At 47.2% G+C, this 71,041-nt stretch overlaps 2 protein-coding genes across 6 annotated transcripts; both read right to left on the bottom strand.

The window, feature by feature from the left end:
- Positions 1–15,993: 15,993 nt before the first annotated feature.
- On the bottom strand, positions 15,994–36,076 carry LOC119958221 (25-hydroxyvitamin D-1 alpha hydroxylase, mitochondrial). 2 transcript variants are annotated; one of them, XM_038786618.1, is made up of 10 exons: positions 35,228–36,076; positions 34,990–35,140; positions 30,613–30,803; positions 25,756–25,952; positions 23,329–23,529; positions 20,423–20,586; positions 19,884–20,050; positions 19,250–19,331; positions 17,629–17,826; positions 15,994–16,937 (listed from the first exon to the last, which is right to left on the bottom strand). In XM_038786618.1, the coding sequence occupies exons 2-10, from the start codon at positions 35,125–35,127 to the stop codon at positions 16,824–16,826; spliced, it is 1,452 nt and encodes a 483-aa protein (XP_038642546.1). In that variant the 5' UTR covers positions 35,128–35,140; positions 35,228–36,076; the 3' UTR covers positions 15,994–16,823. The 2 variants fall into 2 exon arrangements, with proteins under 2 accessions (XP_038642546.1, XP_038642545.1); XM_038786617.1 differs by lacking the exon at positions 35,228–36,076 and having other exon boundaries at positions 34,990–35,214.
- A 4,224-nt stretch (positions 36,077–40,300) lies between these two features.
- On the bottom strand, positions 40,301–54,614 carry mettl1 (methyltransferase like 1). Of its 4 annotated transcripts, XR_005458975.1 has the most exons (7): positions 54,432–54,614; positions 49,966–50,129; positions 44,765–44,949; positions 44,251–44,364; positions 43,722–43,823; positions 42,397–42,766; positions 40,301–42,166 (listed from the first exon to the last, which is right to left on the bottom strand). XR_005458975.1 is itself a non-coding variant. In XM_038786575.1 (6 exons), the coding sequence occupies exons 1-6, from the start codon at positions 54,509–54,511 to the stop codon at positions 42,620–42,622; spliced, it is 792 nt and encodes a 263-aa protein (XP_038642503.1). In that variant the 5' UTR covers positions 54,512–54,614; the 3' UTR covers positions 40,302–42,619. The 4 variants fall into 4 exon arrangements, 2 of the variants coding, with proteins under 2 accessions (XP_038642503.1, XP_038642504.1); XR_005458976.1 differs by having other exon boundaries at positions 40,302–42,766; positions 43,585–43,823; XM_038786575.1 differs by having other exon boundaries at positions 40,302–42,766.
- Between the last annotated feature and the right edge of the window lie 16,427 nt (positions 54,615–71,041).

A 71,041-nucleotide genomic window follows, 5' to 3' on the forward strand; every position in this document is an offset into this window, starting at 1 on the left:
TGGAACAGAGGAGCAGGAGTAGGCCATGAAGTGAATCGAGACTTATTTTCTTTCTCACAGATAGTGTCTGTAGAAAGGGCCACTGCCAGAAATGAAACATTTGATTTTCAAATTCTCATCCTTGTTTTCAAATCTTTGCACGGCTTCATCTCTCCTGATCTGTCTAACCCCACAACTCTGTCCAATTCTGGCCTCTTGCGCACCCCTCGATTTCTATCGCTCCATTGTTGGCAGCTGTGCCTTCGGCTATCTGGGCCCGAAGCTCTGGAATTTCTTCCCTAAACCTCTCCATCTCGCCTTCCTTTCAGATGCTCCTTAAAACCTACCCTTTTGTCCAAGTTTTTGGTTCTGATATCTCCTTATGAGGCTCAATGTTAAATTGTGTTTTACAATGGGGGCCTCACGGTAGCAAGGGGCCTCACGGTAGCATGGTGGTTAGCATCAATGCTTCACAGCTCCAGGGTCCCAGGTTCGATTCCCGGCTGGGTCACTGTCTGTGTGGAGTCTGCACGTCCTCCCCGTGTGTGCGTGGGTTTCCTCCGGGTGCTCCGGTTTCCTCCCACAGTCCAAAGATGTGCGGGTTAGGTGGATTGGCCATGCTAAATTGCCCGTAGTGTAAGGTTAAGGGGGGTTTGTTGGGTTACGGGTATACGGGTTACGTGGGTTTAAGTAGGGTGATCATTGTTCGGCACAACATCGAGGGCCGAAGGGCCTGTTCTGTGCTGTACTGTTCTATGTTCTATGTTCTAATGCTCCTGTGAAGTGCCTTGGGACATTTTACTATGTTAAAGGTGCTATATAAATGCAAGTTGTTGATAATATAAAAGGTAAGTATCTTTATAGATAACACTTGATCAGTTTCAATCACATGAAGGGATCTGAGAGGGACTTCCTAGATTAGTTATTGGCCTTTGTCTCTTGTTTTATTGCATATCCCAGGAGATGACCTGCCTGCTGAGGTTTTGAGGATGGGAGGGGAGTGGGGCGTTGTGATGGATGCGCTGCTCTTTGCCTGATTTTCAATTTTGCATGATTCCAGCTGTGGATGAGTGTTGGTTGCGGGGGAGTCAATTGGCTTGGAAAGCATTTGTGGATTGAAGAGAATTTCAGGGCAATTCAAACCCTTGGGCTGAGTTGATCCTGCTAGCACAATGCATTAATGGAGTTATTAAATTGTTAACCAGTGCACAACCCAAAGGAATGAAACCCTCTGCTGAGTTCATCATTATAAATATGCATTGCTTTCATTTTTTGCAAATTCTGTATCCATTAAGGTGAGGGGGAATCATTGCTGGAATGCTGTCTCTGCAGTACGTGCTTCCAGGCTTGGTTCAGTATGGGCCAAATGCAGGTTAAAGCTCCCTTTACTGAGCCTCAACCATTTATCTTAAGTGCAATCTCAATAAAGCCTTGGTGTGCTATTTGTGCTCTCGATCCTGACCTCCCTAATTACCCTCCCACCCCTAGTTACCATTGAGGAGGTGGTGGTGAGCTGCTTCTGGAACCGCTGCAGTCCCTGTGGTGTAGGTACACCCACTGTGCTGTTAGGGAGGGTGTTCCACCATTTTGATCTAGCGACATGAAGGAATAGCCGATGTATTTCCAAGTCAGGATAGTGAGTGACTTGGAGGGGAACCTCCAGGTGGTGGGGTTCCCAGGTATCTGCTGCCCGTGTCCTTCTAGATGGTCGTGGGTTTGGAAGGTGCTGTCTAAGGAACCTTGGTGAGTTGCTGCAGCGCATCTTGTAGATGGTACACACGGCTGCCACTGTTCAGCGGTGGTAGAGGGATTGAATGTTTGTGGATGGGGTGCCAATCAAGCAGACTGCTTTGACCTGGATGGTGTTGAGCTTCTGGAGTGTTGTTGGAGCTGCACTCATCCAGGCAAGTGGAGAGTCTTCCATCACACTCCTGACTTGTGCCTTGTAGATGGTGGACAGGCTTTGAGGGGGGGGCAGGAGGTGAGTTACTCTCCGCAGGATTCCTAGCCTTTGACCTCCCCTGGTAGCCACAGTATTAATATGGCTATTCCAATTCAGTTTCTGGTGAATGGTAACATGAGAGTGAGGGAAAGAAGAGATTTGTTTGATTGAGAGGAAACCTTTGATGCAGGTACATATCAGTGCAGGGGGAGAGTGGCACAATGGTAATGTTACTGAACCTAGTAACCCAGACTTCTGTGGCAGCCGGGGGAAATTTAAATTCAATTACTTAATAAATCTGGAACTAAAAAGCTACGAAACTGGGAAGCATGGTGGCACAGTGGTTAGCATTGCTGCCTCACGGCACCGAGGTCCCAGGTTCGATCCCGGCTCTGGGTCACTGTCCGTGTGGAGTTTACACATTCACCCCGTGTTTGCGTGGGTTTAACCCCCACAACCCAAAGATGTGCAGGGTAGGTGGATTGGCCACGCTAAATTGCCCCTTAATTGGAAAAAATGAATTGGGTACTCTAAATTTAAAAAAAAACGTCAGAAACTATATCGCCGTTCCTTCACTGTCGCTGGGTCAAAATCCTGGAACTCCCTCCCTAACAGCACTGTGGGTGTACCTACACCACATGGACTGCAGCGGCTCAAGAAGGCAGCTCACCACCACCTTCTGAAGGTGCAATTAGGGATGGGTAATGAATGATACTCAAGTCAGCGATGTTCACATCCCAAGGTTGAATGAAGGAAAAGCTAGCTGACACACACTGGCCTCACCCTGGATCCAGGCTCTGTGGCTTAGCTGCTTTTGTTCACCCCTGGACAAAAATGGGAAAAATGGGGAAAACAAACTCCGTCAGGGCAGGTGGCTTGGCCATGCGAAATTGCCCCTTAATTGGAAAAAATGAATTGAGTACTCTAAATTTTAAAAAGAACTGTGTCAGGAAAGCCACGCAACGATTGGTTGCTCTGCCACTGGCAATGGCATACCCATTAGTCAGCACTGATTACTGCTCAAATTCTATTTCTTTCTTTTCACTCCTCCTCCATCCACTAATCTACTTCCTTTCTGCACTGAAGACAGTGATCACTTGCTCTGGCTCAGCTGATAGTTCATTCACCCCAACCTACATCACACTGAGTCAGAAGGTTGCAGATTTATGCCCACTTCAGAGACCTGAGCACGTAATCCAAGCTGACACTCCAGTGCAATAGCGAAGGAGTGCATACTATCGGAAGATCAGTAGTAAAGGAGCACTTGACTGGATGGAGGTTCAGGAGGTAAAGAGCACTGCTGTGTCAGGAGGGTCAGTGCCGAGGAGGTGCTGGACTGTTGGAGGGCACGACTGAGGGAGTGCCCTCAGCACTGTCAAGGTTGGAGGGTGGAGGACAGTGCTGAGGGAGAGCTGTGCTATGGGAAGGACTAAGGGAGTGCTGCACTGTCAGAGTCAGTACGAAAGGAGCATTGTGCTGTCTGAGGGCCAGTACTGACGGAATTCTGTACTGTTAGACGGTCAGTACTGAGGGAGTGCCGCACTGTCAGAGGGTCAGTACTGAGGGAGTGCCGCACTGTCAGAGGGTCAGTACTGAGGGAGTGCTGCACTGTCAGAGGGTCAGTACTGAGGGAGTGCTGCACTGTCAGAGGGTCAGTACTGAGGGAGTGCTGCACTGTCAGTGGGTCAGTACTGAGGGAGTGCTGCACTGTCAGATGGTCAGTACTGAGGGAGCCCCGCACTGTCAGAGGGTCAGTACTGAGGGAGTGCCGCACTGTCAGAGGGTCAGTACTGAGGGAGCACCGCACTGTCAGAGGGTCAGTACTGAGGGAGTGCCGCACTGTTAGAGGGTCAGTACTGAGGGAGTGCTGCACTGTCAGAGGGTCAGTACTGAGGGAGTGCTCCACTGTCAGAGGGTCAGTGCTGAGGGAGTGCCGCACTGTCAGAGGGTAGGTACTGAGGGAGTGCTGCACTGTCAGAGGGTCAGTACTGAGGGAGTGCTGCACTGTCAGGGGGTCAGTACTGAGGGAGTGCTGCACTGTCAGAGGGTCAGTACTGAGGGAGTGCTGCACTGTCAGAGGGTCAGTGCTGAGGGAGTGCCGCACTGTCAGAGGGTAGGTACTGAGGGAGTGCTGCACTGTCAGAGGGTCAGTACTGAGGGAGTGCTGCACTGTCAGGGGGTCAGTACTGAGGGAGTGCCGCACTGTCAGAGGGTCAGTACTGAGGGAGTGCCGCACTGTCAGAGGGTCAGTACTGAGGGAGTGCTGCACTGTCAGAGGGTCAGTACTGAGGGAGTGCTGCACTGTCAGAGGGTCAGTACTGAGGGAGTGCTGCACTGTCAGAGGGTCAGTACTGAGGGAGTGCCGCACTGTCAGAGGGTCAGTACTGAGGGAGTCCCGCACTGTCAGAAGGTCAGTACTGAGAGAGTGCCGCACTGTCAGAGGGTCAGTACTGAGTGCTGCACTGTCAGAGGGTCAGTACTGAGTGAGTGCTGCACTGTCGGAGGGTCAGTACTGAGGGAGTGCCGCACTGTCAGAGGGTCAGTACTGAGGGAGTGCTGCACTGTCAGAGGGTCAGTACTGAGGGAGTGCTGCTCTGTCAGAGTGTCAGTACTGAGAGAGCGCTGCACTGTCAGAGGGTCAGTACTGAGGGAGTGCTGCACTGTCAGAGGGTCAGTACTGAGGGAGTGCTGCACTGTCAGAGGGTCAGTACTGAGGGAGTGCCGCACTGTCAGAGGGTCAGTACTGAGGGAGCGCTGCACTGTCAGAGGGTCAGTACTGAGGGAGTGCCGCACTGTCAGAGGGTCAGTACTGAGGGAGTGCTGCACTGTCAGAGGGTCAGTACTGAGGGAGTGCTGCACTGTCAGAGGGTCAGTACTGAGGGAGCGCTGCACTGTCAGAGGGTCAGTACTGAGGGAGTGCCGCACTGTCAGAGGGTCAGTACTGAGGGAGTGCTGCACTGTCAGAGGGTCAGTACTGAGGGAGTGCCGCACTGTCAGAGGGTCAGTACTGAGGGAGTGCTGCACTGTCAGAGGGTCAGTACTGAGGGAGTGCCGCACTGTCAGAGGGTCAGTACTGAGGGAGTGCTGCACTGTCAGAGGGTCAGTACTGAGGGAGCGCTGCACTGTCAGAGGGTCAGTACTGAGGGAGCGCCACACTGTGTAGGGGCATTTCTGAGGGAGTGCCGCACTGTCAGAGGGTCAGTACTGAGGGAGTGCTGCACTGTCAGAGGGTCAGTACTGAGGGAGTGCCGCACTGTCAGAGGGTCAGTACTGAGGGAGTGCTGCACTGTCAGAGGGTCAGTACTGAGGGAGTGCTGCACTGTCAGAGGGTCAGTACTGAGGGAGCGTCGCACTGTCAGAGGGTCAGTACTGAGGGAGTGCCGCACTGTCAAAGGGTCAGTACTGAGGGAGTGCTGCACTGTCAGAGGGTCAGTACTGAGGGAGTGCCGCACTGTCAGAGGGTCAGTACTGAGGGAGCGCTGCACTGTCAGAGGGTCAGTACTGAGGGAGTGCCGCACTGTCAGAGGGTCAGTACTGAGGGAGTGCTGCACTGTCAGAGGGTCAGTACTGAGGGAGTGCTGCACTGTCAGAGGGTCAGTACTGAGGGAGCGCTGCACTGTCAGAGGGTCAGTACTGAGGGAGTGCCGCACTGTCAGAGGGTCAGTACTGAGGGAGTGCTGCACTGTCAGAGGGTCAGTACTGAGGGAGTGCCGCACTGTCATAGGGTCAGTACTGAGGGAGTGCTGCACTGTCAGAGGGTCAGTACTGAGGGAGTGCCGCACTGTCAGAGGGTCAGTACTGAGGGAGTGCTGCACTGTCAGAGGGTCAGTACTGAGGGAGCGCTGCACTGTCAGAGGGTCAGTACTGAGGGAGCGCCACACTGTGTAGGGGCATTTCTGAGGGAGTGCCGCACTGTCAGAGGGTCAGTACTGAGGGAGTGCTGCACTGTCAGAGGGTCAGTACTGAGGGAGTGCCGCACTGTCAGAGGGTCAGTACTGAGGGAGTGCTGCACTGTCAGAGGGTCAGTACTGAAGGAGTGCTGCACTGTCAGAGGGTCAGTACTGAGGGAGCGTCGCACTGTCAGAGGGTCAGTACTGAGGGAGTGCCGCACTGTCAAAGGGTCAGTACTGAGGGAGTGCCGCACTGTCAGAGGGTCAGTACTGAGGGAGTGCCGCACTGTCAGATGGTCAGTACTGAGGGAGTGCCGCACTGTCAGAGGGTCAGTACTGAGGGAGTGCTGCACTGTCAGAGGGTCAGTACTGAGGGAGTGCTGCACTGTCAGAGGGTCAGTACTGAGGGAGTGCTGCACTGTCAGAGGGTCAGTACTGAGGGAGTGCTGCACTGTCAGAGGGTCAGTACTGAGGGAGTGCTGCACTGTCAGAGGGTCAGTACTGAGGGAGTGCCGCACTGTCAGAGGGTCAATACTGAGGGAGTGCTGCACTGTCAGAGGGTCAGTACTGAGGGAGTGCCGCACTGTCAGAGGGTCAGTACTGAGGGAGTGCTGCACTGTCAGAGGGTCAGTACTGAGGGAGCGCTGCACTGTCAGAGGGTCAGTACTGAGGGAGCGCCACACTGTGTAGGGGCATTTCTGAGGGAGTGCCACACTGTTATAGGTGCATTTTTTAGATGAAATATTAAACCCATCTCCCCTCTCAGTGGACGCAAAAGATCAAACGGCCAGTATGTTAAAGAAGAGCAGGGATGTTCTCATCATTGTCATGTTGAATATTTATCCCTCAACCATCATAACTAAAAAAACAGGCTACCCGGTCCTCACCTTATTGCTGTTTGTGGGCTCTTTGTGTGGAATATAAATTGGCTGCTGTGTCTTCCACATTATCACGTTGCCTGAACTTCAAAAAAGTAAGCGCATTGGCTGTGAAGCATTTTGGGACATCCGGAGGTGAAAGGCGCTATATAAATGTTATTCGTTTTATTTGACAGGCACAGGTTGCTCTGTGTACTATGTCAAAGTGACTGTTGGCAGGCATTCATCACGAGAGAGCAGGGTAGATCCTCTCCTCACCTCACCTCACCCCCACACCCCACACCCCACACAATATCCAGCAGGCACAGCTGAATGTGATCAGGAGCAGGTATATTGAAGCTGATTGAATCCCTTACCATCACCTCAGCAAAGATCAGCCAATACAGGCCAGGCATGGACAGACATTTGCGACACAGACAGCGTAAATTTGCCTGGCGTGTGTAATAAACACATAGAAGGTTTCATGTATTCAGTATAGAAAAAAAATCTAAACATATCAAGTTTTGTGAAGCTTGCCCTGCACAGCCGACCTCAGGAAGACGGCCATTATTAATATTTAACAGCTCACCTCAGTATTTCTGCCTGTCACTTCTGAAGATGAGCCGTGATTTTTACTGTTTTCTATCTCGTTGCAATGTCTTTTATTTTAAAAATTTTTTAAAATTTAGAGTGCCCAATTATTTTTTCCAATTAAGGGGCAATTTAGCGTGGCCAATCCACCTACCCTGCACATCTTTGGGTTGTGGGGGTGAAACCCACACAGACACGGGGAGAATGTGCAAACTCCTCACAGACAGTGATCCAGGGCCGGGATTCGAACCTGGGACCTCAGCGCCGTAGGCAGCATTGCTAACCACTGTGCCACCGTGCTGCCCAATGTCTTTTATTTTGAAGGGATTAGTCTTCTGTTAAAACATAGGGACCGCAGCATTGTGGCTCTGTTCCTGGACTAGCAAATCCAGAGGCCTGGATGACAAAGGGTTCAAATCCCACCATTTAAAATTTAAATTCAATTACACAAACTGGAATAAAAAGCTAGTCTCAGTAGCAAATTACCAGATTGTTAGAAAACCATCTGGAGGTCTGTCATCCTTACTTGGAACACAGGTGGCCAAGACCCACAGCAACATGGCAGACTCTTACCTTCTCTTTGAAATGGCCGAGCAAGCCACTTAGTTCAAGGGCAATTAGGGATGGACAATAAATGCTGGCCCAGCCAACGACACCCACATCCCACCAACAAACTATTAAGAAAAATCAAACGGAGCAAAGTGTCACATGAAAGCATTAAGGAACGTGGCTATTTCCCCGATTTTAACCTCAGTTATTCATTTTTATTAAAGTTATTGGGCAAGGGAGGTCAATATTTGCACGATTTGCCACTTTGCACAATGCGAGAATCCTGAACACCAAGTGGAACAAGATGCCCAATTTATTCGATTTGAGGAAGAGGCATCTCCCTGGGCTGGACACTCAGCTCAACCACACATTAACATAACAGTCACAAAATCCATTAATGAGTAGATTCATTCCAGAAGCATTAAGCTAATAGAACAGAATCTAAATGACAATAGCACCTTGCATTTAAAGTAGTAAAACATGCCAAGGTGCTTCACAGGAGCATTTTAAAACATAACATTAACACAGTACCGAGCCCCCATGAGATGACAACCAAAAACCTGGTCAAAGAGGTAGGTTTTAACAACTGCAGTTTATTCCCGGGGGAGTGTGTCAGTATTTACAGGGGGTCCCCGGGGAGTGTGTCAGTATTTACAGAGGGTCCCGGGGAGTGTGTCAGTATTTACAGGGGGGCCCGGGGAGTGTGTCAGTATTTACAATGGGTCCCGGGGAGTGTGTCAGTATTTACAGGGTGTCCCCAGGGAGTGTGTCAGTATTTACAGGGGGGCCCGGGGAGTGTGTCAGTATTTACAGGGGGTCCCCGGGGAGTGTGTCAGTATTTACAGAGGGTCCCCAGGGAATGTGTCAGTATTTACAGGGGGTCCCCGGGGAGTGTGTCAGTATTTACAGGGGGACCCCGGGGAGTGTGTCAGTATTTACAATGGGTCCCGGGGAGTGTGTCAGTATTTACAGGAGGGTCCCCGGGGGGAGTGTGTCAGTATTTACAGGGGGACCCCGGGGAGTGTGTCAGTATTTACAATGGGTCCCGGGGAGTGTGTCAGTATTTACAGGGGGTCCCCGTGGAGTGTGTCAGTATTTACAGGGTGTCCCCAGGGAGTGTGTCAGTATTTACAGGGGGTCCCCGGGGAGTGTGTCAGTATTTACAGAGGGTCCCCGGAGGGAGTGTGTCAGTATTTACAATGGGTCCCGGGGAGTGTGTCAGTATTTACAGGGGGTCCCCGGGGAGTGTGTCAGTATTTACAGGGGGTCCCTGGGGAGTGTGTCAGTATTTCCAGGGGGTCCCCGGGGAGTGTGTCAGTATTTACAGGGGGTCCCCGGGAAGTGTGTCAGTATTTACAGGGGGTCCCCGGGGAGTGTGTCAGTATTTACAGGGGGTCCCTGGGGAGTGTGTCAGTATTTACAGGGGGTCCCCGGGGAGTGTGTCAGTATTTACAGGGGGTCCCTGGGGAGTGTGTCAGTATTTCCAGGGGGTCCCCGGGGAGTGTATCAGTATTTACAGAGGGTCCCCAGGGAATGTGTCAGTATTTACAGGGGGTCCCCGGGGAGTGTGTCAGGATTTACAGGAAATCCCCGGGGAGTGTGTCAGTATTTACAGGGGGGGTCCCCGGGAGGGAGTGTGTCAGTATTTACAGGGTGTCCCCGGGGAGTGTGTCAGTATTTACAGGGGGTCCCCGGGGAGTGTGTCAGTGTTTACATCGGTCTCCGGGGACTGTGCCAGTATTTACAGGAGGGACCCCGGGGAGTGTGTCAGTATTTACAGGGGGTTCCCCTGGGGAGTGTGTCACTATTTACAGAGGGTCCCCGGAGGGAGTGTGTCACTATTTACAGAGGGTCCCCGGGGAGTGTGTCAGTATTTACAGGGGGTCCCCGGGGAGTGTGTCAGTATTTACAGGGGGTCCCCGGGGAGTGTGTCAGTATTTACAGGGGGTTCCCCTGGGGGAGTGTGTCAGTATTTGCAGGGGGTTTCCTGGGGGAGTGTATCAGTATTTACAGGGGACCCCGGGGATGTCACTATTTACAGAGGGTCCCCGGAGGGAGTGCGTCACAATTTACAGGGGGGTCCCCAGGGAGTGTGTCAGTATTTACAGGGGGTCTCCGGGGACTGTGCCAGTATTTACAGAGGGTCCCCGGGGAGTGTGTCAGTATTTACAGGGGGTCCCCGGGGAGTGTGTCAGTATTTACAGGGGGTCCCCGGGGAGTGTGTCAGTATTTACAGAGGGTCCCCGGAGGGAGTGCGTCACTATTTACAGGGGGTTCCCCTGGGGGAGTGTGTCAGTATTTACAGGGGGTTCCCGGAGGGAGTGTGTCAGTATTTACAGGGGGACCCCGGGGAGTGTGTCAGTATTTACAGGGGGTCCCCGGGGAGTGTGTCAGTATTTACAGAGGGTCCCCGGGGAGTGTGTCAGTATTTACAGGGGGTCCCCGGGGAGTGTGTCAGTATTTGCAGGGGGTCCCCGGGGAGTGTGTCAGTATTTGCAGGGGGTCCCCGGGGAGTGTGTCAGTATTTACAGGGGGTCCCGGGGAGTGTATCAGTATTTACAGGGGGTTCCCGGGGAGTGTGTCAGTATTTACAGGGGGTCCCCGGGGAGTGTGTCAGTATTTACAGGGGGTCCCCGGGGAGTGTGTCAGTATTTACAGAGGATCCCCAGGGAATGTGTCAGTATTTACAGGGGGTCCCCGGGGAGTGTGTCAGTATTTACAGGGGGTCCCCGGGGAGTGTGTCAGTATTTACAGGGGGTCCCGGGGAGTGTATCAGTATTTACAGGGGGTCCCCGGGGAGTGTGTCAGTATTTACAGGAAATCCCCGGGGAGTGTGTCAGCATTTACAGGGGGGTCCCCGGGGATGTCACTATTTACAGAGGATCCCCGGAGGGAGTGCGTCACTATTTACAGGGGGTTCCCCTGGGGGAGTGTGTCAGTATTTACAGGGGGTTCCCTGGGGGAGTGTGTCGGTATTTACAGGGGGTCCCCGGGGAGTGTGTCAGTATTTACAGGGGGTCCCCGGAGGGAGTGTGTCAGTATTTACAGGGGGACCCCGGGGAGTGTGTCAGTATTTACAGGGGGTCCCCGGGGAGTGTGTCAGTATTTACAGAGGGTCCCCGGGAAGTGTGTCAGTATTTACAGGGGGTCCCCGGGGAGTGTGTCAGTATTTACAGAGGGTCCCCGGGGAGTGTGTCAGTATTTACAGGGGGTCCCCGGGGAGTGTGTCAGTATTTGCAGGGGGTCCCCGGGGAGTGTGTCAGTATTTGCAGGGGGTCCCCGGGGAGTGTGTCAGTATTTACAGGGGGTCCCGGGGAGTGTATCAGTATTTACAGGGGGTTCCCGGGGAGTGTGTCAGTATTTACAGGGGGTCCCCGGGGAGTGTGTCAGTATTTACAGGGGGTCCCCGGGGAGTGTGTCAGTATTTACAGAGGGTCCCCAGGGAATGTGTCAGTATTTACAGGGGGTCTCCGGGGAGTGTGTCAGTATTTACAGGGGGTCCCCGGGGAGTGTGTCAGTATTTACAGGGGGTCCCGGGGAGTGTATCAGTATTTACAGGGGGTCCCCGGGGAGTGTGTCAGTATTTACAGGAAATCCCCGGGGAGTGTGTCAGCATTTACAGGGGTCCCCGGGGACTGTGCCAGTATTTACAGAGGGTCCCCGGGGAGTGTGTCAGTATTTACAGAGGGTCCCCGGAGGGAGTGTGTCAGTATTTACAGGGGGTCTCCGGGGAGTGTGTCAGTATTTACAGGAGAGTCCCCGGAGGGAGTGCGTCACTATTTACAGAGGGTCCCCGGAGGGAGTGTGTCACTATTTACAGGAGGGTCCCCGGAGGGAGTGTGTCAGTATTTACAGGGGGTCCCCGGGGAGTGTGTCAGTATTTACAGTCGAGTCCCCGGAGGTAGTGCGTCACTATTTACAGAGGGTCCCCGGAGGGAGTGTGTCACTATTTACAGGAGGGTCCCCGGAGGGAGTGTGTCACTATTTACAGGGGGTTCCCCTGGGGGAGTGTGTCAGTATTTGCAGGGGGTTCCCTGGGGGAGTGTATCAGTATTTACAGGGGACCCCGGGGGTGTCAGTATTTACAGGAGGGTCCCCGGAGGGAGTGTGTCAGTGTTTACAGGGGGTTCCCTGGGGGGAGTGTGTCGGTATTTACAGGGGGTTCCCTGGGGGAGTGTGTCGGTATTTACAGGAGGTTCCCGGGAGAGTGTGTCAGTATTTACAGGGGGTTCCCTGGCGGAGTGTGTCAGTATTTGCAGGGGGTTCCCTGGGGGAGTGTGTCAGTATTTACAGGGTGTCCCCAAGGAGTGTGTCAGTATTTACAGGGTGTCCCCCGGGGAGTGTGTCAGTATTTACAGGGTGTTCCCAGGGAGTGTGTCAGTATTTACAGGGGGGCCCGGAGAGTGTGTCAGTATTTACAATGGGTCCCGGGGAGTGGGTCAGTATTTACAGTGGGTCCCCGGTGAGTGTGACAGTATTTACAGGGGGTCCCCGGGGAGTGTGTCAGTATTTACAGGGGGTCCCCGGTGAGTGTGTCAGTATTTACAGGGGGTCCCCGGTGAGTGTGTCAGTATTTACAGGGGGTCCCCGGGGAGTGTGTCAGTATTTACAGGGGGTCCCCGGGGAGTGTGTCAGTATTTACAGGGGTCCCCGGGGAGTGTGTCAGTATTTACAGGGGGGCTGGGGAGTGTGTCAGTATTTACAATGGGTCCCGGGGAGTGTGTCAGTATTTACAGGGGGTCCCCGGGGAGTGTGTCAGTATTTACAGGGGGTCCCTGGGGAGTGTGTCAGTATTTACAGGGGGTCCCCGGGGAGTGTGTCAGTATTTACAGGGGGTCCCCGGGGAGTGTGCCAGTATTTACAGGGGGTCCCCGTGGAGTGTGTCAGTATTTACAGGAGAGTCCCCGGAGGGAGTGTGTCACTATTTACAGAGGGTCCCCGGAGGGAGTGTGTCAGTATTTACAGGCGGGTCCCCAGAGGGAGTGTGTCAGTATTTACAGGAGGGTCCCCGGGGAGTGTGTCACTATTTACAGGAGGGTCCCCGGAGGGAGTGTGTCACTATTTACAAGGGGTTCCCCTCGGGGAGTGTGTCAGTATTTGCAGGGGGTTCCCTGGGGGAGTGTATCAGTATTTACAGGGGACCCCAGGGATGTCAGTATTTACAGGAGGGTCCCCGGAGGGAGTGTGTCAGTATTTACAGGGGGTTCCCTGGGGGAGTGTGTCGGTATTTACAGGAGGTTCCCGGGAGAGTGTGTCAGTATTTAAAAGGGGGTTCCCGGGGGGGGGGGGGGGGGGGGGGGGAAGTGTGTCGGTATTTACAGGGGGTTCCCTGGGGGAGTGTGTCAGTATTTACAGGAGGTTCCCGGGAGAGTGTGTCAGTATTTACAGGGGGTTCCCTGGCGGAGTGAGTCAGTATTTACAGGGGGTTCCCCTGGGGGAGTGTGTCAGTATTTACAGGGTGTTCCCAGGGAGTGTGTCAGTATTTACAGGGTGTCCCCAGGGAGTGTGTCAGTTTTTACAGGGTGTCCCCAGGGAGTGTGTCAGTATTTACAGGGTGTCCCCAAGGAGTGTGTCAGTATTTACAGGGTGTCCCCAGGGAGTGTGTCAGTATTTACAGGGGATTCCCTGGGAGAATGTGTCAGTATTTTCAGGCGGTCCCAGGGGGAGTGTGTCAGTATTTACAGGGGTTCCCCTGGGGGAGTGTGTCAGTATTTACATGGGGTCCCCGGGGAGTGTGTCAGTATTTACATGGGGTCCCCGGGGAGTGTGTCAGTATTTACAGGGGGTCCCCGGGGAGTGTGTCAGTATTTACAGGGTGTCCCCGGGGAGTGTGTCAGTATTTACAGGGTGTCCCCAGGGAGTGTGTCAGTATTTACAGGGTGTCCCCAGGGAGTGTGTCAGTATTTACAGGGGGTCCCTGGGGAGTGTGTCAGTATTTACAGGGAGTCCCTGGTGATGCTTCAGTATTTACAGGGGATCCCCGGGGAGTGTGTCAGTATTTACAGTGTGTCCTCAAGGAGTGTGTCAGTATTTACAGGGGATCATCGGGGAGTGTGTCAGTATTTACAGGGTGTCCCCAGGGAGTGTGTCAGTATTTACAGGGTGTCCCCGGGGAGTGTGTCAGTATTTACAGGGGATCCCCGGGGAGTGTGTCAGTATTTACAGGGTGTCCCCAGGGAGTGTGTCAGTATTTACAGGGTGTCCACTGGAGTGTGTCAGTATTTACAGGGGGTCCCCAGGGAGTGTGTCAGTATTTACAGGGGGTCCCTGGTGATGCTTCAGTATTTACAGGGTGTCCCCGGGGAGTGTGTCAGTATTTACAGGGTGTCCCCGGGGAGTGTGTCAGTATTTACAGGGTGTCCCCGGGGAGTGTGTCAGTATTTACAGGGTGTCCCTGGTGATGCTTCAGTATTTACAGAGAGTTGCCAGGAACGTGTCAGTGTTTACAGAGGGCCTCCCACACGGAGAAATTTTGAAAAAGGTGCAGTGGAGCAGAATGTAGCATCTGGGCCCCTGGAAAAAAGTAGTGAGGATGTTTATGAATTTATATATTCTTGGCAGGGGGTGACATTGTAGAGATTGCTGTTAACCTGTTTCCCAATCAGGGTTGCAACAGGTAACGGAAGTGAATACATATTGGTTTGTAACTGGATAATCTCACTGCAAACAGACAAAAATTCAAAAATTATAATGCTAAAGCATTTTTATTCATATTGATAATTAAATTATGCAGGTACCAAAAAAGCATCATTTCAAAATAATGTACACCGTTACACACAGTCAACCAAACATACAACACACACCGATGTAAGTGTCTTAGCAACAAAGTGAGGAGAATTCCCCAAAATTTTCTTCAAAAAATAAATTAAACTTTTAAATTAAAAAAAGATGGGCAGCACGGTGGCACAGTGGTTAGCACTGCTGCCTCTCGGCGCTGAGGACGCGGGTTCGAATCCCGGCCCTGGGTCACTGTCCGTGTGGAGTCTGTCCGTGCCTGCGTGGATCTCACCCCCACAACCCAAAGATGTGCAGGATAGGTGGATTGGCCATGCTAAATTGCCCCTTCATTGGAAAAAAATAATTGGGTGCTTTAAATTTATTTTTAAAAAATTTTAAACTAAAAGAAAACAATCCTCAAACTGGGCAGTGATGAGGACACTAAAACTAACATTAAATGGACACTGATGACAATTTTGGTCAGGGAGATGGGATGTCTGTTGGGATACGTTTCAGCCATTGGTTGAAGTTCTGTAGCAAATCACTCTGGAACTTAAATAAAAACTATTTGTACCCAACCGATCCAGACGTGCTATTCACCTTCCTGTTTTCAAATAGGCTTCTGGCAAAGGCATTGCCCTCTCAAGGTCACCACTTCAGCCACAGATTGCTAAATCCCTGGATTGAAGCTCTTCTATTTACTAGGGTAATTTGGGCTGGAGGGAGGTTTGGAGGCAATGGGGATTTTTAAAAAATCATTAATTATCTCAATTAACTAATCATCAAATTTATAATATAGAACCACTCTGAAGGGGAGGACCATACCACTGAGTCAGAGACTTATTAAAAACTCTTGTCTTTGCCAATGCATTTATGCCCTCAGCACTGAAACCCAATAATAAAATTAGACTCAAGGGGCTGCAAAGCTCTCTCTCCCAGTGGGCATCTTTGTGGCAAAGGGGCATGTAAAATAGGGTGGCTGCCCACCCCACCACATTGCCACCTATTAATACACGGCATGTCAAAACCAGCAGCCCTCATACCATATTCAAATGGGTATTCAAGGGTCAATTCGGCTCGTAATCAAAGCCAATTGCCATGATGATACCCTGCCCACATCATAAAATATCTGGCGTGGGCAGCCGGGAGGCCAGTCCGACATGGAGCCTTTTCAGTGTGGGATGGAAAGGGTTTCAATCTTCTGCAGGTGTCCCTTTGTGCATTGGGGGCCTGGGGTGATCAGCTCGCTTAAGATCAAACCCCTACCCCAGCCTTAAATCCAACCAATCAACTTCCTAAGATCCCAGGCTTTCCAGCTTTGGGGAGCCATGGGCCTTTTTTTTTTAATTTAGAGTATCCAATTCAGTTTTTCCAATTAATGGGACAATTTAGTGTGTCCAATCCACCGACCCTGCACATCTTTGGGTTGTGGGGGCGAAACCCACGCAAACACGGGGAGAATGTGCAAACTCCACATGGACAGTGACCCAGAGCTGGGATCGAACCTGGGACCTCGGCGCCGTGAGGCAGCAGGGCTAACCCACTGCGCCACCGTGCTGCCCCCATGGGCCTTTTCTGTCACCTTCTTGCAGATCCAGCAGTAGCTACTTGGCACCAGACGGATGGAACTGCCAGAAGCTCCAGAGAGTGGGGCCTCTTCCCCAGTGAGGGATGGAAGTCCTACATGGCCATTTTAAGCCCACCCGCAGCGTGTTATGGCTACAGGGTGGGCTGATGTCAACTCCATGCCGACTTTTTCGGGGAGGTGTAGCCCAGGGTAAATTACAATTTTTGCCCACCTGCCTGCAGTTCATATTCCAGGTAATAAATACTATTCCTGTAACTTTATTGTTTGTGGGATCTTTCACGAAGCAGAATAACTTCTGGGTTTCCAGACAAAATGGTCACTGTAATTCGAGGTAGTTGATTGTGAAACGTTGAGATTTTTCTCAGACATGGTATGGTGCTTATGTAAATACCACACTCGTTCTTTTCTCCAATTACCATCGGACCTGCGGTCCTCAAAAAAGGCCTAGCTGTTGGGCTGCAAAAGTCATATTCATGGGTTCAACATTGAGGCAAGTAGCAATGTCGTCAGCAGTACTTCAAGGACACTGGTCTGTTGGAGGTCCACTCAAGATTGTCCATCAAAAGTTCTGGATAAAAGAGATAGCCTGATTTGACAAGTTTATTTTCTGAATTTTAACTACTAAAGAGCCCCGTGAGACTTCAGAGGTTTGAAATCAAAGGCCTTGTACCCTTTTAGCATAATGTGAAAAATGTTCACAGCGGACACATTCATCTGTCAATAAACTGGAGATTGATCTCCTGCTGCGGCACCAGCAGAGTTCTTGTCATTGGTTTTACAATGCTGCCCTTGAACTCTGGTCTCACCTCAAAGTGGATCAGAATCTGAAAAAAAAAAGACAAGTAAAATACGCCACCAGTTTCTTCACTGGAAAGATTTCACATTGAACGTATACAGACTCTCCACCAGAGGACATTACACTCATCAGAATTATATCAAGACTTACGAGAGTTAAATTGTGAGGATCGGGTGTTTTCCTTGAGCTTTTGGGTGATCTGCTCAAGCATGTCAAATATTAAAGGTCGATAGAGTAGATAGGAAGAAATAATTTCTCTGGTGGGCGGAGTCCAAAGCAAGGTGGCATAATCTTAAAATTCGAGCCAGGCTGGAGAGCTGAAATCGGGAAGCACTTCTTCACAAAAAGGGTCACGAAAATCAGAAATTCTCTCCCACAAGAAAATGTGCGTGTCGGCAGATAATTGGTGTTGTCAAGCTTAGATTGGGCGATTTGTTGTTTGCTGAGGTTATCAAAGGATATGGAGCAAAAGGTGGGAAAATCATGTTGAGTAGGGCCAAATCAGCCATGATGTAACAGAATGGTGCAGCAGGGTTGAATGGCCTCATCCCATTCCTAATTATTGGTAAAACCACCATTTAACCCAAATGGTAAAATAGCAACAAATACAGATCTTGCACGTCAGCTACAACTATTCCATTCCCATCTATTAAGTAGAGCCATGAAACAATAAACCCATTTTCTATTCTGCCCAGCAAATCCTAAATTCCCCAACTTACTCTAGCCAGTGCCAGGTATATCTCCAACTCTGCAATTCTTCTTCCAATGCAGCTTCGCTTCCCAAATCCAAATGGGATGGATGCGTAGGGATGAAACCTCTGATCCTTATGAAGCCATCGCTTGGGCTGAAAGCAGTCAGGATTGGGAAAGATTTCCTGATCTCGTGATGTTGCGTAGTGACACAGAGTAATCAGGGTCTGGATAGAAGAGTGAAGGTCATTCAGAATCATCAGAGCACCATCAGAACAATGATAAGCTATCAGAGCACATGGCCACCAGGAGGGTGCAGGAGTATTCCCGTGCACTCTAACTCAAGTAGAAGTCATAGAACCCCTACAGAGCTGGAGGCCTTTTGGCCCATCTGGTCTGCACCGACCTCTGAAAGAGCACTCTACCTAGGCCACTCCCCACCCTATCCCCATAGCCCCACCTAACCTCCACATCCCTGGACGATGAGTGGAAACCGGAGCACCCGGAGGAAACCCACACAGACACGGGAAGAACGTGCAAACTCCACACAGACAGTGACCCAAGGATGGAACTGAATCCGGGCCTCTGGTGCAGTGATGCAGCAGTGCTAACCACTGTGCTACCGTGCTGTCCTTCCACAAAGTACACATAGGTCACAACTTCCAAGATTAGTGAAGAACAAATCTCTATTTGCCGGATTCTTCTGGAAGTTTTTATTTTAGTGACCTGCTGTGTCAAGGTGCTGGTTATGACTGATTTAAAAAAAAAATTTAGAGTACCCAATTCATTTTTTCCAATTAAGGGGCAATTTAGCATGGCCAATCCACCTACCCTGCACATCTTTGGGTCGTGGGGGCAAAACCCGCGCAGACACGGGGAGAATGTGCAAACTCCACACGGACAGTGACCCAGAGCCGGGATTGAACCCGGGGCCTCGGCGCCGTGAGACTGCAGTGCTAACCACTGTGCCACCGTGCTGCCCAGGTTATGGCTGATTTTGCTGCTCAATGTGAGAATCAGTTGTGTCATCTTATTTCATTTGCTATTTTATACACAAAAATCCCCATTTTCAATTGCCTCATTAAGCGGGGGGGGGGGGGGGGGGGGGGGCCGAGGGGGGGAGGTAATTAGAAAGGAGTTAACACGTTTCTTTTATATTTTAAAATTTATTTATTTTAAAAGTTATTCCATTTACAAATGTAGGAATTTAGAAATGAACAGGGTATAATGTTTTCCTGTTTTTTTTTTTGTCTGACAAGAAATATCCGACAGAACCTAACTACAGCTTTTACATTGGTTGTGATGGGAAAACATGATTCACTTAAAGTCGTTTCATACAAAGTTGCACTTTTCAGGACCACAACTGCAATGTTAAGTGAGGATCGACTGTATGTTATTTCACATACATACTAGAGATCTTGTAAAGAGATTTGATGTGGTAAAAGTTAAGATTATGAAAGGGTAGACGTGGAGATGCTTCCAATTTTTGGGAGAATCCAAAACCAGGGGCTGGTAAATGTGGGGTAGTCACTAATAAATCCAATCGGGAGAGAGGTTTAGGGTGGGAGTTACAGAGTTCAGGGCCTTGACAAATGGGAACTCCCACGCCCTCTGCATTTAAACAATCTTACCAGCCTCTATGCTGCTTACTTTTTGGGGAATGATGTATTCTCCAATTTGGATATCTTTATCTGGAATGACACGAGCGTTACCTGGGATTACTGGATAAAGCCTAGAAAGGTGGAAAAATGGTACATTACACTTATGTTTCAGTAAGAATTTCCTTGTGCGTTCCTGATGTCAGCAGTCAATTCTCTCACGACGGTTTCGTCTTTCTGACGACGGAAGTGTGCACTTGGGAGATGAATACTTTCTTTGCTTCTGACCAGTGTCAACATCAGGCTCTGCCCAGTTGGGAAACGACACGTCCTGTCCCCTTCATTCCGTGCCGTCAATTTGCCTCTGTTCCAACTTCAGAGCAACGCCCCAACTATCACTTGCCCATTTCCCATCCCAGCCATGTCAAAAAGAAATTACATTTCTGGAAAGTTCCCAACATATTCAAACTCATTCTCTACAGGTGAAAGGCCAGTGAGCTTCCTCCTATTGGATGATCACCTCCACTATTTGTTTTCGCCAATGAAACACAATTTTGCAATTTCTTTTCAGGTCGCTATTTGTGATTGCAGCCTTCCAGGCACAAATGCCTGGATACTATAAGAGTGGACAAAGGATACTGAAGGGACACCCACATTTGCAGATTAGCAACACTCTTTAACTTCACCTCAGTACTTCCTTCACAACAGCTTTCATGAGGGGCATCTTTGCCACGTCAGCAGCAGAGGGGATAGGCTTGTCTTCAACCGTCTCTTTGATTTCTCGGTGCAGGTCTGCCTGAACGTCTGGGTGCCTGGACAACTCGTACAGTGTCCACGACATAGTGCCGGAAATCTACGGGAAAGCGAGAGAGGGAACACGGATCAGTGTGTGAGAACGAGGCCAACCACCGAGTGCAGCAATGAGTCATATGGACGTGAAAGTCATCAGACTCTGCAGGTCAGTTCTCAACTGCGGTGTTACAAATGCATTAAACATCCTCAGGTTATGCGAGAAGCCATTCACCAATGACAGCCCTCACCTTTGGCAAAAAACGGGACTGGAAATGGGTGCGATGCCTCAGTGGTGGAATAGTCTGTCACCATCGGTGTCGACAGACGGTAATATTTGGTAGGGTGGACGAGTGTCCCACCCAAGCCAGCGGGTGTCCCACCCAGTGAGTCTATTAAAATTACCCCACAAGAACTAATGGCGACAAGCGCTTACTGTGTCCACACCGGCAAGTAACAATTCCGTGACGTTGCCATAAATGGTTCTCATGGGCAGATTCTGGGACGACAGGAAGTAGGTCAGGTACTTCCCCTCAATTGGCTCCCTTCTTGCCAGTTTCTGTTGAATTTCGGCCATCCTCCGGTCTATGTGTCCTTTAGCTGCAAAATAATTGCAAGTTAAGTGCAAGGATAAGGGCCAGGCAGAGCAACACTTTCTCTGACCATCGCTAACTACAGTGAATCCCCACTGGAATAGCAACCTCGAGGGACTAAACCCATCACTGCTCCTGGCACAGTCTACTGTTCCAAGTAGGATTGTACACAATCCATTGCATATTGAGTTGGTAGCAAGGCAGAGTCAGTTACAGCCAAGCGGTCTCCTCCTGTGCTTGTAACAGCCGCTTAACCATCTGCCTTTGTGCCTTCGACAGTGGGACTGCCATCCGCTCCCATGCCCTCTCTCTCACACTATGGGCGAGATCTTCCGGCTGTTCACGCCAGCGAGATCGTCCGGTCTCACTGACAGTGCACCCCAGCCGCAGATTTCCCAGTGGCGTGGGATGGAGTCAATGGGAAATCCCAGAAGATCCTACCGACGGCCAACGGCGCGCTGCCTCCTGCCGCCAAGGAACACGGAGATCAGAGAATCTTGCCCTATGTTGCATCCTCATTGTCCAAGAGTTGATATATTACAATGGGGCAAGGTGAGGAACTAGGCCCCAAAAACTACCTCAGCTGGTACGAGGATTAAACTAGCACTGTTGGCATTATTTATGTATTTTTAAAAAATTTGTTCATGGGTTGTGGACGTTGCTGGCTGGACCAGTATTTGTTGCCCATCCCTGAGGGCATTTAAGAGTCAACCACATTGCTGTGGATCTGGAGTCACATGTAGGCCAGACTGGGTAAGGACAAGAGATTTCTTTCCCTAAAGGACATTAATGAACCAGATGGGTTTTTACGACAATTGATTCCTTATTTCCAGATTTTTATTGAATTAGAATTTCAACATGTGCCATGGTGGGATTCGAACCCAGATTCCCAGAACATGACTCTGGGTCACTAGTCCAGCGATAATACCACTACGCCACTGTCTCTAACCATCCAGCTAACGGACTCCTTTCCTTCTATCCTCAATTGTAAAGAAGGCATCGTAGTTTTTACACTGTAGCTTTGTTTACCGGGGGAGGAGCAGTGACCTAGAGAGGCAGCATTCAAGGTTCACAGCACCCCACACCCTCTGGGATCTGCACCACATGACTGAACCCCTCCTACTTCCAGTTACCTTGCGGAAACTTTGCTTTACAAGGGAAGCAATCAGTGAGCTATGCCGCAGGTCACGTGTCACTTCCACCATGGGCACCTCTCTCCGCGAGATGCCACCACCTCCCGCTGCCTGGGGAAAGCGGGCAGCATAATCAAGGATCCCTCCCACCCGGCGTACTCACTCCTCCAACTTCTTCCATCGGGCAGGAGATTCAGAAGTCTGAGAACACGCACGAACAGACTCAAAAACAGCTTCTTCCCCGCTGTTACCAGACTCCTAAACGACCCTGTTATGGACTGACCCCATTAACACTACACTCCTGTATTCTTCATCCGATGCCAGTGTCTATGTATTTACATTGTGTACTTGTGTTGCCCTATTATGTATTTTCTTTTCATGTACCAAATGATCTGTTTCAGCTGCACGCAGAAAAATACTTTTCAGTGCACCTTGGTACACCTGACAATAAACAAATCCAATCCAGTGGAGACAGTCCCTGTCACAATTTAGATGTATAAAACAGGACATCGACACACTGGGATAGGGTTTTACTTTTAGGCAGGCAGTGGATCTCAGATACTATGGGTGGGATTCTATGAAAATGGGGCTATGTCCCCCACGCCGGCGGGAAAACCGGCACCAACGACTCCGGCGTCAACGGCCCCCCAAGGTGAGGAATTCTCACCTTTCTAGGGGGCTAGGTGGACGCCGGAGGGGTTGACGCTGCTCCAGCCGGCGCCAAAGGGCCGGCGCGAGTTCAGGCATGCGCGGAACGGCCGGCGTGATCTTGCGCATGCGCAGACCGGCCGGCGTATTTCTGCGCATACGCAGGGGTTCTCTTCTCCGTGCTGGCCCCCGGGCAATATGGCGGAGCACTACAGGGGCCGGGCACAGAGGAAAGAAATCCCCCCCATGAGCCAAGCCTGCCCACAGATCGGTGGGCCCCGATCACGGGTCAGGCCACCCAGGGTTGGATCCCCCCATGCCCCCCCCCCCCCCCCCCCACACACCCCCCTGAGGACCGCCCCCGCATACTCACCTGCCAGGTCCCGCCGTGCGTGAGGTGAGTAATTCACGCCGGCGGGACTGGCCAAAAATGGACGGCTGCTCGGCCCATTAGGGCCCGGAGAATTGCCGGGGGGGGCCACTATCAACAGCCCCCGACCGGCGTGGCGGGAATCCCGGCCTGCCCGAAAAACAGTGCCGGAGCTTAGGGCAGCCAGCATCAGGGCGGGATTCGCGCCCCCCCCCCCCCCCCCCCCCAGGGATTCTCCGACCCCGTGCAGGGTCGGAGAATCCCGGACTGGATATCATAAACCAGGGGATGGTTTAGCTCACTGGGCTAAATCGCTAGCTTTTAAAGCAGACCAAGGCAGGCCAGCAGCACGGTTCGATTCCCGTACTAGCCTCCCCGGACAGGCGCCGGAATGTGGCGACTAGGGGCTTTTCACAGTAACTTCATTGAAGCCTACTTGTGACAATAAGCGATTTTTATTCATTTCATTTTATAATGGTGAGGCAATGTTATAGTCTGCCCCTTGTGGTGAAAACATGAACAACATTCTTCGTCCATCCCTTCCCACTTCCTCAACACATTGAACAGATCTGCCACACCAACAAAGCATCTCACATACCAAAAGCGAACATGTAATCCCAGCAGACGATGAATTTCTGCCAGGGTTCGGGATGGATTTTATGTAGAAACTTTGGCATCGCCATAGTGATGAGCGTCATTTGAAACATGGTGTTAATTGACTGTATAAAATCTTCGGTTTCTTTTGGAACATCAGCCTTGAGGCAGCCAATCCGTGTCTCAAAGAGGACTGAAGAGATGCCTGGAAGAATGAGTAGAGGTGCACAGAGATTAATCCTTGTGAAAGTTTAAAAACTAGCTCGGTAATCTCAGAACATTATTTGGGGCGAACTGGTTTAGCACGCTATTCTGCTAGTTCTGGCACCAGGATGTTGCCTGGGATGGAACATTTCAGTTATGAAGAGAGGTTGGATGGGCTTGGGTTGTTTTCACTGGAGCAGAGAAGACTGAGGGGTGACCTGATCGAGGTGGACAGGATTATGAGGGGCATGGACAGGATGGGTAGGGAGCAGCTGCTCCCCTTAGTTGAAGGGTCAGTTCCGAGGGGGACACAAGTTCAAAGTGAGGGGTGGGAGGTTTAGGAGGGGATTTGAGAAAAAACCTTTTTCCCCCCAGAGGGTGGTGACGGTCTGGAACGCACTGCCTGGGAGGGTGGTAGAGGCGGGTTGCCTCACATCCTTTAAAAAGTACCTGGATGAGCATTTGGCATGTCATAACATTCAAGGCTATGGGCCAAGTGCTGGCAAATGGGGTTAGGAAGGCAGGTCAGGTGTTTTTCACATGTTGGTGCAGACTCGATGGGCCGAAGGGCCTCTTCTGCACTATATGATCTGCGATTTTGTGACAATTGACAGAGGGCCTTTATTGTTCCAGTTTCGGGACTGTGAACTCCCTGAGCTGCTCTATCCTGCTTGGGTCCATTGGTTTTCTGTGTGCGCAGGCCAACTTTACTTTTTGTCACTTGATTTCTAAACCCCCACCCCTCCCTCCCTACCACACACACACAAACCCAATCTGATCTTTCTGTCCTCAGCCTCCTACAATGTTCCAACGAAGCTCAATGTAAACTGGAGGAACAGCACTTCATCGTTCAATTCGCACTTTATTGCTTTGTGGACCCAAGATTGAGTTCAACAATTTCAAATCATCACCCCTGCCCCATTAGGCACTGTTAATTATTCTGCTGTTGTTATTTCCACTTCTGGACCCATCTTTTGTTTCTTTACTTTGTCATTGTTTCAATATCACCCCCTTTTTCCTTAAACCACCATCATTTTATCTCTTCTGCCTCCACCCTAACACAGACCTTCCCTGTTCTGTACCCCCTCTTGCCCTCCTTTCCTTGCTTCGACCTGTTACATGTGTTAATGATCAGATCACCAGTTTTGAGTGATTTTGGTTGTAGGAATAAATGAGTTCAGGCACAAGGGGCGCTATTTTCCCACCCCGTTGTGCCTGGTGTTGATTCTGGTGCCAGACACAAATCCGCATGCGGGTCACCCGGCCCACGGCGTGATCTGGATTCCTCCCTCGCTGGGCATGATCTGGGTAATAATATTTAAACCAACTGTTAGGCTCATCGAAATATGTGCGGCCAGGGTGAGGGCACAATCACCCGGAGGCCCCCCAGGTAGCCAGGCACAAGACAGGGCACTGCCAGGGTGTCAGGGCAGTGCCCAGATGCTAGGTTGACTGCCAAGGGGCAGAGCCCGAGGGGACAATGCCCATGAAAGGGAGGACAAAGTGGCATCATGAAGGTTGGGGGGAGGTCGTGAAAGGGGAGGGGGAGAACATGAAGGGGGAGGGAGCCTAAAGTTTGGGGGGGGGGGGGGGACATCAGCGACCCCATAGTGGGGTCTGCTCACTTAATAATAATAATCACTTATTGTCCCAAGTAGGCTTCAATGAAGCCCCTAGTCGCCACATTCCGGCGCCTGTTCGGGGAGGCCGGTACGGGAATTGAACCCGCGTTGCTGCCTGGCTCTGCATTGCAAGCCAGCTGTTTAGCCCACTGTGCTAAACCAGCCCCTTGTGGGGAGGGGGGTACGATGCCACTGATGCCCATGAGGATGGGTGGGTGTGGGGCGGGTGGGGAGGGGACTCACACTAACTTTTATTGATGGGGGGAGAAGAGGTTGCCCTCAGGGGTCGAGGTTGTTGCCCATGTCTGAAGGGGGTCGCATTGTCTGTGGGTGGAGGGTGTAGGGGACCCCCAAGCTCACTTTGAGATTCGGCCACCCTTTCAAAATGGCGCCCTGATCGCGGAGGAGCCAGTCTGAGTGGCGAGTTTAGTTCCCCACTGAATTTTGAAGTGTGGGATTGACCAGTGAGAAACCTCCCATGTCCCCAAAAAATTAATAAGTGTGGATAAATACAGGTCTGGATCTCACCCAAAAAGCCAGCGGGAAACACCCTGCCAATCTCGCCCAAAATGACACTTCCCCTCTTTCTGTATTCAGCCCCTCACCTTCCAATCCAAACTTGTAGAACTCTTCTGCCAGGTCCTTCACCAGGACGTCATCATTCTTGGTCTGTTGGTGTCGGAGCCTATAGATTAGGTCAGTGACGACCCCATTGAGGACACCGTCATATGCCTCCACTTGCTTTGGCTTCAGCATGTGTTTGCCGAGCATGCTGCGAAGATTCTGCCACTCCTCCCCCTCCCTGCAAGAAAGAAATCCCTTAACACAGCAGAAATAACGGCAATGGCCAAGAGCTCACTTCTCACAAGGTCACCTTTATATACATTAACCATCATTATCTTTCGCAGGGTAAGAGGCCAGTGACAGTTCCAATATAGTCGGGTCAACAGGATAGAGGCCATTTGACTCATTCCTCCTATAATGGGGCTCTTTTCAAGTATCTAATCTAATTCCAGTTTCTTGTTCTTGCACTGTATTATTTTATATTCTCCCTTTTAAAAAATACCTATTTAATTTCATTTAAATAGGTGTTATACACGAAATAACTTGCATTTTGTTTAATTTAAAGTACCCAATTCTTTTTTTTTCCCAATTAAGGGGAAATTTAGTGTGGCCAATCCACTTTTTATAATAATCTTTATTGTCACAAGCAGGCTTACATTAACACTGCAATGACGTTACTGTGAAAATATCCTAACCTGCACATCTTTGGGTTGTAGGGGTGACATGGGGAGAAGGTGCAAACGGCGCACAGTGACCCGGGGCCGGGATCAAACCCGGGTCCTCGGCGCCGTGAGGCAGCAGTGCTAACCACGGCGCCAACGTGCCGCGCCATAACTTGAATTTTTATACTGTAGTGCTTTTCAGAATCTCAGCATGTCCCAAAGCGTTTTATAGCTAATGAAGTACTTTTGGAAGTGTAGTCACTGTTATAAGGGGCAGCACGGTAGCATTGTGGATAGCACAATTGCTTCACAGCTCCAGGGTCCTAGGTTCGATTCCGGCTTGGGCCACTGTCTGTGCGGAGTCTGCACATCCTCCCCGTGTGTGTGTGTGGGTTTCCTCCGGGTGCTCCGGTTTCCTCCCACAGTCCAAAGATGTGCAGGTTAGGTGGATTGGCCATGCTAAATTGTCCCTTAGTGTCCAAAATTGCCCTTAGTGTTGGGTGGGGTTACTGGGTTATGGGGATAGGGTGGAGGTGTTGACCTTGGGTAGGGTGCTCTTTCCAAGAGCCGGTGCAGTCTCGATGGGCCGAATGGCCTCCTTCTGCACTGTAAATTCTATGTAATAATTCTATGTAATAATGTAAGAAAGGCGATAGCCAATTTGTGCATAGCAAGCTCCCACAATGTGATAATGACCGGATAATCTGTTTCTGTGATGTTGGGATAAATATTGGCCAGGATACAAGGGACAATTTAATGTTTCATCCCAAAGGCAAATTAACTGATGCTGGGAGCGACACTAATAGGTACTAATAGAGCTGCGACTACAACACGGTGGCATCAATTATGTGACCTCTTCCCCATTTGAGCACAATTCTCTGTTGGATAGGGTAGGTTGACCAATTTATCCTGCAGTCTCTGCCTTTTATGGTCCATCATTCCGTGTCCAACTAACATCTTCGGTGGATAAAATGTCTTCAATCCTCACGCTGGAGATAAGATAATATTTGGCCAGTTTCAGCTCAAGATCCTGATATGAGGGGCGGCATGTGGCACAGTGGTTAGCACTGGGACTGCGGCGCTGTGGTCCCAGGTTCGATCCCGGCTCTGGGTCACTGTCCGTGTGGAGTTTTCACATTCTACCCGTGTCTGCGTGGGTTTCGCCCCCACAACCCAAATATATACAGGGTAGGTGGATTGAACATGCTAAATTGCCCCTTAATTGGAAAAAATTAATTGGGTATTCTAAATTTATATTAAAAAAAGATTCTGATATGAAACTGCCATAATCTCCTATTCCTTTCCGCCTCATGAGTTCATAAGAGCGGCACGGTAGCACAGTGGTTAGCACTGTTGCTTCACAGCGTCGGGGTCCCAGGTTCGATTCCCAGCTTGGGTCACTGTCTATGAGGAGTGTGCGCGTTCTCCCCGTGTCTGCGTGGGTTTCCTCCGGGTGCTCCGGTTTCTTCCCACAAGTCCCGAAAGACATGCTGTTAGGTGAATTGGACATTCTGAATTCTCCCTCTGTGACCCAAACAGGCGCCGGAATGTGGCGACTAGGGGCTTTTCACAGTAACTTCATCGCAGTGTTAATGTAAGCCTACATTAACTATAATAAAGATTATTATAGTTTATCCAGCTTCACCTTCCATCTAAGCTATTCAGCTCAGCTATTTCTGTGGTAGTGAGTCCCACATTCTCACTATTCTCTGGGAAGAAGTTTCTCCTGAATTCCCCAATTGAATTTAATAGTGTCCATTTTATATTTATGGTCCCCTCGTCTGGTTTCCACCACAGGTTGTGGCTTTTTTTCCCCTGACTGCCTGGCAGAAAATTATTTTCTGAAGTAAATTGTTTGCTGGATTTCTATTGGGCTGAGCCCGTACCATGGAGCTATTCTGTAAGTGCAAAGGCTCATTTTGGAAGCGGTTATTCTGCAGCTCTTCAACCTCCTGATCGAGGGACAGACACAGCAGATGTGCTCAGTCATTCCTTCTTTTTGCTCACAGCTGATGACGGAGGGACTTGGGACAAATCCCTTCCATTTAATGATAAAAATAAAACCCTTGGCAAAGATCCAAAAGAAATGAGTCATTCACAACAAAGAAGGAAAACCTTATTTTTTTCTTTTTATACATTTAGCGTGCCCAATTATTTTTTTTCCCCAATTAAGGGGCAATTTAGCGTGGCCAATTCGCCTACCCTACACATCTTTTTGGGTAGTGGAGGCGAGACCCACGCAGACACGGGGAGAATGTTCAAATTCCACACAGACAGTGACCTGGGGTCAGGATTAAACCCGGGTCTTCGGCGCTGTGAGGCAGCAGTGCTAAGCACTGCAGCACTGTGCCGCCCCAGAAGAAGAAAATCAACAATTTCCTCTGGGTCAAGTGTCAAGGCAACAGACCTATGGAAATGTTAAAAATATCCAGGAATGGACAGAAATCAAAAGGAGCAGTGACCTTATATGATCACTCACCTGCCTATGGCAGTGTTATTTACTAACTTGTCAATGCAGTGTCTCTTTCCCCAGCAACTAAGTAGGAGAGTTTAGAGATCAATGTGCCCTTGGCTTCCATAGATCAAGAAGGTCATCATTATTTCAATAGATGTTATGTCGAGTGTGTTTCACAATTGATACCAGTGTTCCTTCCAGGAGTGAAATTAGGAATAATTTTCCACACAAAATGGTGGAAGAAGTTTGGAATGGTGAGCGATGTTTGCTCAGCTTCCTTTACCAGTTTCTCACTCATTGTGAAAGCTACCTTTCTCCAAGTTCAGATGCCAAAACAACGAGTGGTGATATTTCTGCTTTGCCAACCGATTGAAGAGCTGGGGCTGGTGGAACACTATTGCAAATATCAGACATTATGTACATGCTTTCTCTCCCGGTTGTGAGAGAGACCCGGAGGTTTTGTGAGGCATTTATTTTGAAAAGGTTTTAAAAAGAAGTGAAAGGTCAATTTTTTTTTGTTAAATTACAGTCTAGTGATCCTACTTTGATTAAGTTTAACTTAATAAACCGTTGCAGCCAAAGGTGTATATATAGTCAGTATTAACTATTCTTCATCGAGATCAGGGGGTAGAATTTGGCAGATAGCACAGAGTGGGTAGTAGTGAGTCAGCCTGTTATACTCTCAATACGACTGAAAATGAAGCAGGCATATAACAGATGGCTGATGTGATACTGCCCAACATTTGGTGCCCACCAAATTGGATTTCTACCTCCAGAATCTCTGGTGGTGATCTGTAGTATTTACAGTAAATTGATTGTTCATCCTGAAGTGTGTTATTATAACACAATCTCCATTCACAGCATGCCTGTGGAAGTGTCCTTCTGTGTGGACATAAGAAAAAGCAACTGGGCTGTGTATGAATTATAAGGAAGCAAAGCTAATCATTCAGACAGCGACTGACCTGCAGTTGCATTTTTAATGCGTTGTGTTTTTTTCCACAAGCCTGTCAAATTTAAAGTGACAGCTGCCAGGGCTTCCTCTCGGTTCCAACTTCCCCCTCTCCTTTTCCATCTCCTCCTCTCCCACCCTCCCCCATCTCCCTGGGACAGTACAGCTGAGAAAGAAAGAAAGGCTTGTATTTCTACAGCACCTTATGTTCCTCAGAGACACTTCAAAACCCCTCGCATACAAGGAGTCATTTTGAACAATAATGGCCGTCGTGGAGGCCAATGCAGCAGCTGTTTTGAGCATAGCAAGATCCCACAATCCACAACATGAGGGATCAGTGGTGATGTTTGCTCAATAAGGAAGGGGCTGGTTTAGCACGCTGGGCTAAATCGCTGGCTTTTAAAGCAGACCAACCAGGCCAGCAGCACAGTTCAATTCCCGTTCCAGCCTCCCCGGACAGGCGCCGGAATGTGGCGACTAGGGGCTTTTCACAGTAACTTCATTTGAAGCCTACTCGTGACAATAAGCAATTTTCATTTCATTTCATTTTCAAGGAATGTTGACTGGAATACCAGGAGAACTCATTGCTATTCACCAAATCGCGCCAGAAAATTGGAACCAATGGGACAGGCATTCAGGCTCCTGTGAAGTGCCTTGAGATTTTATAATAAGCTCAAGGTGCTATGTAAACTTTGTTGTTTCGTTTAACGCCTCATGCAAGTGGTTAAAGAACCACATTCTCCAGCTATTAGTTGCATTTGGTGGCTGTTTCACATAAAAACATACACGCACAAGTTATTTTTCAATCAGTTGTTGAGTTAGTTCTACTCACGCAGTGAGGAGCCCATAAGCGTGTCCTCTGTATTGTCTGTAATCTTTCCAAGATGATAAATCAGAACGTATCGGATGTTTCCCTTCCTGCCGCAAGACTTGTTCAATTAATGCTGGATCTGCAATGTGTACGGTCAAGATAGGCCCAAAACGAGCCTTCCACACAGGGCCATACTTTGCTTTTCCCTCCAGCTAACAAAACAAGAATATAAAGCAGGTGAAGACACTGGCAGTACAATCCTTTAACCCTTCAGTTCCCCATTCAAAGGGAGTCAGAGGATCTTGAAGACATTGCAAGAATAATTTCAAAAGGGGCTGCAGAATAAATCGACTTCAACACAACAGGGTTCATTTTAGTTAGAAGCCGATCGTAGTCTTACAGGGCAGTGGTCATGTGAGACACAGTCCCACATGACCACTGCCCTGTGCTCCCGTGCTGCCCTGACTAAATGTTGTTATCCTTGATTCTGTGGTATACTTTTTCAGATGCAGGCATTTGAATAGGAATTTAACACAAGCGGGTCAGATATTTGCACAGGCACAAGACTGGCCCAAAAATAAATCCCCATGTTCTCACCGAAAGCAAGAAATTTGAATGATCAATCCTGTAAATACAATGCATGATTTATATTGCAGGTTCTGTAGCACAACTGCGAGTGGCCATCATGTTAAACAGTCCAGGGGCTCTTCAAGCTGAGCCTTGTTATACTCCTTTCAAGTCAAGCAGTGGAATGGTCACACAGTTTGGCTTAAGTGAAACAGTAACATATTTAGCACTGTTGCCTCACAGCGCCAGGGACCTGGGTTTGATTCCGGCCTTGGGTGACTGTCTGTGTAGAGTTTGCACGTTCTCCCCGTGTCTGCATGGGTTTCCTCTGGGTGCTCCAGTTTCCTCCTACAGTCCAAAGATGTGCAGGTTAGGTGGATTGGCCATGATAAATTGCCCCTTAGTTTCCAAGCATGAGCAGGTTATGGGGTTGCAGGGATAGGGAAGAGGAGTAGACCTAGGTAGGGTGCTCTTTCAGAGGGTTCGATGGGCCAAATTGCCTTTCTGCACTGTAAGGGTCTATGGTTCCAGATTTGTCCAGCATCTTTAGCTTAGAAGAATGTGTCAAGGTGCTTCATAAGAATATTTCCAGACAAAATTTTACATACAAGATATTATGACCAAAAACTTGGCCAAAGAGGTAGCAAGGCGAGGTTGAGAGGCAGAGGTGTTTAGGGAGGAAATGCCGGAGCTTAGGTCTCAGGCAGCTGTAAACATAGCCACCAATGGTGGAGTGAAGGAAGTTGGGATGCACAAGGGGCCAGAATTGTAGGAACGCAGAGAACTTGGAGGGTTGCAGTACTGGATGAGTAAAAGTGACAAGGAACAATCAAAGCCAGTGCATAAGTTGATGTTGGTGGTTCATCTAGTTTCATTCCTTATTGGCCTTTTTGTAGTTGTTTGACACAACTATAGTGTTCAATTCTGGTTGCCACGCTACCAGAAGGATGTGGAGGCTTTAGAGAGGGTGCAGAAGAGATTTACCAGGATGTTGCCTGGTATGGAGAGCATTAGCTATGAGGAGAGGTTGAATAAACTCGGTTTGTTCTCACTGGAACGAAGGAGGTTGAGGGGCATCCTGATAGAGGTCTACAAAATTATGAGGGGCACAGTCAGAGTGGATAGTCAGAGGCTTTTCCCCAGGGTAGAGGGGTCAATTACTAGGGGGCATAGGTTTAAGGTGCGAGGGTCAAGGTGTAGAGGAGATGTACGAGGCAAGTTTTTTTACACAGAGGGTAGTGGGTGCCTGGAACTCGCTGCCGGAGGAGGTGGTGGAAGCAGGGACGATAGTGACATTTAAGGGCCATCTTGACAAATACATGAATAGGATGGGAATAGAGGGATACGGACCCCGGAAGTGCAGAAGGTTTTAGTTTAGACGGGCAGCATGGTCGGCACAGGCTTGGAGGGCCGAAGGGCCTGTTCCTGTGCTGTACTTTTCTTTGTTCTTTGTAACTCTGCTCGGCCATCTCAGAGGACGTTTAAAAGTCAACCACATTGGTGTGTTTCATGGTCACCAACAAGAGTAGATTTTCATTTCAGATTTATTCATTGAATTCAAATTCCCCCAGTTGCCATGTGGAATTTGAACCTGCGTCCCCAGAGCATTAGCCTGACCGCTGGATTACTAATCCAGTGACATTGCCACCACATCACCGTCTCCTTCTGAAAATGTCAGCTCATCCAGGACTGGATGTTGGACAAGCAGTCTAGCAAAATAGTGGCAGCAGAAATCTGTCCACCATTTGCCATTGTCTCACAGGCAAGTGATGTGACAATGTGATGTGTATTATTTGACAATTTTACTTTTAATATTAGAGAAGGTATTCCTGTGTAAATGCAGTCTGGCATTCACTTAACTTTGCACAATGCGGTACAAGGGTTCTTTCGGCAGTGGCAGCCCTTTCTCGATTTCCTGCCGAAGGAGTAGCGAGTGGTCCGGGGGGGAAAAGAGTTATTTTCTTGTTTTGGTGTGGAAGCGCGGCTTGATTGTTTTAAATTGCAGGGAGAAAATTTGTTATTGTTATTAAAAAACTTGAATAAAAATTATTTAAAAAAAAAAACTTTGCACCATGAGTAATTCTGTGCTCCTGGGTAGGATCAGAATCATGGAGTCATTTGTATGAGAGATGGCGAGATCAGCTCCACTTCATCCAAAATCATAGAATCAGACACATCAGGTCAATGAAATCACACACAGGGAGCTAAGGTCAATCAGACACACGAGAACAAAGACTTGCACTTAAACTCAGCTTTGACAAAGAGTCATCTGGACTCAAAACGTTAGCTCTTTTCTCTCCCTACAGATGCTGCCAGACCTGCTGAGATTTTCCAGCATTTTCTCTTTGGTTGCACTTCAACTTATTTGGTCACAAAAACATCTCAAAGAAATGCACCCAATGTGTTGCTGGCATCATTTCAAAATTATGATGTTTTTATAAGGTAGGGAGAAAATATTTCCACAGGTAGGACGGCAGTAAGCGGAGGTCACAGATTTAAGACAATTGTCAAATATCTTGGGGCAGCACGGTAGCATGGTGGTTAGCATAAATGCTTCACAGCGCCAGGGTCCCAGGTTCGGTTCCCGGCTGGGTCACTGTCTGTGCGGAGTCTGCACGTCCTCCCTGTGTGTGCGTGGGTTTCCTCCGGGTGCTCCGGTTTCCTCCCACAGTCCAAAGATGTGCGGGTTAGGTGGATTGGCTATACTAAATTGCCCGTAGTGTCCAAAAAAAATGTAAGGTTATGGGGGGGGGGGGGGGGGGGGGGGGGGTTGTTGGGTTACGGGTATAGGGTGGATACGTGGGTTTGAGTAGGGTGATCATTGCTTGGCACAACATCGAGGGCCGAAGGGCCTGTTCTGTGCTGTACTGTTCTATGTTCTATCTCGAGGGGAGGTGTATTCAGATGTTACAATTTTGAGTTGCTGCAACCCTGGAATGCACTGCTTTCAAGGGTGGTGGTAACAGAAGCAATAATTACTTTCATAGAATCATAGAATTTGCAGTGCAGAAGGAGGCCATTCGGCCCATCGAGTCTGCACCAGCTCTTGGAAAGAGCACCCTACCCAATCCCACACCTCCACCCTATCCCCATAACCCAGTAACCCCACCCAACACTAAAGGCAATTTTGGACACTAAGGGACAATTTAGCATGGCCAATCCACCTAACCTGCACATCTTTGGACTGTGGGAGGAAACCGGAGCACTCGGAGGAAACCCACGCAGACACGGGGGGAGAACGTGCAGACTCCGCACAGACGGTGATCCAAGCCGGGAATCGAAAAGGGAATTGAATATATACCCAAAATAGACATTTGCAGGACACTGTGGAAAAAGAGCAGGGCCCGGGGACTAATCGAACAGTCCTATCAAAGAGCTAGCACAGGTTCAGTTGGCTGAATATATGTGTTGAATGATTTTAAGAGCACATTGACTGTTCTGTAGGCTTAGATGACAACCATTAGCGAATAGGCTGCTAATTTCCTTGTGTTGTGCACTATAATTAGTAATAATTATTACTATAATCTGGAAACTTCGCACAAGACTGACATGTCATGTAGGAAGAGAGTGGAATTATGCCCAGAAAGGCTCTTAAATTCAGTCACGAAGGGACATTTTAAAAGTCAGTGCAGAAAATTCCCATCCTTTATACAGTAACTCTCCATCCAGATTCGAATGTACAGCTGCAGTTCCAAAGTCATATCCGTGCCTGAAACCTGTTTCCCCTATCCACACATGCCTTTTTGTTTGTATTTCATAGTAGGACTGGCTCTCCACTGAAGTTCCAGATTTACAAACGTCTCGCTGCAGAGTTTCACACGTTGTCCTTACCTGAAGCTCATGTAACCGGGCCAGTCCTTTATTAAAGAACAGATCGTAGGCAAACTGCACAGCGCTCGGACCCGGCATCTGGGCCACAGTTCTCAAGCTGTTTCTCTTCGGTTTCTTGTGCAGGGCAGATTTCACCATTTCTGCAACGTACCTGCAATACACAGGGAATCGGTTTACCACCTTTAGGACTAATGCCATTGCAAACATCCAGTAAATAAAGCACTACAACAATCCTCACCTTCATTCTGATGGTCTTTATATTGCTACAACACTGGCTGCTCACCCAAGCTTGGCGGCGGACAAAGGCTCCTTTGACTGACAATATATTCGACCAATCCAGAGCTGAGTCTAGAGATTAATATGACATCGAGCCAATCAGGAGTGCCAAACAGGTTTGGTTGCTCTGAACAAGCTGCCAGATATTTAAAGGGTCATTAAAGGAATCACAGCAACAATCCCAGGGCCAAGTGGCGAGCTCTGTGCAGGAAGAATGGGGGTCAAGGAAATGTACTGGAAATAAAATAGCAGAGGAAAAAAAAAACATGAAATGTGTGCATTTTAAGATATTTTAAATTTAAGAACAAAAGATCGATGAACTTGCAAACAAATAGCATCAAATGATTGGGCTTTTTTTGGTGCATGTGTAAGGGAGAAGAAAGATCAGGGCAAAATAAAAGAAAATTGTGTACCGCAATGTGCTTATTTACCGGAGATAACACCTTGCAACAAGCTCCTAAAGTCCCCCTGCTTACCTTGGGTCCAGGAGTAAAGGTTGGCAAGTGTAGGTTACACTTCTGGTCAATATCATATTTAAACTAAGTACAATTTCACTCAGAATTGGCCATTTGTTGTGTTTTATAAGAAACGTCCTCACTGTTACTAATTCAGAAATCATTGATGGTCCTCCACTACCCCAGTGAGCAGGATTGAGAAGTGTGAGCGGTTTAATACAGCGAGAATGCAGATATTTGGCCAGTTGCGCATTGGGGATGTGGCGTTTCCTTGCTTTACAGAACATACTCTGGAAGGAGTCTGCACCGACCCACTTAAGCCCTCACTTCCACCCCATCGCCGCAACCCAACAACCCCTCCTAACCTTTTTGGTCACTAAGGGCAATTTATCATGGCCAATCCACCTAACCTGCACGTCTTTGGACTGTGGGAGGAAACCGAAGCCCCCGGAGGAAACCCACGCAGACACGGGGAGAACGTGCAGACTCCGCACAGAGTGACCCAGTGGGGAAATCGAACCTGGGACCCTGGCACTGTGAAGCCACAGTACTAGCCACTTGTGCTACCGTGCTGCCCTGAAATTAGAGGCAACTAAATTTAAAGAAGAGTTAAGTCATACTGTGACTCTTTTAAAGGGTAAAGACAAAAACAGGGTGGCACAGTGCCAGGAACCCAGGTTCAATTCCAGCCTTGGGTGACCGTGTGTGGAGTCCGCACGTTCTCCCCATGTGTGCGTGGGCTTCCTCTGGGTGCTCCGGTTTCCTCCCACAATCCAAAGATGTGCAGGTTGGGTGGATTGGCTATGCTAAATTGTCCTTTAGTGTCCAAAAAAAGGTCTGATGGGGTTACTGGGTTATGGGGATAGGGTAGAAGGATGGGCTTAAGTAGTGTGCTCTTTCCAAGGGTTGGTGCAGTCTCGATGGGCCGAATGGCCTCCTTCTGCACTGTAAATTCTATGATTAAGCTGGTCCCATTTCTGGAAACTGTAAAGTGGAAGAACAGCTTTAATTCAGGAGTCGATCAGGGCAGGAGGCACTAAAATGATAACTGGAAAGATGGGAGCCTGATCAACAGGGAGAGTCCGAAAGGTCATTTAGTACACAGTACATACAGTGCAGGAGGCCATTCGGCCCATCGAGTCTGCACCGACCCACTTAAGCCCTCACTTCCACCCTATCCCTGTAACCCAATAACCCCTTCTAACCATTTTGGTCACTAAGGGCAATTTATCATGGCCAATCCACCTAACCTGCACATCTTTGGACTGTGGGAGGAAACCGGAGCACCCGGAGGAAACCCACGCAGACACGGGGAGAACGCGCAGAATCCGCACAGTCACCTAGCAGGGAATCGAATCTGGGACCTTGGCACTGTGAAGCCACAGTGCTAACCACTGTGCTGCCGTACTGCCCATAGAGTCCACAAAATAAAACCCTTAATAAAGTAGGGTATATACATGTTTCGGCCTTTCTCATCCTGCAGTTGTTTGCTATACTGGTGGCAGTCACGTCCAACTGGACAGGGTGCACACTCCAAGCCAGAGCAGTGTTAGGGCAATGCGACAAATGGAAAACTACAAGATGAATGCGTTTGATTGCAGTCTTGCAACATGCAGTGGGAAAGCGAGCCATGGGAGTAGTACACACATTACATCAGAATCCTCTTCAGTGACATCCTGTACCCAATTTCCAAATCGGTAAATGAAAATATTTATCTATTTTTCCCCCTATATGATCCCATTCATCACACCTTTTTTTTGGGGGGGGGGGGGGGGGGGCTAATAGGAAGAGGATACATTTCTGTAGCCTATTTTTTTTGTTATAAAATTAGAGTACCCAATTAATTTTTTCCAATTAAGGGGCAATTTAGCGTGGTCAATCCACCTTGCCTGCACATCTTTGGGTTGTGGGGGGAAAACCCACGCAGACACGGGGAGAATGTGCAAACTCCACATGGGCAGTGACACAGGGCCGGGATCGAACCTGGGACCTCGGCGCCGTGAGGCAGCAGGGCTAACCCACTGCGCCACCGTGCTGCCAGCCGTACTATTATAAGGCCCGGAAAGGAGAACAGGTTGAGTCAAAGGGAAAAAGGTTTAATGCAACAGAACAAGAGTTCAGAGCAGTTACTCTACTACAGGGTCCAGCTCATTGCCCTCCCATTTTATACAGGATGCAGAAGGGGCGCTCGGCCCCTCAGTGGGGGAGTGTGTATTCCCCAGGGGCTGGTTTAGCTCACAAGGCTAAATCGCTGGCTTTTAAAGCAGACCAAGCAGGCTAGCAGCACGGTTCGGTTCCCGTACCAGCCTCCCCGGACAGGCGCCGGAATGTGGCGACTAGGGGCTTTTCACAGTAACTTCATTGAAGCCTACTCGTGACAATAAGCCATTTTCATTTCATTTCATATCAATCCCCCAGTCTCATAAATGTCCATGACCTGCTTAACCCCAAGTTATGGCATGTATGAAGCAAAGGCAGGAAAATGGAGTTGAGGTGCAATTCAGCCACTATTTAATTCAATGGTGGAGCAGGATTGAGGAGCTAATCTGCTTTTAGTGATGTTGGTTGATGGATAAATATTGGCCATGACTCCAAGAATAAGTGTCACGGGATGTTTACATCCATCTGAAAGGGCAGGCAGGGCCTCGGCTATGTCTCATCTGCAAGATGGCACTGCCAACAGTGCGGTGCTCTCCCAGTACTCCACTGGAGTGCCAGCTTGGATTTTGTGCTCAAATCTCTGGCATGGCACCTTTTGACCCAGATGAATGTATTACCTACTGAAGCACAGCTGCATTTCTAGGCTTATGTTACTTCCCACAACTCCAATATTGAAGATCCATTTTTAAAAAACGTTCTTTGAAAGAATTGACTGAAGATACAGTCTCAGCACTGACATGTTTGAAATCTATTTCACATAACACGTATTACCCACAGCTTTCCCGAACATTAGTTTGTGGCACAATATTCCTTTGTTGGGTAAATGTGTAATTATGAAAAAAAAAAAAAAAATAAAAATAAAAATAAAAAAAATAAAAATGTGTAATTATGATGTATGAAGTCGCCATAGTCCCAGATGACCATCGATTGCTTTCCCCTTTTGGACATAAAACATACAGTGCAGGAGGCCATTTGGCCCATCGAGTCTGCACCGACCCACTTAAGCCCTCACTTCCACCCTATCCCCGTAACCCAATAACCCCTCCTATCCTTTTTGGTCACTAAGGGAAAATTATCATGGCCAATCCACCTAGCCTGCACATCTTTGGACTGTGGGAGGAAACCGGAGCACCCGGAGGAAACCCACACAGACACGGGGAGAATGTGCAGACTCCGCCCAGACAGCGACCCAGCGGGAATCGAACCCGGGACCCTGGCGCTGTGAAGCCACATGCTATCCACTTGTGCTATCGTGCTGCATCACTAATATTAACGACAAGACGTTGGAATGAGTTTTGTCAATCAGAATGGCAGGCTCGGTGCGATTTTTAAAACTGGTTCCCTACCCCAGTTATTTGCCCCAAATACAAACAAGTAACATGATCTTTTGCAGAGTGTATGTTAAAGGTCATGAGTGTATCCTTGTACCGGTTTAGTCATTCCGTCATTCGAAATAGGTATACAGATCAAGCCAAATGACCCAGCGCCCTCATTTTATTTTGTACTTTTTTCATATCTCGACAAGTTTAATTGTTCTGACCTGACCAGAGAGCCAGGGCAAAGCTTTCCATCCGGTGTTTGCTTCATGTGTGTACATAACCCATCAAAATCAATAGATGCCAATCTTGCACTCGAAATCTTGGTGACCAAATAGGTCAAACCATTGGGGATTTTAGCATATTCAAAAAAAAAGGTTCATCTTTTACAATTTCACTGACCTATGGAAATATTTCCAAATACTCTGGATTCCAGCCCCAAAACCCAGAGAATTCTGTGCTCCTCCAATTCTGTCCATCCCCGATTTTCTTTGTTCCACTAGTGGTGGCCATACCTGGGCCCTAAGCTCTGAAATTCCCTCCCCAAGTCTCTCCCCCTTAAAACTTACCTCTTCCTGTCCTACTATCTCTTTATGTGGCTCATGTCAAATATCAGTCTCACGATGCTCCTGTGAAGCACCTTAAATTGCTGTTTGGTCCCTTATAGTCTTATAGAACTGTGCAATGGAATAATAATAAAAATAAGAATATGCTGTCAGTTTCAGTCTCCAGATTTCCTGTGCTGTAATTTTCTTTGTTCTTTTGGTCCCCAGAAAGGTATGGGGGGGGTTTAGTACAAACGGGCAGCATGATCGCTGCAGACTTGGAGGGCCGAAGGGCTTGTTCGTGTGCTGTAATTTTCTTTGTTCTTAAGAAGGACACAGCATTTTAAGATTGTGCATTAGTACATCTTCATTTCGGGACAGGCCACCAGTTGTAATCTATTATAGAAAGGTTCAACACATATTCACAGTTTTAAGAGCAGGTTGCAAATGCACAACATTGAAATATATGGAGGTTACTTCAGCTCGAGTGTCCCCTTACGAGTCTAGAAACGTGGTTGTAAAAACATCCACTGCAATACCCAGTAAACACAAGCATGTTTCTCAATGGCTCCATACACAAGGCATAATTTTATTACACCAAAAGCAATTATATTTTCTGAATCACATTTACAGAATACACACTGAACTCTGATGAACATAAATCTGCCGTTTTAAAAAAATTGAATGGACACAATAAGGGCAGGTTTACAAAATGTAAAGTGGCAGTAGCTTCCCAACTCTATATAGATAGGAATGAACAAAAATGGGGCTAAACCAGGAAAGATTCCAGAGATTAATTTTTAAATGCACTCTATCATTTGTAGGAAAGTATATGACGAGCCTGCAAAACTCATCCTACCCAGAGAAAACATATCTGATCCATTCCAACATATTCTGGGTCAAAAGTCTTAAACGCTTATATATTTGGCTCTTTACAGCTCAAACTCACATGGTGACCCTTTCAGTTAATTATTGCCCTTCTTTTACAAGCCATGTACTGTAACTACTGACCTTCTCCCTGAAGATACAGCAGCTTTGATGCAAACGGCCAAAGATTCTGAGTCTAAGACAGAATGGTACACATCGTCTGTAATCAGCGTCAAAGCACGTGATCCAGTTCAATCCAATATCAAAGTCTACTCGAAACAATGTGGGATTGTAAACCTTTTGATCAAGTTGGTAGTGGTTATTGAACCTGGGACCTGTTTTGGGACACCTCCATTACCCATTGTCAGCAATGTACAAGTCTGGTATCAGTACCTATTGACACCCTGAAAACTAAAAACCTGGTAATATTGGATAACGTTCCAATTAATAGCAAATCCACAGGAATGTGGATTTTGCCAATTTTTTAAAAGTATTTTATTACGAATGGAAATAGGGAAATTAAAAGTAGTTGGGGAATGGAAATGCGTTTCAGAATGCTACATGTCAGTTCCAGCAGCCTACCATTTTTAATAAAACTGTTCTCATAAGATAGTTAGATAGGAATAATGAACATATAACCATTCAAAAGTAAAGGATCAAAATAGTCGCTTTTCATTACAACTTGGATTAAGATCCAAGGTTTTAATCAGTCAGATATGAAACCAGGGTAATTTTAATTTAGTGAGTAGTTGCCCCAAGTGACCACAGTCAACCAGCCAATTTTATTCTTGGCTCTGGAACAATAATAACAATAATGATAATAATCGATTGTCACAAGCAGGCTTCAATGAAGTTACTGTGAAAAGCCCCTAGTTGCCACATTCTGGCACTTGTTCGGGGAGGCTTGTACAGGAAATAAACCCGCTCTGCTGGCCTTGTTCTGCATTACAGGCCAGCTATTTAGCCCACGGTGCTAAACAAAACGAAAAAGGAAAAAATCACCAATGAACACGGTTGAATTTATTTTGCCTCACTATATTAGCAGGATGGCAGAAAGTGCTAGATTCAAATAATTACTTTTGAAATGCAGTTATATATGGATTTGTAGCAGTCACGTTATTCACAATAAGACCCTAAAAACAAAGAAATGAATGATCTGGTCATCTATTTTTGGTGGCCATTGTTGAGGGACCAGAACACAGAGAATTCTCTGAAAGGAAGATATTCATTTAAACAAAGACACCATTTCATCTGCAAGAGGGAACCTCTGACAGTGTAGCATTGGAGTGTCAGCCTAGATTAGGAGCTCAAATCTCTGAAGTGCAAATTGAGTGTCACCAACTGAGGGAAGATGAAACACAAAGCATTATGTAACCAAAACAAGTTACTTTGATTAGTAAGATAGCATTGACCCTGCTCGATAAATCCTCTTTGGTATAAAGACAGGCAGGTAGACTCGCATCTCTGAAGTACCTTTCACAGCTTCAGGAAACCCCACAGCCAAATGATGTCCTTCGAAGTGCTGTCACTATTGCAATGTTGGTTGCAGTTTAATAAGCTGTGGGTTATAAGTATATGTCTCAAAAGGGACAATTCTCAATTACAGCAAGAATAAACAGCAATCAGTAAAGACTTGTGAAACACAAATTTGTTCAATGGAATTTTCTGCACTAATAGTTTACAATGTTATATTCCTAATTTCATCTTAAAAATAAACATCTGTAAATTGCCACTAGCAAACAAATTTTCAAACCTGGAGTTATATTGTTGATTAGCCAAAATACCTACCCGCCAAGCAAGAATGGATACTTGTCAACACTCGCCATGTATTTGAAGGCTGCAGTTGATGTTACTTTCAGTTTATTTATATCTATTTTTTAAAGATGTGTGGCAATCTAGCGTCAATGAAGTTGCTGCAGCCACAAAAGAGCAAGTCCAGTGTGTTCCAACTGAGCCAAGAACCTTCCAATAGTCACTTGCTTCTGTCAAGTCAAATCAAGGAGTATTCGTCTCAGGACTTTTCCTCTTTGATTTTCAACCTCTGTGTTTTATCCTCAACTCGTCGGAACACTGCAGTAAAATTCTGTCCTCCATTCCTTAATACTTTTTTACCTTCTTCTGTGCAGACACCAAGACGGTCAACGATGATGTCATCCTTCTGGTTTAATTAAATAAAATAGGCATCAGAAAGGCATCCTCTATTTCTTTGAAAAGAAGCCTCCCACGCCACCCATGACCAAGAAGGAATGGGCAACCACCTCACCGACCTATTCTGAATGGCAAACTGGAAGGCGCATTAACAGCAGGGACAACTCTAATCTTCCCTCCCTGTGGGGGAAAAAAAACTATTGTCCAAAGAGTAAAGGATCACAAAATAACAAACTATCTTGCAACAAATAAAAGGTATAATTTCATTGGAAGGGGTTCTGAGGAAAGCCTCAAAACCCTGAGATAAGGCAGAGTCAATGAGCACAGAAATCAGTGACTTCAAACTGAAACCAAAAGATTAATTTGGCATTACGGTATTGAGTTTCTCGGACTCAGAAGGAATCTGCATTCCAGGAGTAATTTCACTCTTTCCAAGTTGGCACAAGATACCTTTTCATGCCAATTTTCTCCTCGGCCAAATCTGTTGATTCCTTTGCTGGGATAGGATCCCATGGGCATTGGATGCCAACTGATATCTTGCCCACTGAGCTCAGTGTCCCTGGGCTAGGGTGGGGAATATAAAACAACTGGATTTTCAGACACTTGTGATCATTCACGGATGGGATCAGGGGCTAGCAAAGTTAGAGAGACTGCAGAAAGTCACTGTTCAGTTCAAAACGTGAAGAATAGCAAGTTTGAAGAGACATCAAAGGACCACCAATGCCCGTGGAATTGTCGCCTAGAAAAATTAGTATGAAAAGAGGAGAATGCTAACAAAACAGCTGATGCACGAAGAATTTTGAATGCATTATATGCTACATGACTTACATTTATACAGCACTTTTCACAGCCACCAGATGTCTCAAAGTGCTTTACAGCCAATGAAGTACTTTTGAAGTATAGCCGCTGTTGGACAATTCAAGTTTGTGTTGTAACGCCTATGTATATGCAAGTATAATTCTCACCAGTTCCTCTAGTTGAGCATGTTCAAACAATGGGTGTTCTGTGAAGTGTTTGACCATCCACTCATGTACTTCCTGCACATCAGTAATAGTATAGACCAAGCCCTGAGGAGAACAAATGCAAATTTATAGTTAAAACATCGGAAACTGGCCCTTATTACCAAAAAAGCACCATTACTTCATAAAACTAAGCGCGAGTCTCGTTCTGTGCATAAACAGCACTGTCTAGATACCCCTAAAAAGGACACGAATAAACCAGATGGGTTTTTACAACAACCAATGACAGTTTCATGGTCACCATTACTGAGACTAGCATTCAATTCTAGATTTTATTAGGTGAACTGAAATTCCACCAGCTGCCATGGTTTGAATTGAATCCATGTTCCCAGGGCATTAGCCTGAGCCCAAAGATTACTAGCCCAGCAACCTTATCACCACACTATCATCTCCCCATCTTCTAGAAGAAACTGAAGCCCCTGTTATCAGGTGCTTGTCGGTCTTCAGACAGTATATGGAAAGAAAAGGATCTTACCCCTACACGGAGTACATAAGCATATTCAGCCAGCAACGTGGAGCTAATAATTCTCCATTTGTGTTTTGTCTTTTTAAAATGTGGATCCGGAAAGAGAAAGAACATCTTGCTCAGCTGTAAACAGAAAAAAAGTAGGAAAAATAAACATTATAAACTTTTAAAAAAAACTTAGAGTACCCAATTATTTAATTTTTTCCAACTGAGGGGCAATTTAGTGTGGCCAATCCACCTAACCTGCACATCTTTGGGTTGTGGGGGTGAAACCCACGCAAACACGGGGAGAATGTGCAAACTCTACACGGACAGTGACCCAGGGCCGGGATTTGAACCTGGGTCCTCAGCGCCGCAGTCCCAGTGCTAACCACTGTGCCACCCTATGTTATCAACTTTTAAAGAAAGTGCTAAAGATTCTGGGATATTAAACAATAACGATTAAACAAAGATTCTTAAGTTTTCAAGCACAAACATTCTAGTACGTTGGGATGACAGTTATCGAATAAACCAGCCACTGTACCTGCCCTTTTGTGAAGAAGTTTGGTAAATACTTCATGGCATTGCTTCTGATGCAAGCGATGTTCTGATACTTTCCAGGGTTGGAAGCTCTTAGGGACTTGATGCGATCTATGACATAGTCGGATACCTTCACTCGGATTTCTAGACCCAGAATCAATGAATTCGGAAAGAGAGCAGATAACTCAACTAAAAAAAAAAAGAATAAGCCCCATTAGTGGAGGCTGCAGTGTGCAGCTTTTGAAGTTTTAGTGCTTATTTCGGGGAATAATAGAGATTTGATTTAATCTGAATTAAATTCAACCAAGTAGGATTCAGTACTGTCATACTGATTGTATGGTGCAAAGTAACTTCAAACCCATGTTACATTAAGGCTAATTGGCTTAAAGAGGCACCAAAACACTGATTTGAATGTATTGTAGAAGACCTGACTAAACTGAGCGACAATCATGAATGCAGAGACACTTGCTGGTCAGGGAGAAAGAAATGAGAAACCATAGGTAGGAGTTGCAGTGCAAGTGAATACTAGTGTCCAGCATTAAAACAGCATGCTCTTTGCTACATGTCCGATGTCAGCAATTATTTGCTATGTTTTTGATGAAGCAGAGTGTAGAGCAGCACGGTGGCGCAGTGAGTTAGCCCTGTTGCCTCACGGCGCCGAGGTCCCAAGTTCGATCCAGGCTCTGGGTCCGTGTGGAGTTTGCACATTCTCCCCGTGTTTGCATGGGTCTCATCCCCACAAACCAAAGATGTGCTGGTTAAGTTGATTGACCATGCTAAATTGCCCCTTAATTGGAAAAAATGAATTGGGTACTCTAAATTTATAAAGCAGAGTGTTCAATTGAAAGCCCAGCTGAATCTTCCATTATATGGGACATTATTGTTCTCTTTAAATAAAACATATTGTCCCAATGTTGTAACTTTAAAACTAAAAATATTTTGTTTTGTTAATTGGCAGGTGACCAGCATGGAGACGTTTAAAAAAATAAGCGGAGTACCCTGATCGGTCTGGAAGTATCTTTCTTTATAGCATACAATGTTATGGCAGAAGTATCAGATAGCACAGCTCAAAGTACGCATGTTTCCAACATGCTCTAAGGAAGGATGTGCTGGCTTGGAAAGAGTCCAGAGAACATACAGTGCAGAACGAGGTCATTCAGCCCATTGAGTCTGCACCGACCCACTTAAACCCTCACTTCTACCCGATCCCTGTAACGTAATAACCCTTCCTAACCTTTTTGGTTACGACGGGCAATTTAGCACGGCCAATCCACCTAACCTGCACGTTTTTTGGACAGTGGGAGGAAACCGGAGCACCCGGAGAAAACCCACGCAGACATGGGGAGAACGTGTAGACTCCACATAGACAGTGACCCAGCAGGGAATCGAACCTGGGACCCTGGAGCTGTGAAGCCACAGTGCTATCCACTTGTGCTACCGTCCAGAGAAGGCTCACAAGAATGATCCCTGGAATGAAGAGCTTGTCATATGAGGAGCGGTTGAGGACTCTGGATCTGTACTCGATGGCGTTTAGAAGGATGGGGGGGGTCTTATTGAAACTTACAGGATACTGCGAGGCCTGGATAGAGTGGACGTGGAGAGGATGTTTCCACTTGTAGGAAAAACTAGAACCAGAGGACACCATCTCAGACTAAAGGGACGATCCTTTAAAACAGAGATGAGGAGGAATTTCTTCAGCCAGAGGGTGGTGAATCTGTGGAACTCTTTGCTGCAGAAGGCTGTGGAGGCCAAATCACTGAGTGTCTTTAAGACAGAGATAGATAGGTTCTAACACCAGCAGAGATTACAGGATAGAAACCACCAGGTTTCCCATGCCCTTGGAGAATATGAACTTCTCCAGTAAAGAGGCGGGACTTCCCCTTAACTGGGGTAGTTCCTCTAGTACAAAAACCCCAACCTGGGTGCAGGTCAGGGAAGGAGACCCTCCAGGGTATGGTGGCGATTTGACTGCAAGTAATAATAAACCTCTTTGTGCTCTAACCAACTGCTTATGCGTGGTTGTTGACCTTGGATCAAACAGATCGGTTCTTAATTAATAAGGGGATCAGGGATTATGGGGGAAGGCAGGAGAATGGGATGAGGTTAAGTCATTACATTGCAGAAACTATTTGGGGTCCTTGCGTATAGAAAATATTTCTAATCGCCAAAGGATCTAGTGGACATAGTCGTGTGTCTCACTGCATTGTAACACAAAAATCCTGCAATTCTTGTTCACATAAAGTAGCACCATCTAGTGGCAGGAATTCAATGCTATAATTAAGTGCCTTGGGGTCAAGAATATTTTGACAATTCTCAAATCCACCTCTGAAGGTGCAAAATTCTGATTCTGAAAAGGTCCAGTGAAGTGGTGCAGCAACTATTCCATATTATAATACAATGATTATTCAGTTGTTTCAATGCAAGACCGTGGGAACATTTGAGGCAATGCCAAATTAAACTTATCAAATATGAAATGAAAATCACTTATTGTCACGTGTAGGCTTCAATTAAGTTACTGTGAAAAGCCCCTAGTCGCCACATTCCGGCGCCTGTTCGGGGAGGCTGTTACGGGAATTGAACCGTGCTGCTGGCCTGCCTTGGTCTGCTTTCAAAGCCAGCGATTTAGCCCAGTGTGCTAAATTTGTATTGGAGTTTCAGAACTGGAGGCAGATCCCCCATTTATCCACCCAAGTGGCTATGGTATATTTCCATTGTTCGTTTTGCCTTCTAGTTGTCCATCCTTCTCAAGAATACTGGTCAAAGGGCTGCAAGAATGAAGAGTGTTAGAATGTTTTTAAAACTTGGTGCATCCCAAGAATTTCAGCACATAAATAGAGAAAGATTGCAGAAAACTGCAGCACAGAGGGATTTGAGAGCTCTCCAGCATGCTGGCTTTCTGTGATTTATGCAAGCTCAGCAGGTCATAGGGAAGGCAAATGGAATGTTAGCTTTTATTTCAAAAGGAATGGAGTAAAACTATACAAGGCACTGGTTAGACCACACCTGGAATACTGTGCAGTTTTGGTCCCCTTATCTCAAGTGATATATAATGGCATTGGAGCCAGCCCAGAGAAGGTTCACTTGGTTGATCCCGGGTATGGAGGGATTTTCTTACGAGTAGAGGCTGAGTAGGTTGGGCTTATACTCATTGGAGTTTAGAAGAATGAGAGGTGACCGTATTGATACAAATAGGATTCCCAGGGGACTTGACAGTGTCGATGCTGAGAGGCTGTGTGAGAGTCTAGGGCCAGAGGCACATCCTCAGAGCAACCTATTTAAGACATTTCTGAGGAGGAATTTCTTCTCTCAAGGGATAGTAAATTGGTGGAATTCTTTACAGCTGTGGAGGCTGGGTCATTAATATGTTCAAGGCTGAGATAGACAGATTTTTAACAAGTAAGGGAATCAAGGGTTATGGGGATACAGTGGGAAAGTGGAATGGAAGGTTATCATATCAGAGCAGTCATGATCTCATTGGATGGCAGAGCAGACTTAATGGGTTGAATGGCCTGCTTCTTATCAAGGGGCTGGTTTAGCACAGGGCTAAATTGCTGGCTTTGAAAGCAGACCCAGGCAGGCCAGCAGCACAGTTCAATTCCCATACCAGCCTCCCCGAACAGGCGCCGGAATGTGGCGACTAGATGCTTTTCACAGTAACTTCATTTGAAGCCTACTTGTGACAATAAGTGATTTTCATTTCATTTCATGGTCATTCAGCCCAAAGCAGTTGTGGAACAGTTTGATAAATACTTTAATTACGCTGCATTGAAGTCATTGTGGACATTAGACTGGTTTTTTATGTTGACACTGTGTTCCATTCACCAGCATTGAAATCATTCACCTTAAGTGGGCATAACATTTGCACAAAAAAGCTTTTAAAAGCCTGAATTATAAAATGAGGTGGAAATATGCTTTAAAAATGCCCTGAATGTGTCATTTTAAGGAATTGTTTGTTTTAATGAACAAATTCAAGGATCTTGCTTCCTCGTGATCAAATTCAGTGACAGCCATCACCACAACCACAGCATCTTCAAACTAAAGGTATCGCAAAGCTCTTCAAATGGGAAAAGACAGGGAACAGTGTCTTGAAGGGCAGCTTAGGATTCCAATAGCAATGTTTTGGTTTGAAATGAAAAATAAAACTGACCAGGCAGCATCTATGCGAGGAACAGAGTTAAGGTTACAGGTTGATGACAATTCATCAGAACGGAGGAAAGATTGAAATTGGTTTTGAGCATGGGGAAGGAAGAACAAAAGGGAAGATTTGTGATAGGCTGAAGAGTGGGAGAGATTCAATCACAAAAGATTTCATTGCACAAATGCCAAAAGTAGTGGTAATGGGGATAGTAAAGAGAGAAAAGATATGTCCAGATGAAGTGAATATGGCTGTTTAGCAGCTGTCTGAATGCAATGTGGAGGAATAAAGAAAGAAACAACAAATAAAATGAACACATGAAACAAAGATGGAGGCACAGGTTATTAATTAAAGTGGTTGAACTCAATGTTGAGTCAAGAAGGCTTCAGAGTTTCAGGTTGAAAGATGAAATGTGGGCGGCACGGTGGCGCAGTGGTTAGCATTGCTGCCTCACAGCGCCAAGGACCTGGTTTGATCCCGGCCCCAGGTCATTATCTGTGGGGAGTTTGCACATTCTCCCCGTGTCTGCGTGTGTCTCACCCCCACAACCAAAAAATGTGCAGGGTAGCTGGATTGGCCATGCTAAATTGCCCCTTAATTGGAATTATAAAAAAAAAATGATGATGCTGGTCTTCGAACACGTGATTCATTGAAATACTGTAGCAGGCCAAAGTCAGAAAGGTTATGAGTGGGTCCAAGGTGGAGAAATGAAATGACAAGCGGCAGGAAGCTCAGGGTCATGCTTACAGAATGAACAGAGGTTTTGGTTTGAATAGATTAGTCTCGATCTGAAAGATCAGAATATGCTAACATAGAATATTTAGAAAGTTGTTTTTTAAAATAAATTTACAGTACCCAATTCATTTTTTCCAATTAAGGGGCAATTTAGCATGGCCAATCCACCTACTCTGCACATATTTGGGTTGTGGGGGTGAAACCCACGCAGACACGGGAAGAATGTGCAAACTCCACACAGACAGTGACCCAGAGCCAGGATCGAACCTGGGACCTCGGCGGAATATTTAGAAAGTTGGTTACATGCACCCCAGATTGCTCAAAATCTTTCTTACCAAGTAAACCTCCATATCCACAGCCTATATCTGCAAATTCCACCTGAAACTTCAATTTCTTTTCATCAATTAGATCTTTCTCGTCATCATGATGGTCATTTGAGCGTGGTTTGAAGTATTCAGGGTAGTACTGGGACCAATCCATTTCTTCAGGCGTTACTGGGCTACAGAAAAATAGGCAGAAGTTGGCAATCACAATGAATTGTTATCTTTAACCTTTTAACTACCAACAAGAAAAAATGAAAATGCCCAATAGAAACTGGAAATTTGGATGGTGAGGTGCAGCAAATGAGTTTAGAAGTTTGAGGAGTGATTTAATCAAGGTGTTTACAATGATAAAAGAATAATAAAGAGAAGTGATTTATTCTGAGGGAGGAATCTAGAACAAGGGGATACAATCTTGAATTTAGACCATTCAGGAGTGAAATCAAGAAGCACTTTTTGTCCCAGAACAGCTGTGGGTGCTGGAGGTCAATTGGAGCTTTCAACTCTGAGATTGACACATTTGTATCAGGTAAGGGTATCAAGAGATACAGATCAAAGGCAGTTAATGGAATTGTGGTACAGATCATACATAATCTAACTGTATGGTAAAACAGATACAAGGGGCTAAGTAGTCCACTTCTATTCTGATGTAATATGGGGAGCTGGGATCAGACTTCTGGTATGGAGGAACCCAGAAATCTCTAAGGGTTATAAGGCTGGAGGGCGGTTTTAAAACAGGAATGAGAATTTTAAAACGGAGACAGTCTTGGACCATAAATGTTATAATAATCATCATCGGGGCAGCACGGTGGCACAGTGATTAGCATTGCTGCCTACGGCGCTGAGGACCCGGGTTCGAATCCCGGCCCTGGGTCACTGTCTGTGAGGAGTTTGCACGTTCTCCCTGTGTCTGCGTGGGTTTCACCCCCACAACCCAAAGATGTGCAGGTTAGGTGGATTGGCCACGTTAAATTGCCCCTTAATTGGAAAAAATGAATTGGATATTCTAAATTTAAAAAAAAAATAAAAATAATAATAATCATCGCTTATTGTCACAAGTAGGCTTCAATGAAGTTACTGTGGAAAACCCCTAGTCACCACATTCCAGCACCTGTTTAGGGAGGCTGGTACGGGAATTGAACCTGCGCTGCTGGCCTGGTTGTGCATTACAAGCCAGCTGTTTAGCCCACTGTGCTAAACCAGCTCCTAATGCCACTCATACCCATAGAACATAGAACATAGAACAGTACAGCACAGAACAGGCCCTTCAGCCCTCGATGTTGTGCCGAGCAATGATCACCCTACTTAAACCCACGTAACCCGTAACCCAACAATCCCCCCATTAACCTTACACTACGGGCAATTTAGCCTGGCCAATCCACCTAACCTGCACATCTTTGGACTTATGGACCCATGCATCTTAACAAAAAAATTTTTAAGTACCCAATTAATTTTTTTCCAATTAAGGGGCAATTTAGCGTGGCCAATCCACCTACCCTGCACATAGAACATAGAACGATACAGCGCAGTACAGGCCCTTCGGCCCTCGATGTTGCACCGACATGGAAAAAAAACTAAAGGCCATCTAACCTACACTATGCCCTTATCATCCATATGCTTATCCAATAAATGTTTTAATGCCCTCAATGTTGGCGAGTTCACTACTATTGCAGGTAGGGCATTCCACGGCCTCACCACTCTTTGCGTAAAAAACCCACCTCTGACCTCTGTCCTATATCTATTACCCCTCAATTTAAGGCTATATCCCCTCGTGCTAGCCACCTCCATCCGTGGGAGAAGGCTCTCGCTGTCCACCCTATCTAACCCTCTGATCATTTTGTATGCCTCTATTAAGTCACCTCTTAACCTTCTTCTCTCTAACGAAAACAACCTCAAGTCCATCAGCCTTTCCTCATAAGATTTTCCCTCCATACCAGGCAACATCCTGGTAAATCTCCTCTGCACCCGTTCCAAGGCTTCCACGTCCTTCCTATAATGAGGCGACCAGAACTGTACGCAATACTCCAAATGCGGCCGTACTAGAGTTTTGTACAACTGCAACATGACCTCATGGCTCCGGAACTCAATCCCTCTACCAATAAAGGCCAACACACCATAGGCCTTCTTCACAACCCTATCAACCTGGGTGGCAATTTTCAGGGATCTATGTACATGGACACCGAGATCCCTCTGCTCATCCACACTACCAAGAATTTTACCATTAGCCAAATATTCCGCATTCCTGTTATTCTTTCCAAAGTGAATCACCTCACACTTCTCCACATTAAACTCCATTTGCCACCTCTCAGCCCAGCTCTGCAGCTTATCTATGTCCCTCTGTAACCTGCAACATCCTTCCGCACTGTCTACAACTCCACCGACTTTAGTGTCGTCTGCAAATTTACTCACCCATCCTTCTGCGCCCTCCTCTAGGTCATTTATAAAAATTACAAACAGCAACGGCCCCAGAACAGAGCCTTGTGGTACGCCACTCGTAACTGAACTCCATTCTGAACATTTCCCATCAACTACCACTCTCTGTCTTCTTTCAACTAGCCAATTTCTGATCCACATCTCTAAATCACCCTCAATCCCCAGCCTCCATATTTTCTGCAATAGCCGACCGTGGGGAACCTTATCAAGCGCTTTACTGAAATCCATATACACCACATCAACTGCTCTACCCTCGTCTACCTGTTCAGTCACCTTCTCAAAGAACTCGATAAGGTTTGTGAGGCATGACCTACCCTTCACAAAACCATGCTGACTATCCCTAATCATATTATTCCTATCTAGATGATTATAAATCGTATCTTTTATAATCCTCTCCAAGACCTTACCCACCACAGACGTTAAGCTCACCGGCCTATAGTTACCGGGGTTATCTCTACTCCCCTTCTTGAACAAAGGGACCACATTTGCTATCCTCCAGTCCTCTGGCACTATTCCTGTAGCCAATGATGACCTAAAAATCAAAGCCAAAGGCTCAGCAATCTCTTCCCTGGCTTCCCAGAGAATCCTAGGATAAATCCCATCCGGCCCCGGGGACTTATCTATTTTCACCTTGTCCAGAATTGCCAACACTTCTTCCCTACGCACCTCAATGCCATCTATTCTAATAGCCTGGGTCTCAGCATTCTCCTCCACAATATTATCTTTTTCTTGAGTGAATACTGACGAAAAGTATTCATTTAGTATCTCGCTTATCTCCTCAGCCTCCACACACAACTTCCCACCACTGTCCTTGACTGGCCCTACTCTTACCCTAGTCATTCTTTTATTCCTGACATACCTATAGAAAGCTTTTGGGTTTTCCTTGATCCTACCTGCCAAAGACTTCTCATGCCCCCTCCTTGCTCGTCTCAGCTCTCTCTTTAGATCCTTCCTCGCTTCCTTGTAACTATCAAGCGCCCCAACTGAAACTTCACGCCTCATCTTCACATAGGCCTCCTTCTTCCTCTTAACAAGAGATTCCACTTCTTTGGTAAACCACGGTTCCCTCGCTCGACCCCTTCCTCCCTGCCTGACTGGTACGTACTTATCAAGAACATGCAATAGCTGTTCCTTGAACAAGCTCCACATATCCAGTGTGCCCAACCCTTGCAGCCTACTTCTCCAACCAACACATCCTAAGTCATGTCTAATGGCATCATAATTGCCCTTCCCCCAGCTATAACTCTTGCCCTGCGGGGTATACTTATCCCTTTCCATCACTAACGTAAAGGTCACCGAATTGTGGTCACTGTTTCCAAAGTGCTCACCTACCTCCAGATCTAACACCTGGCCTGGTTCATTACCCACAATCTTTTGGGTTGTGGGGGCAAAACCTACACCGACACGGGGAGAATGTGCAAACTCCACACGGACAGTGACCCAGAGCCTGGATCGAACCTGGGACCTCGGCGCTATGAGGCTGCAGGGCTAACCCACTGCACTATCATGCTGCCACCATACCCACGCATTTTGTGGGATTTTTATAAACTCACTGTTGAGCCTTTTAATATTGAGAAAGTAGACACACAAAGCAGCACATGACATCTCAGAAGACAATACTGGTCTGCTCCAGGTATCATTCTCAATCAGTAAGCACAGTGTGAGCTCAGTATGACAGTGACATTACAGAACCGCAAGAAAAGTGTGACCCACGTTGCCTCGAAGCCAACGTTGCAGTGAAGTCTGTACGAGTCGTTAGTTTAGTCAGAGAGGGCAACTCCAACATTAGAGTCGAGTCAGTGACTCCAACCCCATCTCATTTCCAGCACCCCAGTGTGTGAACCAGGCAATCTGTCACAGGAGTGCACATCTGCCAAATTAATCACAGGGATATTTAGCGAGTAAAAAAAATAGCGTTTAAAATAAACTTTCCATTTACTACAATAATAAATTGGGCGTTTTAATTAATAGTTTCCTCCCAAGGGCGAGGGACAATTTTAAAAGTGGGGAAGACGAGTCCTCCCACCCAGACCCTCCTCCATACTCACTAGTCAAAAACATGATCCGCCATGGGGTTGGAGTGAGCTCGCTGTCGGTAAAAGCGCTTCTGTGGAGCAGAGACCGCCATAATCGCCGATTCTAGGAAGGGGAAAAGCGAATGGAAATGAGGCCGCGAGACCACCACATGAAGAAAACGTCATCACCAAGCGCCCGGATGCTTGCGCGCAACCACCACATGAAGAAAGCATCATCACCAAACGCCCGGGTGCTCGCGCGCGACCACCGCATGAACAAAGCGTCATCACCAAGCGCCCAAATGCTCGCTCGAGCTTTCCTCTCCATTATTTAGTCAGCCCGGATTGTTACCTCAGATAGTGAGAGGAATTTGTCCAAAAGAAAATGTGTTACCTCCTAAGTTGTTGTTATTGAAGAGCGCCCATCAATGTAAGTCAAGCTTCTTTTCGGCAAAACTTGCAAGAATCGGAGGAAAATCTGGACAGGACGGCCCCTGACGTTTAGATAGCGCCTGTCAATGTGGACACATTTCCCAAGTCATTCACAAAGCCAACAACATGTTCCCGTGAAGGGTGGGACCACCAATCCAGAGAACCCTGGATGTCAGGAGATATACAGCATTGGATAAGGAAAAAAGAGAGGCATGGTAGATTCCGGGGGCTCCAAACAGTGGATGCTCCAGAGGAGAATAGAAAGTGCAGGGGAGGGGGTATTTAAAAAGAAATTAGGAAAGCAGTGAAGGGCATAGAAAAACACTGGTGGGCAAAATAGAAGGAAAATCCCAAAATATTTTATAAGCATCTGAAGGGCAAGAGGGTAACCAGGGCAGGTATAGGGACCGAAGTGGCAACCTGTGGAGCTTAAAGACGTAGGTGAGATATTAAATGTGTTGTATCAGTGTTCATTATGGAGAGGGACAATGTATGTATAGAAAGTAGGTAGAGGGACTGTGATATATTTGAACAGATTAACATTGAGAAGGAGGCCATCGGGCAGCAAAGTGGCCTAGTGGTTAGCACAGCTGCCTCACGATGCTGAGGTCCCAGGTTCGATCCCGCTCTGGGTAACTGTGCGTGTGGAGTTTGCACATTCTCCCTGTGTCTGCGTGGGTTTCGCCCCTACAACTCAAAAATGTGCAGAATAGGTGGATTGGCCACACTATTGCCCCTTAATTGGAAAAAATAATTGGATAATCTAAATTTAAAGAAAAAAGAGGAGGCCGTGTTTGTGGTTTTTGTGCGCTTAAAAGTGGATAAATCCCCAGGCCCAGATGAGAGTAATCCTAGGCTGCTCTGTGAGGCAAGGGAGAGGATTGTAGGGGCTCTGATGCTAATTTACAAATCTTTTCTGGCCATAGGGGAGGTGCTAGAGGACTGGAGGACAACTAATATGGCACCGTTATTCAAGAAGGAAAGTAGGGAAAAAAACTGAAAATTGCAGGCCATGAGTGGTTGGGAAATTATTTGAAAATATTTTTTTTTTTTTTAAACTGCAATATTTTTGCAATACTAAGCAATACAGACCGGAGCAAAATAATTTTAAAAATCCACAATCAAATATAAAAGTAAAACAAAATCTTAGAACCCATAATTAACTTAAAAACTAAACCTAACCTAAACCCACTGACAACTGACGGTGACGGACTCCTTAAAAAAGGAAATAAACGGCTGCCATCTTAGATAACACCTCTCTACCAAACCCCAAAGGTGAACGTGACCTTCTCCAAATGCCAAAATGAAATCAAGCCACCCAACCAAGTAGAGGTACCGGGTGGAGTAGGAGAACTTAGCCACATTTGCGTCTGGGCTATCAGTGAGGCAAAGGCGACAACATCTGCCTCTATCCCACACTGAATCAGCAATTCCGACACATCAAATATGGCCACCAACGGGCACGGATCTTAATCCACACGGAGATCTCTTGCATGGTATTAAAGAATGAAGTCCAGAAGCCAATGATTTGGGGCAGGATCAGAATATGGGTGTGTGGTTAGCCGGACCAAGAGAACAGCGGTCACACCTCTCCTCAACATTTGGGAAAGAACCCACTCATCCTTACCCTAGATTTAGATTTATAGTCATATGTGCTGAGGTACGGGGTGACATGGTGGCACAGTGGTTAGCTCCGCTGCCTCACGCCGCTGAGGACCCAGGTTCGAGCCCGGCCCCGGGTCACTGTCTGGAGTTTGCACGTTCTCCCCGTGTCTGCGTGGGTTTCACTCCCACAACACAAAGATGTGCAGAGTAGGTGGATTGGCCGCGCTAAATTTCCCATTAATTGGAAAAAAGAATCGGTACTCTAAATTTATTTTTTTAAATGTGTACTGAGGTACAGTGAAAAGTATTGTTCTGTGTACAGTTCAGGTAGATCATTCCATGCATGAAAAACAAAGAACATATGATCAATACACAACGTAAATACATAGACATCGGGTGAAGCATACGGAGTGTAGTGCTACACAGTAGGGAAGATGTGTGGAGAGATCAGTCCATAAGAGGGTCATTCAGGAGTCTGGTAACAGCGGGGAAGAAGCTGTTTTTTAATCTGTTAGTGCGCATTCTCAGACTTTTGTATCGTCTGTCTGAATCAAGAGGTTGGAAGAGAGAGTAACCTGGGTGGAATGGGTCTTTGATCATGCTGCCTGCTTTCCCAAGGCAGCGGGGAGGTGTAGACAAAGTCAATGGATGGGAGATAGATTTCTGTGATGGACTGGGCTGTGTTCACGACAGTCTATAGTTTCTTATGGTCTTGGGCCAAGCAGTTGCCATACCAAGCTGTGATAGGATGCTTTTTATGGTGCATCTGTAAAAATTGGTAAGAGTCGATGTGGACATGCCAAATTTCCTTAGTTTCCTGCGGAAGTATAGGCGCTGTTGTGCTTTCTTGGTCGTTGCGTGACATGGGTGGACCACGGCAGATTGTTGGTGCTGTATACACCTAGGAATTTGAAGCTGTCAACCATCTCCACCTCGGCACCATTGATTGATGCAGACAGGGCTGTGTACGACACTTCGCTTCCTGAATTCAATGACCAGCTTCTTAGTTTTGCTGACATTGAGGGGGAGATTGTTGTCGTCACACCATACCACTAGGTTCTCTATTTCTCTCCTGTACACTGACTCTTGTTGTTTGAGATCCGATCCAACACAGTCGTGTCATCCACAAACTTGTAGATGGAGTTGGAGCTGAATTTTGCCACACAGTCGTGCGTGTAGGGAGTATAGTAGGGGGCTAAGTATACAGCCAGGTGTAGTAGTCAAGTGTGTACTGTGAAGGGTCTTCAACTGAATCAGGCTCAGCCGGGTACATGATGACTTGGGTCAACCCTGTGAAAGGCCTCACTCCAAGCCCCATCAGTAGAAATGGGGCCCAATTCACTTTCCCATTTCGCCCTCACACCGCTTAATGGAGCAAAATCCAATGAAAGAATATGGCCGAAATAGACCCCTCGCCAGGGACAGAATCCTCCTCATCAAGGATGAAAGTGGTGCCAGAGGAAAGGCAGGAAAAGCCTTATGTGCAAAATCTTGAACTTGAAAATACCGAAACAAGCTGGAGTTGGGTAACTGGAATTTATGAGCTAACTCCCTAAAGCTGGCAAATCTCCCCTCCAAAAACAAGTCCCCAAACCGCTCCGGGACCTTCACTTCCCAAGATTTAAATGTTGGATCCAACCCAGACGGCAGGAAAAGGCGATTGTTGCAAATGGGGGCTAGTGAAGACAGGGAAAGGAGCATAAAATGCTGTCTGAACTGTTTCCAAGTCCTATGAGAAGAGATCACCACTGGGTTTGAGGAAAGCGCAGTGGGGGGGGGGGGGGGGGGGGGGCAGTGGTGCAGTGACTATGACGAGGAGAGTAGAAGTGGTGGAGGAGCGAGCCTCCATTTGTCCCCAAATAGAATCGGCGTCACTGATCCACAAAAATATTTTTTTGCATGTTAGCGGCCCAGTAATAAAACAATAAATTGTTTACGGAACACTACGGATCCTAGGATTCTTACCCACCCAAATAAAAGGGGATATCAATTTGTTAACCTTGATAAAAAAGGAATTGAGAAGAAAAATAGGAAGACGCTGAAAAGGAAAATAAAAACCTCTGGAGCATATTTATTTTAATAGTCTATTTCACCTCTGAAAATCTATTTTGACACTATCAGCCAGGCTTGTGTCATTCAACTTATGAATGAGACCCCGTTGTGGACCACACGGACCCCCAGAGAGCGAAAGTTTGTCTTAAAAAAAGCAGGAAGGTAACGTCCCCAATTGAGCTCGCCTCTGGGGGTTAACCGAGAAACATTCAATCTTGTCTGAGTTCAATTCCCAAAGGTGTTAAGCAACTTCATTATGCCGTCTATGGAGGAGGCTGTGTCTGTAATATAAAGAAGTAGGTTGTCCGCATGGAGAGACATCTAATGCTCCACCCCTATCTCAACTGATGCCCCTCCACTGACTCGAGGACCTCATGAAAATGAAAATCGCTTATTGTCACAAGTAGGCTTCAATGAAGTTACTGTGAAAAGCCCCTAGTTGCCACATTCCCGCACCTGTTCGGGGAGGCTGGTACGGGAATTGAACTGTGCTGCTGGCCTGCCTTGGTCTGCTTTCAAAGCCAGCGATTTAGCCCAGTGCTAAACCAGCCCCTTTCAGCTCTACAGAGAGCGGCTCTATTGCCAGAGCGAACAGGAGTGGAGAAAGTGGGCAGCCCTGCCTATTGCCCCTATTCAAGGGAAATTAATCGAGTTCAGAGCGTTCATATGAATACTGGCAGAAGGGACATTATATAATAGGCCAATCCAGGATGCAAATTTATGACTAACTGCAAACCTTCGAAGAATCTGAAATAAATACTCCCACTCCACTCTATCAAATGCCTTTTCAGCATCCTCCGGCTCGGATACTGGGGAGTGCGAAAGGATAACATTTAACAGGTGATGTATATTGGCTGACACCTGTTGGCCCTTCACAAAGACTGTTTGATCCTCCAAAATTATATTCGCGAGGCAAGGCGTTAACCACAGCACCAACACTTTAACGAGTAGTTTGACGTCCACATTCAAGAGTGATCTACGGCAGGCCTTTGTCTTTCGTAAGAAGCAAGGAAATGGAAGCTTGATTGAGGGTTGGAGGCAGGACCCCTGCAATAGGGAATCATTAAACATGTCCAATAACAATGGCACAAGCTGTTCCGAGAACCTCTTGTAAAAATTCATTTGGAAAGCCAAGGGGCCTTGCCAGACTGCATCAGCCCAATACACTTTTAAATCTCGCCTGGGCATAGCGGGGAATCCAACTCATTGCACAGATCTACCTCAACCGTTGGGATGGGTAGACTGTCCTGAAAGTCGGACATGATGGATTTATCTGCAGGCAGCTCCTACCTATGAAGATTGCAGTAAAAGTATTTAATAACCCTATTGACTTGGGGAGGGTCAGAAACGAGGTTGCTACCCGAATTAAGTATCTGAACAATCTCCCGGGAGGCCGCTGCCATTTGAGTTGGTGAGCCAGAAGATAACTGGCCTTCTCCCCGTACTCATAGAACGTGCCCCTGGAGCATTATAACTGACACACAGCCGTGCCAGGAAACAATAGCTCAAACTGAGTGTCATTTTTTCCTATTTGCCTTTAGTTCCGGAGTTGGATCAAGTGAGTACTGGTGATCCGCCTCGAGAATAGAATGCACCAGCCTCTGCTGCTCCAACCTAGATGTCTTCAGCACATATGCCCTGTAAGAAATAACTTACCCGCCCCCTGAGGACTGCCTTAACGCGGAAGGGAAAATTTAATCTGAACTATTACATTTATATAATCGTTTATGGCCGTGGACATACGTTCACAACACTTTATCAGCTGTGTGTAATATTTAACCTCCAGGGTGGATGCTGGGTGGGGCCGAACTCTAGCAATAAGTCAATAAATTGTCGAGCATGGTCGGAAATAAGTTTCTGAGTTCTCAGCCGCCACCACTGAAGAGAGAAGACATCGATCGGGGAATATACTTGGCGAACATGTGAAAAAAAAAAACAAGAAGTCCTTATCGTTCGGGTGCAGAAAGCGCCAAGGACCCCTTCCCCCCAATTCTGAGTCATAAAAGAAGACAAAGCCCGTACCATCCCTGATGGAACCAGAGATTTAGGCTTACAACGATCCAATCTAGGGTCCAAAACACGATTCAGCCCTTTGGTGGCGATATTTGGGGCTTCAGAGAAGCCGGAGCTCATGGAGAGGAGGGCGGCCGATGTCTTGGCCTTCGCCTCTCTGATTGCACAGCAGCGAATTTTGCTGGAGTGGCGGTCGGCATCGCCACCGGGGGTAGCAGCATGGTTGGGTGACCTGTACGACTTCTTGCGGTTAGAGAAGATAAAGTATGAGTTAAGGGGCTCAGCAGGGGAGTTTGAGGGAAGGTGGGGGATATTTGTGACCGTGTTTGAGGAGCTGTTCGTCACGGGGGAGGGGGGGTGAAAAAGGAGAAAAATCTGTACAGGCTGTACAGTTGATTGTTGGGAAGTATGTTTCCCGGGGTGTTTATTCGCTGTAACCTGTATTGATACATGTTTGTAATAAAATACATGAAAAAAAACACAATTCAGGTCCCCCACCTAAAATGAGCTGACGTGAGTCGAGAGTAGGGAGGGAGTATCATCCCTGTTGGGGACGTAAATGTTGACCATAACAATCGGGGTGCTCAACAGAGAAGCACAAACAATAACGTATTGACCATTGGGATCAGCTGTAATCGTGGAGGAGGGAAACTGAACTCTTTTGTTAATTAAAATCACTGTACCCCTGGCCTTGCCATCAAAACCAGAATGAAAAACCTGCCCACCCACCCCTTGCGCAGGCTGGTCTAGTCCCTGACCCCTAAGTGGGTCTCCTGCAACAAAAAAACATAGCGGATTTTAAACTCTTGAGATGGGCAAATACCCTCGACCTCTTCACTGGGCCTTTCAAACCCTTAACGTTCCAGGTGACATAGAACATAGAAAAGTACAGCACAGAACAGGCCCTTCGGCCCTCGATGTTGTGCCGAGCCATGATCACCCTATGATTTGGGTGAATGACCCAGAGATTTGGATAAGCAGAGATCTTTGGAAGTTAATACTAATCTTTATTGTCACAAGTAGGCTTACATTAACACTGCAGTGAAGTTACTGTGAAAAGCCCCTAGTCACCACATTCCGGCGCCTGTTCGGGTCACAGAGGGAGAATTCAGAATGTCCAATTCACCTAACAGCACGTCTTTCGGGACTTGTGGGAGGAAACCAGAGCACCCGGAGGAAACTCACGCAGACACGGGGAGAACGTGCAGACTCCGCACAGACAGTGATCCAAGCCGGGAATCGAACCCGGGACCCTGGAGCTGTGAAGCGACGGTGCGAATCACTGTGCTACCGTGCCATCCATATGCTTGGCATGAGACTGGTCAGGAGAACATAGGAAGTTGAAGATTTTGGCTGCAGGGGCAATAGTGAACATTGTTGCAGTTGCCAGTTTAATGATAGGAAAGGGGGTGAGAAACTAAGCCAAAAATTACAAGTAATCTAGTTCAACCAGAGACCGGGATCAAGAATTATTCAACCGACATGGGCTGAGTTAGTGGGGGACGTAAATAGATCTTGAATAATTGTGCTAATGACCAATAGAGATTCAGTAGCCAATTTTGCACTAACCTGATTATCCTTCCCAGACATTGTGACATTCAGAATGCCCTAATGGGAGAGTAAATGTATGAGTGGGATGCGCTGAATGGCATTGAGTTTTTTTAATGTTCCTATTCCGTTTGAACATGCATGTTACATTTCAGTCCACTAATGCAAACTGTGGTCTAATAATGGAATAATGAATCACTCAAACGTATGTAAAGGTCTTGGTTAGAACAGTACATTCTTCCTTGGAGACTTTTTAAAAAATTTTTTAAAAATAAATTTAGATTACCCAATTATTTTTTCCAATTAAGGGGCAATTTAGCGTGGCCAATCCACCTACTCTGCACATTTTTGGGTTGTGGGGGCGAAACCCACGCAGACACGGGGAGAATGTGCAAACTCCACACGGACAGTGACCCAGAGCCGGGATCGAACCTGGGACCTCAGCGCCGTGAGGCGGTTGTGCTAACCACTAGGCCACCGTGCTGCCCTCCTTGGAGACTTTTTATAGTTTATCCTTCACAAAGTGCTTGGCCAGATTTCCACCTCTTTCAGCAATGGGAATCACAAGTCTTTAACTCGAATTAAGTAATTGGAAGAAACTGATTTGTTATAGTTGCAGATCTCAGTCTGATTCCCCCCCTTCCCAGAATCACTCTCCAACCCCAAACCGGTGGGGTTTATCTTTCTTCCCCCCCCCCCCCCCAAACACACACACGCAGATATGAGAATGTTTCATTTGCATAAATCATTAAATCAACTTCTCAACACCCGAATTAAAAGGAAAGGAATCAAATGCACAATTCAGCAATATACACTTAGGGGGTCTGCGATGTGTGAAATTAGGAAATTACTTTGTTAACTTGACCTCGTTACATGCTTGGCAGCGATTCCCTGTCAAAAGAGTCATTAGAATTTCATCAAGTCTGCATTAATTCTCAACCAGAGAGTGATATTTTGTCATCACATTGCAACAGAGTTCCCAACCAGCAGGGAAATGTGTCAGCAATTTGGCATCTAATGTCATGTACCGGCTGCAATGTCCCAAAAACATACAGATAATTTTTAAATCTGTCGCTGTTACTGGCTAAGCCTACCAAGACAAGAAACGGCCAAGATTTTTTAGTCTTTCTAACTCGGGCAAGCTGAGACTCGGGAGCCACATTCTTCTCTGCACCAGTCCCGGGATTTGAATATCTCCAGGTGTCTCACTGACCGTACCTGGAGCAATGCTTCTGGATTGTTCAATTGTAATTCGGTCTGAAAAAGCTGAACACATCTAATCTTAAACCACAGAAAGATGCCATTTGGCCCATCATATATGTGCCAGCTCTTTGAAAAGGCTATCCAATTGGTCCCACTTTCCCTTTCTCCAAAGCCTTAGTACCTTTCCCTTAAAGTACGTCTCCAGTTCCCTTTTAAACATTCCACGGAATTTGCTACCATCACCGTTTTGGGTGAAACATTCCAGATCACAAAAACACGCTGCACAAGAACAAAATGCTCTCTGGCTCTTTTACCAATTATTTTCAAACTGCGACCTCTTTGTCTTCACTTCTGTTTCTATTTTTGCACATTTGCATAGCTCTGTTGCAGTTTTCTCCTCACTTCTCATACTCATTGTTATTCATTACAAAACCATCTACTCTGTTGAGGCCCTTGTCTAAGAATTTAATTTTAAAAATGTGATGAATGGTATCAGTAGCTGCTGTAACGGTACCTTACCTTTAATGCATTGGCCCTTTAAGACCGGGCTTGGAACCCTGGGGGACTCCGCCTCTGGCTCCGCCCCCAGGAAACGGTATATAAGATGAGGCTCACTCGGCAGCATGTGATGAGCACACTTCTCGGCTGCTGTTCAGTTCTCAGATGATTAAAGCCTTTGAATTACCTATCTTCTCTCCTGTGTCGTAATTGAGGGTATCTCAATTTAATCATCAGACGCATCAAGATGGACAGCGCTCTAAAGCCGGAGAAACTCAACCTAGACGCTCGGTCGCCGGAAGCCGCGGAAATGTTTAAATATTGGCTCCGGTGTTTTGAGGACTATATTGACTCCTGAGCGACTGATGTCGACAGCGCTCGCAAGCTGCGTTTACTACATGTCCGGGTGGGCCACCGACTCTCCTCCGTGATCGAGAACGCTGCAAATTACGAAGCTGCGGTTGAGATACTGAAGAAACACTTTGTGAAGCCGATTAATGAGGTACACGCCAGACATCTGCTCTCAACCTGCGGCCAGCGTTCCGGGGAAACTCTGGACGAGTACGTGGAGAGACTCACTGCGCTCGTGAGGAACTGCAACCATAAAGCAGTGATGGCAGAAGCCCACATGAACTTGCATATCCGCGATGCCTTTGTGTCCAGTATCAGGCCCTCGTACACCCGGCAGCGGCTCCTAGAAGACGGGGCAAAGGATCTCCGAGGCACAGTAACGCTCGCTTCTTCTCTAGAAACGGCCCACCGTAACCTCCGTACATACTCTGCGGACCTTGCAAACCCCTCTCGATCCCCTCCAAACTTGGCCACGCTACAGGCCTGCGCCGCGTGGCGATCCGCTCACTCCGGGGGTTCCCCGTGCTATTTCTGTGGGCAAGGTCAGCACCCACGGCAACGTTGCCCGGCCCGCGATCTGCAACGACTGCGGGAAGAAAGGGCACTTCGCTAAAGTCTGCCTGGCTGGCCCCAAAGGCCACAAACAAAATCCTCACCAGGCCCAGAAATCAAGCTCCCGGTCTCACAGGCCCCGCAACATGGCCGCGCGGCGGCCGGACACGCTCACTTCCGACGCGTCATCGACCTCATGCGAGTCATGGGAGTGGCCATCTTGGCGGCGGCCATCTTCGAACCCCGACACGTGCGACCGACGGCGGCGGCCATTTTGTGACTCCAGGTGGCCATTTTGTGAGTCCGACTTAACTGAGGACTCTGACTACCCGCAACTAGGAGCGATCACGCTCGATCAATCGCGGCCGAAACACCTGCGGAACTCAATGATGCGGGTGCGAATCAACGGCCACGACACTCCCTGCCTATTCGACTCCGGGAGCACGGAGAGCTTTATCCATCCAGACACGGTAAGGCACTGCTCTCTGCGCACCCACCCCGCCTCCCAAACTATCGCCCTCTCCTCTGTGTCCCATTCGGTACAAATCACGGGCTATTGTGTCGCTGACCTCGCAATTCAAGGCACTGAATACACACGTTTTAAACTTTACATCTTCCCTCAACTCTGTGCCCCCCTGCTGCTCGGTCTGGACTTTCAGTGCAGCCACCGGAGCCTGACACTGAGGTTCGGCGGACCCCTGCCCCCACTCATGGTATGCAACCTGGCGACACTCAAAGTTGCGCCACCCCCCCTCTTCAACCTGTAAGTTGGGTTACAGTTAAGGGGGTGATGTAGGTGATATCGGGTGCGCCGTCTGTGGTTGCCTTTCTTTGGGTGGTGACTGGATTCATAGGTGCGGATGCTATCTGATCTGTGGGGGGTTGGGGTGCTTTCCTTTTCTGTTGCGCTGCTGGCGCACATGTTCCTTGAACATAGCGCTGCGCTGTCTCACTTAGTTCCTGCCAGTCTGGGGCATTCTCCTCATCTAACTGCGTTCCAAAGGTGCTTTGGAACCCATTCTGCACTGAAAGCAGCGATTGCAGCTCTGCAATCTGCTTCCTACATTTTGCATGGTCTACTGTGCCCTGTCTTTGTTCTGTGGTGGCAGAATGGAGTGCTCTTAAAGCTGCTTTTAGGTCAGAGCATTGCCTCTGCAATGCCTCTACCTGTTTTTCTGATTCCTCACGTATCAGGACTGCACGTTGTACATCCTGATAGGCCTTTTCATATTGTGTCTGGGAACTGCTCAGATGGGCTAGACATGACTGATGTGCCCTCTTGGCATCATCCACCTCTCTACCCTTCTCTGCCAGCTTCCCTCTTAGTTCTAAGTTTTCCTTCTCGATGTCCCTGACATCCACTTTGCTCATTCTATTGCGTTCTTCTAATTCTGCTCGGAGCGTCCGAACGACCTCCTCAGTGCCTCGCAATTGTGCCAAACAGGACACGATTGCCATCGGCTTGCGTGATTTACTTAAATTCTTTTTATGAATTTGAGAGAGGTTTTCCCACCAAGTATGTCCTATACTCCCGGGACCTGTCTCCTCATTCATACTAAACTCATTCCAAAGGGGCCATCCCTTTCCTTTCAGATACTTGCGGAGTTCCAGCTCCCACACGGGACACTGACCTACTCTGCTACTGCTGGTCGCTGCGACCAAGAACCGCTCTGGGTTCATGAGGCGTTCCATTGCCTGCATGGCCATTTTCTCTTTCTCTCTTAATTTAGGACAGGGGGTGTTGAGGTAATGTTTTACAAGACGGGTAAGGCTTTCGCTATGTTCTGCTTAAAAACTCCCGACAGTTCGTCGCAACAAAAAGCTCTCAGGTTAACCTTACAACCCTGTTAGTACGCATGCACAAAACACACTTCCGAATTATCTTTATTGGTTTGAACACCTTGATTACTTGTGATTTTTCCTTTTTCTCAATTGGATTTCTAAATCAAATTTCTGGGTCCTCGACGGAGTGGGGGTGCCACTTGTAACCGCGTCCCGTCAGGATGTCGCCACTAAATGTTGCTCGTTCTACTGGAGTGTGATTAACACGCCTCCGTTTAAAGGCCGTGTGCTTAACACTACTATGGCTCTGTATGTGTAATTATGCTTGGAGTCGCCAGGTGTCGTATTGAAACACCGTCACAAGTATATCAAGGTCAGGTTCAAAGTAATAAATCCATACACCGATTAGTAAGTCCAAACGATTGGTGTTTATTATAACAAATATAATAAATACTCATGCATACGCTAAAGAGACTAACTTACTTCTAATACTAAACAACTAAATACTTATCTAGACAGGAACAGGCAAGGTCAGGGAGCAAGGCCTTCGTCCCGTTCTTGGTCTGTAACTTTCTGATTGGCAAAGTTGTCAAGAGCTAGCAAGGTCTGGATCACGTAGCGATCGTTGTGTTGGCACTTACAGTTCGATGGCTGATGCTCAACGGCCGGTGATGAAACTGGAGTCAGGATGCGATGCAACAGATCTGGGCCAGAGTCTGGAAGCAACAGACCGAGTCATGTGCTTGACCTTTTTATAGGTCTCAGGAGGTTCAGGCCCCCTTGGGGTGGTTCCCTCCTCTATTGGGTCTTTCCCAATCGATATCTTTCAAACTCTCCAATCCTAGGGTCGTTTCTCGATGTTTGGGGCGGTCCCTATGGCTCTTTGTTTTGGTTGCTTTGGCGCCATTCTGTCTGGGCGTCTATGGAAAAGTATCCATTGATACTTAAATGTTTCTATTGTACCTGGGCCTGGGCCGGGATCACCTCATTAATATGCAGATCTGTTTCCCATTTGCACCTTTGGCTGAAACTCTGCAACTCTTTGGAAACTGGTTTCTGTATGTGCAAAATGCAAAACAGTCTTTTGCAAGCTGTGTGTCCTCACTATGACTGTTTTTCCCTGTGTTCCTTGCGGTTCTCCATTTTGTAGCCCAGTGTCCATCTTAGATGGCTACAATGTGATGAATGGTATCAGTAGCTGCTATAACGGTACCTTACCTTTAATGCATTGGCCCTTTAAGACCGGGCTTGGAACCCTGGGGGACTCCGCCTCTGGCTCCGCCCCCAGGAAACGGTATATAAGATGAGGCTCACTCGGCAGCATGTGATGAGCACACTTCTCGGCTGCTGTTCAGTTCTCAGATGATTAAAGCCTTTGAATTACCTATCTTCTCTCCTGTGTCGTAATTGAGGGTATCTCAAAAAATAAACCAGAGAACTGAGTGGCACAGTGGTTTAGACGCTGCTGTTTCACCTCTGTTTCAAATCAAATGCAATCCAGACTGATGTTGTGAAATTGTCATGCGAAACAACTCAGGCCATTTCAATTCAGCACCACACAAAACTCAAAAGGCCAAAACTTGGCTGCTTTTATACCAGTGCAATTGAGTGGGTAACTGCTCTTCTGAGGCACATAGTTAGGACAGAGTAGGGCATTGCTTAATTCTGCAACTGGCTGTGTTGTATTTGGCCCTGGCAGAGCTTGATGCTGAACCATAGAACCATAGTAGCACAGAAGAAGGCCATCCGTCCCATTGTGTTCAGATTCCTTGTCACCACATTCCTCCTTTTCAGATACAGAGAATCATAGAATCCCTACAGTGCAAAAGGAGGCCATTCAGCCCATAGAGTCTGCACCGACCCTCTGAAAGAGCACCCTACCTACCTAGGCCTACTCCCTCGCCCTATCCCTGTAACCCCACCTAACCTGCACATCTTTGGACACTAAAGGGCAATTTTTAGCATAGCCAATCCACCTAACCTGCGCATATTTGGACTGTGGGAGGAAACCGGAGCACCCGGAGGAAACCCACGCAGACATGAGGTGAATGTGCAAACGACACACAGTCACCCAAGGCTGCAATTGAACCTGGGTCCCTGGCGCTGTGAGGCAGCAGTGCTAACCACTGTGCCGCCCTTGCATGTATTTAGAAACTTTTTAAAATATAGAAGCATATACGGCACAAAAGGAGGCTACTCTGCCCATCGTGTCTGTGCCAGCCGAATCCCATTTTCCAGTACTTGGTCCATAGCCCTGGAGGTTACGAGACGTGGACACCTTTTAAATGCGTTAAGGGTTTCTGCCACTACTACCCTTTTCAAGCTGTGAGTTCCAGACTCTCAGGGTAAAAAATGTTTTCCTCATCTCTCCTCTAATCCTTCTACCAATCACTTAAAATCTGTGCCCCCTTGTCACTGACCTCTCTGCTAAGGGAAATGATCCCTTCCATGCACTCTAACTAAGCACCTCACAACCTTGTACACTTCAATTAAATCTCTCCTCATCTTCCTCTGAAATGGGAAGAGTTTAATTTTCTGACACTAATATCTGCACTTAGATGACGACAAAATAATACTTAAAAAATAAATGTAGTTCTAGTGCTGGAGTTTAGACTTCTAAATAAGTGGGAGATATTGTGGGAGACACAAAACATGGGGAATCTCCATCATAGATGTAGAATTCGTGCCCTGTGGTACCTGATTATTGTTCATGCACAATTCAAGATAATATACTCATGGGGACATCACAGTTCAGCCCCTGCTTCTGTCATCACTGGATGTCCACGTATACGGAATTTTCAGTAACATTCACTGGATATCAATCAGGAAAGAGAATGGTGGGGTGGCATGGTGGCGCAGTGGTTAGCACTGCTGCCTACGGCGCTGAGGACTTGGGTTTGATCCCGGGTCTCACCCCCACAACCTAAAGATGCGCATAGTAGGTGGGTTGGCTACGCTAAATTGCTCCTCAATTGGAAAAAAGTAATTGGGTACTCTAAATTTTTTTTAAATGGAAAGAGAATGGTGACGGATTTATTTCCCCCTTAACTGTGGCCAACAGACCAAGTGTTGTCCTACCTGGGACTAGCTAACTTTACATGCACTAGAAATAGTACCTCAAACATCTTGGTCGATATACCTCAGTGCTACACCTGGGGATCCAATCATTCATTATTCTGGTAAATTCTTTCCTGCTTTTAATTAAAACCATGTAACTAAAGGTTATGTTAAAAACTTCAGTAGGGCAGCACGGTGGCGCAGTGGGTTAGCCCTGCCGCCTCACGGCGCTGAGGTCCCAGGTTCAATCCCGGCCCTGGGTCACTGTCCGTGTGGAGTTTGCACATTCCCCCCGTGTCTGCGTGGGTCTCATCCCCACAACCCAAAAGATGTGCAGGTTAGGTGGATTGGCCACGCTAAATTGCCCCTTAATTGGAAAAAAAATAATTGAGTACTCTACATTTTTTTTAAAACTTCATCGCTTCTCGGCCTTTTGGCTGAGATGAGCGTGAGGTTAGGTGTAATGCCTGGATCTGGTATGTCTCTGTTGTGGGGACCATGAATTGGATTCTATTTGAATTGGTTTTGGAGTAGGCAAGGAGCTGGATTAGGGGTTTGCCCCTGTCCACACTCTGAGCTCTGGCTTTGTAATTCTGATAAAGTAATTTTTTAAAATTAAAACTTCAGTGATAGTGTTGAAAAAGGCCATGTGTTTTCATTTTGAAAATCAACAGTTCCATATAAACCTGAGAAGCTCCTATTCGAAAGATCACTGATCAATTCTGTGGTTATCATAAGATTGCTGCTTCCTGCCTGTGACCAACTCGTGGAAAGGCTCAGTAAACACCTTGCTATTTGTTGTTCCATTATATTTGATCAGCAGCTGCTGAAAGAGACAGATACTGAAATTACTCTGGTTACAGTCCCGATTGGTTACGCCAGGATTTGTCAGAGTTTGCAGTCAGTGGGTAGGGACACCTTATCAGTGTAGTGCTTGTGCCTCTTCCTGCCCAAATTTTAGGGCCCACAGAAATCCTGGTGTTGTTCTGCCTGTGGGAGAGATGGAACAGAAGAGAAAGGGTTACTCACTGACAATTCCATCAGTTTGTTCCTCTCTCTCTCTCTCTCTCTCTCTCTCTCCTCCCCCCCCCCCCCCCCCCCCCTGCCTCCCACAAGACTGAGGGGGATAATGTGATAGATTTACCAACAAAAAACATTTGAAGCTACTGCTTTGAACAAGCTTTTGGTCTTTCTGTGTTTCTGTGGCTTGGTGTCAATTTTTGAATGATTACAATCTATAAAGTGCTTTGGGAAGTTTCCCTCCATTAACAGTGCTATTTAAATGAACGTGTTAATCAACATGCTAATGAGGTTGGATTCATTCCTTCGGTCTCCTGTTCTGTCAAAGACTTTCACCCATTTATTTGGAAACCTGTTCAGGTGGCAATATTGTACAAGACATTTTGAACCTCAAAGGGATTTGCAAAACGTGCAGCCCCTGCTTCCAAACATAATTCTGATGAAATCTCACAGTCGGATAGTTCCCAAGAAATACCAGGCTTGGCGGCAGTAAAGTTCAGATCAGTCGAGGTTTTGTAGCCAAAAACAAA

Source organism: Scyliorhinus canicula, chromosome 28 (assembly GCF_902713615.1).
Source record: "Scyliorhinus canicula chromosome 28, sScyCan1.1, whole genome shotgun sequence".
In the NCBI taxonomy this organism is placed as follows: Eukaryota; Metazoa; Chordata; class Chondrichthyes; order Carcharhiniformes; family Scyliorhinidae; genus Scyliorhinus; species Scyliorhinus canicula.

What these genes read in the sequence shown, in the direction of transcription:
- LOC119958221 (XM_038786617.1), bottom strand. Translation starts at nt 35,196, where the DNA reads ATGTTTGCAATGGCATTAGTCCTAAAGGTGGTAAACCGATTCCCTGTG. An exon ending in CCCGGTTACATGAGCTTCAG is followed by an intron (nt 30,804 to 34,989) that starts GTAAGGACAACG and finishes TTGTTTTGTTAG; the next exon opens with CTGGAGGGAAAAGCAAAGTA. An exon ending in CTACAAGTTTGGATTGGAAG is followed by an intron (nt 23,530 to 25,755) that starts GTGAGGGGCTGA and finishes TCATTCTTCCAG; the next exon opens with GCATCTCTTCAGTCCTCTTT.
- mettl1 (XM_038786575.1), bottom strand. Translation starts at nt 54,511, where the DNA reads ATGGCGGTCTCTGCTCCACAGAAGCGCTTTTACCGACAGCGAGCTCAC. An exon ending in ACTTCTTCACAAAAGGGCAG is followed by an intron (nt 44,365 to 44,764) that starts GTACAGTGGCTG and finishes TTCTGTTTACAG; the next exon opens with CTGAGCAAGATGTTCTTTCT. An exon ending in ATGCTCAACTAGAGGAACTG is followed by an intron (nt 42,767 to 43,721) that starts GTGAGAATTATA and finishes TAATTAAACCAG; the next exon opens with AAGGATGACATCATCGTTGA.